Genomic DNA, 71,321 nt, shown 5'->3' on the forward strand with positions numbered 1-71,321 from the left:
GTCCATCAGTTAACTAAAAACGTCATAACGCTTTCATTTTGAGAAACTCATTGATACAGTAGTTTGTGTATTAGTTTTCAGACGTCTAGTGCTTTCCAGTTAATGGTGATTTATTTTATCATGTATCATGTTACATTTGCTTGATACTCTACTGTTGTACAGTTGGTCCACATTAGTTTTGACATTGAAATTTTGGTTAGTGCAAATTGTAGTAACATCAAGTGTGTGTTTATATGAGATTCTCCAGTCTGTAAATTTCTTCGATACCATATTGTGTGAATAAGCTTTTGAGAACTTTTGTTACTGGTATATAGACCATGGACCAGTTTTAAAAATGTTAAAATTCACATACAGTACTATATTTGATAACTGGGTGACATTTTGATTGAATCTTTATTTTATATATATACAGTATGTTATTGTTAGTAGAGGTTAACTGTTTCGGTTTCGTCAGATAAATTATGCAATTTTGTCCATAATAGAGTTACACAGTGGCTCCATGTAGTTATAAGTAATGTTTTTTTTTTTTTAAGTTTAATGATCATGATACAGTACAGTAATTATTTTTCTTGAGGTTACAGACCTCAAATAGGCTGACAAATCAGTCTCCACAAGTCATTTGCAATGTGATAGTTATAGTTTATGTATTTTACCAAAATTGTTAATCTTCACTACATAATTCATGTGTTAGACAAATCTTTTTCCTTGAATATTTTCACTTTAATTTTCTAGTTTCAGTAAGAAGTTTTAATTTTCTTGACAGCTTATCTTGTGATGTGTTTGGTTAATTATTGTCATTGTTGGAGCGTAGAATTTTTCATTTCCCCCTACCTATTCCCTTCAACAAAGGTAAGGGGCCCCTCGATTGGAGACCAGGTTGTTGGATGTAGGACAACAGAAATGATTGTCCAAATATGGTGGTCATAAGCTTGCAGAACCCAATCACAAAGCTAGGTACTTCAGGCCAAAAATTCGACCCTGTGCTAATCTGACATGCTAGCTTGATGTAGGATGCTGAGGCCTGATTTACCAAGACACTGGAACACTGTCCTAACCTCCATTAAGATATTGGTGAAATTCAGGCCTCTTTTACAGCTAATGTACACTGGAATCATAATTAGGGGGCTCACAGTATGACCTGGCTTATTAACCTCTGGAACCAGTACATCTTTTCTGATTTTAACAAGACCTGTGATGTTCCCAGTCTTCTTCTGTCTCTTTGTAATCGGCTCTTCTTACGCATGCTCTGTATCTGAAGTCTCCAACACCATTTCAGTTTTACAGCCCTGAATATTTTAAGTGGCGCCATCTGAAATATTCTGTAAGTGGCGTTTAGCGAGATTGCCGAAGGATCGTGGTTGGTAAATGTAAACCTTACCATTTCGACTTCAGCATCTTAGGTATCGAGTTACTAGCCCTGCCAGGACTAATGGTATAGGAATATCTGTGGTGAGTTGTTCTAATTTTGATGTCATGCTAACTCAGCTGATTGTTCAATCAATCTCTTTTATTGAGTTGTTCTAATTTTGATGCTGTTGTGTCGTTAATCGATTGTTGAATCAATCTCTTTTATTCTTTTTATTCTAAATCCTTGTCTGTCACTTATCTTTCTCTTAGAAGTGCACCTGTTTGGTCTTTACTTGTGTTTTCTTCAGCTGCTGGCCGCGTCCTTTCCTTCTGCCTGTGATAACGTTTCCCTTTCTAGTTCTGTCATTGTTATGGAATCCTTGCTTGGTTCTAAACTACCTATTTGACGGTCCAAGGCTGTACCTTCTGGAATTGGTATTGGATCTGTCGAGACTGTATCTTGTGAGGGGGTGTTGTCAGGTGTTGCTGGCATATCTCTCCCCGTGCCTTTCCCTGTTTTCTATGGTGCCTGGTGGCATTTCATCTTCACGTGCTCACTCGCATTGTGCCGTCTCAGTTGAGTCACAAGAGTTGTCATTTTTCTCAGTTCCCCCTTCAGTAGAGCAGGGCATTAGTTCCGCAAAGTCGCCCTGACTTTCTCTAGTGGATTGAAGCAGAAGAGTCTCCTACTATTTACTGGTACTTACTGGAAAGTTGCACTTCTCTCTCCTCATTAGAGGAAAGCGGTTCAGTAGAGACTAGGTCTGTTTTCTTCAAACATTCTGCTTCCTTAATTCTTCAAAGAAACCCAGTTTTTCTCCTTTGATTAGAGCAGTTGAAAAAGTAAGTTTATTGAGAAGGGTCCCTTCATGTTGCTTCTATTTCATTCTGACTGAAATGAAGAGGTCTTCTCCGCAAAGCTGCTCTTCACTGCACACATACGAGAGCCTTCTTCCTTGAATGGAATCCAACTTATGGTGGTAGTAATGTACTCCAGATCAGCAAGAATGTTACGGGTTTCATGCAAAAAAGCCTTTAGCTTGATTGGCTGAGTGGATTTTGTCTAGCTGCACTACCCACAATCCTCTTTTCAGTTTGGGAATCGGCTCTCTTTAAGAGTTGGTAAGATTTGTCCCGAATAATATAAATTTTCATAACAATATTTATTGTTTAGACACTTCCTTACTGTTAAAGTAGACCCCACCCAACCTCCCCTCAACTTAGTGGGTTGTCCAGAAAATTCTGACAAGAGTTAAAACATTCGGAACACACCTTGTGGAGAACAGGTATTTTTTCTTTGATTCCTATGATACTGTTGTTTTCCTAAGTCATCCTTACTGGCAGCGAGTTAGAAATGGCACTTTAATAATGATTTTTGACAGTACATCAATCAGCTTAAGGCTTAAGGAAGTGCTAGCTGTTTCTCTTCATGAGTAGCAACCAGCTATTGTCTGGTGATGTGCTCAAGACAATCATGGACTATATTTTTCCATTCAGGGGTATAGGTATATATATGTATGGTTGGTAATGGCTTCCAGTTACTGCTTAAGTGTATATTTGGTTCCTGATAAAAATTATATTCTTTAGATGGGGTGTACTATGTCGAGATTCATTGGCATTTGATTTAGATCTGCAAATGCTTTTCTGTGGAGACTGATTAATGTACTGTATTAAAAATGTAGATTCCAGATTAACGTGGTTCTCCCTTGGAAGTTTACAGATAAACATTGTTAAAAAGAACCATTTCAGGAATAGAATGTACCACTTTTAAAACTCGAATGAGTTCCGTAAATAATGAAAGTCTAGAAAGCAATGTTGACTTGATATAGGTATATGGTAATGCTTGTGAAATACAGCTGTAATTCAATTTTTTTACATTCTGAATGTGGAGAATATGTTAATTTTAGTTGGAATAATTTGGAGTTAAAATGTGTACGTACAAGTACCATCCTACTTACAACCAAGCTTGGCTCTGACCAGCCGGTAGTAAGTCAAAATGGATGCAAGTCGAACCTTAGGCAGTGGTCGACATACTGGGTATGGCATAATATCAAACTTTTGCTATATAAAGTACCTACATGGTACTGTAATGTAATGTACAATCATTATATAAATATTTTCCCATAACGTACTTTCTGTTGATGTATTTCAATAATTTATTTACATAATGTATATTACTTAGGGGTAAGCATTGAGTTACAATAGGGTTAGCTTCTTGCATGCACGTCGAAAGTCGATTTTAACGTAAATCAGTTTGCAATTCAGCCTGTGGTACAGTTGATGCTGCTGATAGGGCAGGGTACCTCAAAATGATGCTTCTTGACTGATGAGTGAACTCTCCCGATTTGGCTCGTTGCTGAGTAACTCAGTGGTCACCTGTTATACGGCATGCCAGAAGCACGGTCGTGCGTCGAGCAGGTTGTAAGTCGGACGGTACTTGTATACGTTTAACTGAATGCGTGGGTGTTTTGCCAATAATTCTCCTTTACTCTGTCTGTTTATTCAAGTTATTGCTGGAAAAATAATGTCCTGCATTTCACGATTTCAGGTTGGTTCAGTTTCTATCCTCATCCGGAACATGAGGGTCACACTAGTTTAGTTGGGCTCATAGACCATTGTATGAGTCACTCGGAGTCAGGAGTTTTCTGCTACTCTCGTGCAAGACTTCCCGGGTCGCCGTCCTTTCCTGTGCGGCTCACAAAAGCGGTATCTAGGTTCACTCAGGTAAGAGATGGGGTTGACTTTATGGTCGGGCATAGTTTGGGAATGTTGAAATAAAGAAACTTGATGCGTGCGTTTGACCATGATAATCTGTCGGTGTAAATGTGGTTATTCGGAAGTTCAGTCGTGGAGCGAATGCCTTTTATTTTGTTGTTTTTGTTGAGCTGGCAGGCATGAATCGTTTCATTGTTTGTTTAACTGTATTTTACTTTATCATATATGTATTTTAATTATTTATCTATCATAGTTTATTATTTACTTTTCACAGACTAAATATTACTTACTCTTCACTTCCCTCAGTCTGGTCATAACATTCTATGGCTTTAGATTCAGGTTGAAATTTTTGACTTGTTCTGTTTTTTTTTCAAATAATGTTTCATCACATTGATTGTCTCTGTAGCATTGAAGGACATAACAGAAACTACAAAAAAAAACTAACATAATATGGGAGGCATGAGCAACAAGGTATAGAATCATGTACTTAGAAGGTTAATCGTATACTTGACCAGCTAAAGATAGATTCTGATGAGTATCAGAGAAGGACAAATAGAAATATCCATACATTTGGCCATCTCAGTGCAGATAGATAAGCATCTAGACAAGAATCGAGATGATGAATACTATTGTCATGAAAACTTTAAATAAAAAAGTATCCAGTACTAGTGAGGATTAATTCAGAATGGTTGGTAGCTGTTTGGAATACGGAGGCTACGTACATCTTTTCTTGCCCAGAGGTTCAGCAGGACCATTGATGTTTTCAGATCAATACTAAATGAAGTATCACAGTCGGGTCTGTCTATAATATCTGTCCTTACAGACAATACAGTTGAATACTCCAGTCCTAACATAGAACTGGGATACATATTCACGCTTGTAGGCAAAAAAACTGATTTAGTAACCCTACATGTATTTTTCCATGAGTATGAGTTGTTTGGTCATAAAAACTGGATTGTTTGATAATTTTTTTTTTTTCATTTATTTTTATTTAATTATTTATATTTATTTTTGCTTATTTATATTTACATTCATTTATTTATTTATTTTTTTATTCTTTTGCCATCTACAAACATGCATATAGTTTGAGAGAGGAAAGTTAGTTCATAAGAGGGAGGTGACGTCTTGAATGAATAATTACTCTCGAGATGTGTGCCATCAAAAGATTCATGCCTAATAAAAACGGCACACCAATTTTTTTTTTTACCTAATTGAAATTCAGGTTTGGTTTTATGTTCCCCTCAGAAGAGTGTCATAGTTTTCAAGTGCCATCTTGTTTGATTTGATTTTTCTTTATTTTTGTGCACAGCTAATCCATCAAAATAAAGAAGCAACTCCGATAGAGAATTCTTACCTCCATTTAGCGTAAAAAATCAATAACAAGGTCCCAAACATGTCGCGAATTTCGAGGAACATCACTGTTTTCTTAACTTTCTTAAAGTACTGTAAAAGTTCTGTGAAAACTGCTAAGAAATATCTACGACGTGTTGAATGATTGGAGTTTGTTTTGTTACTACTCTATTTGTTCTCTGAATATCAGAAAGCAGAGTTTTCTATTTTATTATATGGTACTTGGGGATTAATTATATACTTTTCCCACGGAACACCTAATCATTTTCATTTCCTGTCGTCAGGACTAGTCGTGTGTTAATTGGTGACCACCATGATTGTCATTCCTACCTTATCTCTCTCTCTCGCAGGTCCGGTCTCTACAGTACCTGTGTCGCTTTGTGATTAGGCAGTACACTCGAGTAGATCACATCCAAGCCTTACCTCTTCCAACAAGAATCAAAGGGTATCTAGAAGAAGGACACTTCTAAGCTTGCGACGGATGAGTGTGTTCTTTTGTCATCAGTTCATATGTATGAAGCTTGCTTTTGTTACACTTTCAACCGTAAGTGGAGGCGCATGTTCTTTTGCCTTGAAGCAAATGCTTTGTGATTTTTTTTGATATGTGGGTGCAGTGAGGTTATTGACTCTGCCATTTTTTTTTTTTTTTATTTTATCGTTTAGCCTCAGTCTTGGAAAACGACGAACTCCAGTTGCATTATCAGTGTAGAACATTTTATCATTGTTTGGGGAGATGTGACGTGTATTTTTTTTCTTCTCCAAAAGAAACGCATTTCAAGCTCAGCAAAAAAAAAAAAATAAATGCTTTCAGTATTTCCTTTATTTATTTGCTGCACTTATTTCTACAGATAATGATATGCTTTAGGTCTTAAGTCCCTGTCTGTCTTTTTTTTTTTTTTGTATATTTTTATTCAAGACTTTATTGGATATATGTTGTTAACTCTTTCAAAGTTTTTGTGTTGCTTAATATTCTAGATGAAGCCTGTTTTAAGGTCAACAGATGTATTTGATTAGTCAGTTATTGTAATGTGTAAAAAAAAAAATACAGAATTGATACCTATGAATAGTAGATCAGTTATGCAAGTTTAAAGGTTGCAAGAATACCAGTGAAATGTATATCTGTCTATACAATCATGAAAGTGTTATATATTGTATATAAATTTTAAGAAAAGCTTTGACCTGTGGTTTTATTTTCCAAGACTAACTTTACAGTTGATATATAACATTGTATTGTTTTCAGGGAAGAAATGTAGAATCCTTATTATCAGAGATATCTTTTTTCATTATACTGATACCAAGAAATATATCAATGTTTTTGTAATGGTACAGAATTATAAAACCCAAAGGTGCTGAAGTTTGATAGTGTAATGTAGCAAATGTTAAAAGTGTTGTTGGTTTTGGGATACTTTTGTAATTTGCTTGAAGATTTCAAATGTAAATGTTGGGAGATGCAAACATGTATGCTAAGATAACATTTATGGATCATGTATTGTCTGCTGAATATATTTCATGTAATGAGGGAAAGGTAACTGAAATAGACCAGAGTCAAATAGCGAGGTTCAAAGTTCCCTGGCAGAGAAGGCTAGGTTTTGACCAGAGTCATAGTTACTGCATTTAGACGAATATGTCAGTGCTATATGTGTGAACGAGAAGTGGATATTGTAAGAGAAGAGTTGAAGGATTTGGACAGTATAAATTAGGAGACCACAAGAGCAGAAGGTAAGTAGAAGGCAGGAATCATTGCCACTGGAGCCTGAGGAGATACTTCAAAGAACTTAGTACCACTTACTATGCACTTTGCAAGGCACACTGTAATTGGTACCCCACTACTAGAGACTGACTTTACAAAGGAAAAACTTTGAAGTTTGTTCTGTATAACATTTAATGTTTGCACTGTTTTATATGTGGTTGGAGAACTGTGAGGCCACAGAATAATAGTTATGCTTTCAGAAGTTGTTTCCCAAAATTGCCACTTGAAAGTCGTAAAAGATTTAAAATTTGTGATGCATTGTAAACCATTTCAGTTAGAGGGGGTGAGACAAAGTGCAAAGTGTAATTTTTATTTGTCTGATCTTTTAATGGGGGCAGATCATTGTTGCATCTGTAAGTTACTCTGTGTCTTTAGAAGCTGAGGTAAAATTTTGTAAAATATATCAAAATGCCCCTTTTACAAGCAACACCTTTTTATGTGCACATCCTTTGGTATACTGTACTGTACAGGTCTAGACATATATCTCTGTAATTCCTTTTATTTTTCTGCCCATCTCCAATGCAGATACTATAACCATGTATTTCTGTTAGTCATCACCAAAAATACTTTCAACAAGAAACACTGTCTATAAAATATCACTTTATAACATCACAAAGTATTGGCTCGCTTAAATTCTGTCATTTACGTCACACCAGATTTGTCAAAAGCTGTGCATATAAATGGACGCAGTCACAGTTTCTTAATGTTAATTCCATCATCATCTTAACCATCATTGCTGGTGCCTGTTATTATCTTAGACACCTTTGTTTATGTTAAATCTGTAAACTAAGTTTGTGAAACTAAGAGTTGGAATGATTGACAAAAAATACTTATGGATAAAACAAGAGGAATGGTATAAGGTACAACAAAACTCTTCAGTAAAATTATGAATCATATACAGTATAAAGTACGGTATTCCACCATATTAGAAACATAACACCATTAAATAAAAGAATTTCCTATAACACATTAACTTTGTAATGATGTACGATAGCTATGACCATCAACTGCACGTTCGTACGTTACATAATAGCGAAAGGTTTTCAGTCTACTCTGTAACGTAATTAAATATAATTTTAGCCAACCGTTCGTGTATAAATCGCCATTTAAGATAAATATGATTGAAATTTACTTATTTTTAAATACAATTATTTGGGTAATACCCAAATTACATGAGAAATTTATAATCTTATCATTGAGTCGACGCTTTCGCCCAAAGATTCGAACAAAGCTGTTTAATATAAGCTAACTGAACGAAACTTTTATAGACGCCCGAAAACGACCCTCTCAAACTCACCGATTTGTTCGAAACTTATTTATGCAAGGGCATCGCGGAAATAGAATTTTAAGCGTCAGTTGGTGTATAAACCCTCATTTTTGATAAAGACAATGGGAAATTATTAATTTTGGAACGGAATAGTTAAAGGAATACCAAAAATAAACAGGATTTTTATGATATTATCAATGAGTCGACGCCATCGACCAAAGATTCGAACAAAGCCGTTGCGCACCGGGGCGCCTGAACGCAGCCGGCAAAGACATCTGCAGACGACCCAGCTCAGCTGTTGTTGTTGTTGTGGCCCCCCGGAAGGAAAGCCGACTGCCCCCACCACACCAAAATGGCTGCGAAAAGAGTTGCTGCCTCCGCCGTCGACTGGGCCGCCTTCGCCGCCCGAGTCCCCGAGGCCCAGAAGCCCATGTTCAACGCCTTCAAGGGCAAATCGGACGCCTTCCTCAGGAAGTAAGTGGCCCCCCGAAAATTCGTCCTCCAAGATGGTGGTGGGTCGTCCGTGTGAGCCAGCCGGCGACTCTCGCGCCCCAGTTCTCTTACGGTTTTTTGGGCGTGGGCTGTGTGTTGGGTGGGGTATGGGGTGCTTATTTGGTGGGTTAGGGTATGATTAATTAGGGAGGATGTTATTTTTAGGGGTATTTCACCCTGTACGCGGAGAGCGTCCATTAAATTGAGGCGGGTCTTCACGTATTTAGAATGGGGAGTCCTTCGTTAGGTCAGGCTAGTTTAAGTTAGGTCAGGCTAGTTAATTATTTCTTGGGCAAGTCTGACATTAGGTCTGGCAAGTAGAGGCTTAAATTGATCGCGATATATAAATGGAGGACAACTATATTTTTATATCAACTTTTTCGATCTAGCCTACCCTATAGGGTAGTGGTCCCATAGGGGGGTAGGCTAGTTCCTTCAGCGCACCTCTCGCGGTTCACTGAAGCGTTCCTTCGGACTGTAGCTGCTGCAACCCCATTCATTCCTTTTACTGTACCTCCTCCATTCATATTCTCTTTTCCATCATACTTTCCTCAGCCCTCTCATATCGGTACATGGCGCAACTGCTAAAGATTTTCCAATTGTTACACCTTTCAAATTAATAATCTCCATTTCAGCGCCAATTGACCTTATTGTAGGTCCCAGCGCTTGGCCTTTGTCTTAAATTCTATATTCCATTCCTATAGGGTAGTGGATTCTTAGCATTAGCCTCCTTATTTAAAAAAATTATTATTGTTGGGACACCGTAAGCTCTATTTAGAGGAGGTTAGGCTCTTCAGGAAATTATTTGGATGCAGAAATTTTTCTTTAAACCAGTATTACATTCCTATCTTTTAATGTGCGCCTTGAATATCTCGGACATTCGCTTCTGATGTTGTAAAGTGTTACTTTATCAGCATCACTCCCATGAGTGCCGTTGAAGTGAATGGCAAAACATAAACGAAAACCAGTCAATTTTTCAGTAACAGTAAATTTGCGATAGATGTGAGCACAAGGTTTGTACTAATCATGTGAAGGAGACTTAGGATCACAGCATAAAAGCTCCGATATCGTATCATAGTTTATAGGAAAATAATACCATTTTCAGCACCTTGTCTGTAGACTAGATTGCGTTCGCCTTGTTTTGAGAACATGGTTAGCCCAAGTAGGGGTTTCAGAAGACCTGGTTGTTGTAACACATTGTGATCGAGTTGAAAAAGAGTGATTATTTTATATATTTTACAACTTTGCATAAGTTTATTATGAGTTGAAAATAGCAGGTAAATTATTTAAAAACTTGAATAACATTATCATTGTATTTCAGAGTACTCTCCCTACCCGAGGCTTCCCCAAAAATCAACTTCGCCGAGTACAAGGCTCGCATTGCCATTCCGGGTATGGTTGACGAGTTTCAGAAACAGTACGATGCCCTGAAGATCCCATACCCAGCCGACACCGTTTCGTCAGAGATTGATGCTGTTGAAAAAGAGGCTGTAAGTTTTTAGTAATTTATATTTTTCCTTTTTACTATATATATAGCAAGGGTATCCCCCTTGTGGGGGAATAGTGCTGTCAGTGCACCTCATGCAGTGCACTGTAGGCATTACTTGAGATTCTTTGCAGCGACCCTTCGGCCTCTAGCTGCAACCCCTTTCATTTCTTTTGCTGTACCTCCATTTATATTTTAGTTTTATAAAAAATTAATTGGTTTGTAAGTTAGTATTTCATAAATTTTGTTTAGAATTTATAGTTAATAAGTACAGTGAGGAAATTGTTATTAAATTACATACAGTAATTGTTACCATGTCTTTGTATATATAACAACATTGTTTATTCAGGCGCTGTCTTAACGTGGATAATAAAGTTGTTTGTTCAGGCGCTGTCTTAAGGTAGATAATAAAGTAAGACTTCATTCTTTTGCATGTGTATTCAGCGTTCTTTTGTATATGCAATGTTTTAAAAATTGAGGAGAGTTTGTGTACAAAACACTTGACTTGTCCATCCAAAATACCCTCAAGATTTATTAGTATTTTATGAATAGTTCTGCTTAGTTGCTCCAAAAGAGATTTAGCCATGCACGTCAAGAAGGATTTTTGTATGAGAGAATTTGGATGGAGGTTACAGTCGCCCTGGTTTTTGTAGCAGTAAAATCAGTACAGTCATTATTTTGAATAAATAATTCCCTTTTTAGACGTTTAATTCCCATATTTCAATTTCCAGGCTGCTGAAGTTCAGGGCTTCATCAAGGCGAGCAATGATCGCATTGCCACGCTGCAGGCTGACCTCGTAAGGTGGGAGGGTATGATCCCCTACGACCAGATGACGATGGAAGAGTGGGCAGAGGCTTTCCCAGAACAGGTATGACCCATATCAGTTCTATATGCTAATTCTTAGTATCACTTGGCTGTTTTTGATATGCAGTGAGATGCTTAAACTTATTAGTAATGAGAAGTAAGTTTAGGTATTGTATGGACAAATTTAACATTTCATTGACCATAAATTTTCTGAAGCCACAGAAATGGCTGTTGTATGAAAAATTTTCTAAGCAGATAGGACTCAAGTCTATTTTCTTGAAGGAGAAACAAAAGCTAATCTGTAAATGCACATTCTAGCCTGATTGTTGAATACTACGTCCACGCAAGCACTCTTGTGTCATCTTCATTATGGTATCTCTCTTGAATTTCAGGTGTTGATGTTGTTACTTGCATACACACCTGTAGAGTTTTTGTCTGTGCAGTAATGCCCATTTTAAAATGTGTATATGTACCATGCTGGCTCCCCTTATTGTCATCTTTCGCTGCATTGTGAGTCAGAAGTAGTTAAGGGTACACATATTCTTGTTGACTCAAGATTGCAAGTCTTCATGCTTGCTAAACACAGTAAATTTACTGTAACCTTTTTTATATTGGCCACAAAACCTTGAAAGTTTTAACTAAGGTAAATCCGTCATTTGGATTTCAAGGGAACTTCTATACTGACAGTGCAATGTAAAACTTATCTTTATCCATCAGGGGAGTGAGTCTTTCTAAAGTCGTTACCATTTACACTTCATCCACCAGCTGCATTTACCTGAATTCCCCCTTCTTTCATCCCACTTGTTGTTTTACGTGGTGCAACCTTGTACTTCATCTTTGGTTGCTGTATATTTCTTGCTAACCACTCCAAACCCTTCTTTTCGCTGTCTTAACTCTGAGTGGCTTGAGTTTATAGCCAATATGAAAATGAAGAATGTAACATGTAAATTTTATTATTTAGAAGAATTTTGTAAATACTCATGTTACTGGAAGTAATATGTAGAACATGTATATAAGATTACAAGCCATTAAACCTCTTGCAATGCTGCTAGAGGATCTTTTTAAACTACTGCGCAGCATTTTCTCAGTATCCATCTTTTAGAATTAACAGTCCTCAAAAAAGTAATCCTTACTCATTGTCTGGAATTCAGTAAACCTTTCAGGATGCCCTTGAGTGGAATTTGAGCTGTACTTTGGGTATCTTAGTTGGGTATCTTAGTCAGTAATTGGCGTGGACAGCTACACAACTCACTGTCAAAAGGCAAAGATTTTTTCCTTCCATTTCAACCAACAGCAAACATAGACCAAAGCTTTAGGTCTCTCAAAAAATAATTTTAAAAGTTATTTTGTTTATTATTACAGCAGTTCTTTTCAAAGACAAACAATTACTGAATACATACTGTATTCTAACTTGCATTTTGACCATATGGAAGAAAATCTTTTGTTTCCCACCATGTAAGTTAGAATAGGCGATTCATGAACTTAAGTTCTCATATGTCAGTTTGTGGACCTTTCAGTTATCTATTTGTAATGGCTCCATTATATAATTAACTGAATATTCTAACCACTTACTGAACCTTACTGAAGGAAAATCTTGTGTTCCAATCATGTAAGTTAGTTTTTTGTAGGAATTTTATTTTCCTCTTCTAGATTCACATCTTCCACGAAGGCCTCATTTCCAATTCTTGCAGCATTTAAGTCTCTCCCAGAAAACACTGGCTTGGGAGATCTTAAGTAGTGCTGGGGCTTTTGGTTCTTATTCAGTACCAGTTTTTGTTTCTGGGATTGCAATGATCATTGTGGACACTACCTCAGCAAAGTGCTGATAGGTTCCCACTCTTGATATTGCACGAGCTCTTGGAAGTGTACCAGGCAAACCTCACGATAAGAGAGGTGAATTTTGGAGGTTCCAACCTGACGAAGGACTTCAGAATACAGGAGTGGTAGAAATCAAAAAGCTGCTTTGATCAGCCACTGTTTGCATCACTTGGAACTGAACTTTGCAACCAAACGATACAATTCCCCGTGGCTTATTTCTTAAGATGCTATGGGTTGGAGGGTAATTCAGAATCATGTTAACTTTGAAAGTTTATGTTCGTTCCCAGCGATGAATTAAAAGTTTTAACACCATCAAGGGAAAATGGACATAAATACAGTTGTGATGAGGATGATCGGTATGTGAAAATCCAAGTCAAGATGGTGATCATTGTCATGGGCATTCATTTTAGAAATGTACTATCATTTGGGATTCATCTTTGAAACTACTTGTTTTACTTACTGGAGCACATGGCACAACAAATGACTATGATTGAGCCGTAGTTATTGTACAATTATGATTCACAGAGTGCATATCATTGCAGAGGTGAACATAAAGCTTAAATGCCTGGATGTTGCTTGTTCATTTCATATTTTTATGTTTGAGGAAAAGGCTTGTAAGTGTTAAGAAATCTGATAAACCACCTTTTGTTGTAATGTCTGTCTTCCATTTTTTAAATGAAGCACAGACTTCTGTTATTGCTTTACCGTGCCTCATCAAGCATAAGAAATCAGACTATGACATGAGAGCTTGACAAATAGATTTACTGGTACTACACGGCAGAGGTTGGGAGTCTTCTTATTAACAAAGACTTAGCAGAACTATCTTGGTGGACAAGTGTAATGCAGAATATAACCAAGGCATCACGTTTATGATTTTTGTGATTGTAAACTGTCAGTCTGCAGGCTGTAACTTGGCAACACCTTGTTTCCTGAGAGGAATCCTTGTTTCACCAACAGTTGCTCAATTTCTTCCATCTCCCGTTATTATTTTATTGGTTTGCTATAATTAGGAAGGAATAGCTGATAACAGAGGAGTTGCTTGGGTTTAGGAATCCACAGGGAATCATCAGGAATTTGAAATTGTTAGCAACTCTTGGAAATAAGTGGGATATTTGGTAGGTTCCAATGCTTGAACATCGTAATTGAATCATTAAAAGGAATTTTTCACAGATTCAGACCTGCTAGGACTTCATGAGGGCAGAATCAAGTGTTTTTGTAGTTGTATTTTGGAAGCTGGGCTTTTTTGCAGTTAAAGTGTTTTAGGAACAAAACTTGTTTATTGAGTAAAGACTGATAATTTTCTTATCTCATAATATCAATAGAAATACTTACGGCCTTTCATCGTATCAGTCAGATCTCATTTAAGGTGGTAATTTATACTGGAGGATGCAACCAGCTGTGAAATGTGTAGAGAAATCTTTTATTTATCGCTAAGGTGTTTATGATGTGGAAGTAATACTGGCTTCTGCTTACATGTCCAGGCATTGTAGATTTTTTTTTACTGGGGTAATAACCTAGATTTTTCTGCCTTTCTGCTGCACAGCCAGTCAAATGCTGTTAGTCCTCTGTATCCAAGGATGACCATTGACTTACCAATTTGGTTTCAGCTAGAGTGGCTGTTGGATTTGGTGTAAGCATTGTCACCAGTTTCATTCCCACTTAAACTGATGATGGCCCAGATTGGGGCAAGCTTTCTTTGCAAGCCATTTTGTTTGTGTTTTTATAAAATTGTGACATTATAAATCTATTCTTGGTTTAGAAATGTTTTATTGATTATTTTAGCTGATGCTGCTTGAAAGAAACTGTTATAAACAACTGTACTGTTATGAAAGGGAGTGAAGAAACCAATGGTTAGCTTTAGAGCCAAGAGTCTGATTGTTGTTGTTTTGCTTTTTGTATGCTTGACAACATTAGATTTTACTCATGTGGCAGGTTTTTTTTTTTTTACTAAAGTAAGATTGTGCTCCAAATTTCTCAATTTTCAATTCTTGTACCTCTTCCTTCATGTGCTAAAGCCTCAATATATGTGCTAAGTAAAATGCAGATCTGATTTTAGTTGTCGCTAACGAAAACCTTCTTTTTCAGTCTATCAGTGCCACAAACCCAACCATGTGGCCCCATTTACCAGAGGACCAGCCTGGTTACGTTACCAAGGATGCTGCAGAATCCCACCACTAGGAGAGAATATTTGGAAAGTCAACAGACATTTATTAAGAGTTTTCAGGTTGATATTGTACCGAGTAATGCCCAGCAGATGTCCTAAGGTTATTTTTATCATTTTGTTGTAAATCTAATGTAAATGTAAATAAATTTATAAGACCTTTGGTGTGTTCGATTGTCACCTGATGTCAGGGCAGCTGTGAATCATCACTAGAAAACATGACATGTAAGATTTGAAAGACTCCATACTTAATGAATTCAGTGTAATTTAAGCTCTTGGTACACTATTGCGTATTTTATCCCGCTATTAGTACTCAAGTCTAATGATTGTTTCAAAACCCATGAGCTTTTTAGGGATAAGAAATGAGGTGGACAATAATTGGATTCATAAAATGGTGATGTAGGTCTTGTATTTATATTTATTGTATTTAACCCCCAGGGCTTGGGGAACATAACATGCATCTGTTAATTTCTTTAATTGCATGACAATGGCCACTAGGCCTGTACAGTATTATGAATTTGTTCAATTTGGTACGTAAGCCAGAAAGGGTCATGTCGGGACTATTTTTAAATTACAAAATGTATCCCAACTGTTTTCCTTGAGGCATCATAATATTAACAGACCTTTATGGTCTCTGAAGAGTGTCCTTGCAGACTGTTGCTTTATGTTCTTGGTTGCTGGTTGGTTAAGACACCAACCAAACATTCGAGATATGAGCTACCACTAGAGGCAATAAGACTGCACCTTCCTGTTGCTTGCACGTACAGTGTGTTTTCGTTACATTTAGACAAAATATATACTTAATAAATGTTCTTCCATTCTGATCACAATATCCAGCCCTATGCCAGGAAGAAAAGCCGCATGGGTTGAGTTTGTCAGTAGGGTCATATGGAAGTTGTAAAGAGATGTTCCTAAATTAAATGGCTTCTCAGTACTCGGCAGCAATTCAGTAGGTGTGTGTGAGGAATCTATAGGGGAATATAAGTCTTAAATGTGGTGATAAAGCAGGGAAAGGGTGATGTTGACTAACAGAAACTTTGACATTATTTGAGTTCATGAGGTAAAGTATATAACATGGAGGTGGCACAAAATCCAACAGTATTACTCACATACATAAATCTAGGTGGAATGTCTTAAAAAAGAATTGAAGTGTTAAAGGATGCCCTTTTGTGTTAAATGACAATGGTCCCAACCTTTGAAACTAGCCATCAAATATCAATAGTAATTTTTTGAGTTGATTCATAGCCACATCAATCAAAATTCTAGCACTACAAAAATGATTTGCAGATTACATTCAGAAAAAAGGGGAGAGAGGTTTTGCATGAACAAATGTTCTAAATTTTCTTTACTCACTCCATTTAAAGGTTAATTCAATGTGCAATCCACTGATATTTCTACCAGATTTTGACAAGAATTTCTTCTCTGGTTTACAAGGAATCTCTCAAAATGAAACAAAAGATTACCAAAAATGTTTATTATAAGAAAAACAATTCATCGTCACTAAGACGCGATCCAAAAACAACGTGAAAATTTCCATGAAGTAGAATTAATTAAGTCCCTGCTTATCTGGTCCACCCAAAACGTATCACAGAGGCCCGCCATCATCGTCAAGAGCTTATCCGAGGAATGCCTGGTTTGGTGTCTGACAACAGTAGTACTGCTGGTAGGAATAAGGGCTGTAGCTCCTGCACCAGTACCGGCAGCCTCCGAAGCCGTGTCCGGGGAACTGTTGGTGGAAGTTGTAACCGGGTACGTAGCCTGGGAAGTACTGGGAGTTGAATCCTCCGCCGAGGAACTGGCCGGTGGCCACGGCGACGAAGCACACGACCAGGATTCCTACGAGCAAAGTGACGCGACCCATCTTAAAAAATAAGAAAAGGGGAGGTGATGGATTAAATATGGCAACGTGAAACAAATGAGAATGGTGGGATAATTCAGGCAAGATGGCAGAAGGAACATCCTAGAAAAGAAGAAGAGGAAGTGCTGGATTAGATATGGCAGCTTAAAGCAAAGGAGAATCGTAGGAGAATTAAGAAATCTTTTTTAGTAGTACAAGTTTAGGTGGCAAGATGGTAGAAATATTTAGGAAATATTTAGGGAAGTGACGGATTAAATATGGCAGCGTAAAACGAAGGCAAATCGTAAGAGAATTCAGATTTATTTATAGAAGTACTACAGGTTCAAGTAGCAAAGATGGCTGGAGGAACATTGATTGATACATTATGTAGTACTACAATAAGAGTTAAGTTGGTGAGTACTTTTTCTATCGCATTCCTTATGCTTAGATTATATTCTGCAATCTTAAAGCTAAACTACTGGTTAGGAGAGTAGGCTACCGATAATTAGGAGAAATACAGAAATAATGCAAGAAACTAACAAATAAAAAAAAAAGTAATGCAAAGAATAGTCCATAAAGATATTTGCGTAGTATTGTGTAGTAAACTGCACACAAAACGTGAAGGAATTTCTTCTTTAATAGAACATTTTATCGAAGTACAAGGTTAATGATTAAAGACTTTATTCAATTTATTTAAGAGAAAATCGCCTATAATATCCACATCGATTGCTCTATTACTTATTTATGAAGTACATTACAACTAGGCCTACTGGATACTGTTAAGGCCACCCGTGTGTGAAGCTTGCAAAATGTTTTAGACTGAATATCATTTCAGTATCACGTTTTCTCCTCAAATTGATGGCCGTTATTTCTAAATTAAAGTGTTCTTCAAAGGAATATAACTTGTGAACAGAAGAAGAGGCGTGGTAATTCGAGAAAGTGTTAATGATAACGAAGATTGAATGAAGAATGGAACGGCGTGAAAGTACATAAGATTTGGAAAGGATTTCAGTTATTGATCCCGTCAGTTAATGAAACTATGTTTTAATTCTCGTATTGGAAAGTTACAAGTAACTAAACGCGTTTTCATTTGCATTATTTACAATCCAATTTTAGTAGAGAGAGAGAGAGAGAATATTAAACATAAATAGTTTATTTTTTATGTTTCACTTAAAATGAAAACCAGTTGGAAGCATTTCTCCCAGGTGTTTACAGTCCCTGCCTGAAAATGCCAGCTAAATTGTCCTTGGTGGTGACGTCACTGAAACTTGGTTTCAGTGGAAACAAACTACCAAACTTCCATTTCAGTGCTTTGGTGTTACTGTGTGTTGTGCTTCGAAGACGGAACTTCCTAATCTACTGACGTCTGCGTTGAAGAGACTTTTGTTGTATTCAGCTGTTATTTTAAGTGTGGCGGAATGGAACTGTGAGGAGGATAAATTAGGGGTTCTTCAGGAATGTTTTCGTGGTTCGTTGGACCTTCTCTCCGGCTGACCAGACGCTAAGTTTTATTATCGTTCTTTTGTCTTGAGAGTTTATTAGTTCAACTTGAAAAGTATCTTTATTTTTTTTTATAATTTCGAATTGGCTGTTCCTCTTAATAGTTTGCCTGTAAAGTTTAACTTAAATTTTCTTATAAATTGCAAATTAGAGAATAGCGCTATTAGTAGTTTAGTCTTCACGCCATGGAGTCAACACTGGTATGTCTCAACATAAATCTTGAGCCTTTTTTTTATTACGACTTATTTTGAGTTTAGTTTAACGTGTAAGCGATGCGTCTAGTTTCCAATATGTATGTAATACTTAAAGCCTTCGTTTTTTCCCCCTTGGTGTTTTGCTGGTTTACTTGATATTTTATGAATCAGTTCAACTAATTGTTCCCACTTTCCATAAGCCTTTTAACGTAACCAATAACTTATGGACACCCCTGCTCACTGGTCTGTACTGTAGCCTACCCTTGGTATTTTCTAATTTTAACGATTTTTGTAGTTCTGAAACTTGGTCGATTAGCGAAAGGCACTAAGCTTTTATTTTTATAGTAACTACAGCATCATAGGCCTAGGTCCTTGGGTCAATCAGTTCTACACTAAAAAATTTAAACTCTTTCAGGGTATCGAGACTGCAATCAAGAATTTTTCTATAAGAGTTTTCGAGGATTTAATTACAAGAGTACCATCGGGTATTTCAGTTCAAAGAAGGTTAGTATTTAATCTGTTGGTTTTTTTTAGTGAATGTTAAGCCTAGACTTTGCTAAACTCCAAATGTGCCCTAAATCTCATATAAATGTGGATGGTTATTTTTTTTATATTAACCAATGTAGGCTAATCCTAAATAGCGTAATAATTATTCAAAATACTTCCAGCTGGCTGTGAACTGGGTATAATCTGAAGCAAGGAAACTTTAATGTGGAAGAAAGTAATACACAACTCAACCGATTTGGCTTGATAAGTCCAGCATGATGACCTGAGGTGAGGTTCAACTTCAACCCCCTTTTTTTTTTTACCTCCACCCCTACGGGGGCGTTCCCCTGTAGGGGTGGAGGGCCTCCCCATGCCCTGTCTGTAGGTCTTATGACCTACAGGCAGGGTTGTGGGAGGTTTACTAATTCGTTTTTTTTTCAGGTGCTGAATTCATTAGCGACTCGAGTAGGTCTACGTAAAAAGGCTTTTAAAAAGTAACTTTTAAAATTGAGACTAAAGTTCTTTCAGCTTCAGGTTGCATTTTGTATTTTATAAATTTTAACGTAACTTTTTGTACATATTTAAAACTTGCTACATAACGTAAGCTTTGAAATTTGCCTCATTTTAAATATTCAGCTTTATAATTCAGTTTTAGACATTTTTCAGTATTTAACAATAGTCGCGGATCATCAGTAGCTTAATTTTAATATTGTACTTTCATCCATGCCGTTGAAGCCAGCCATTTAAATAGTTTGATGAACTTAAGCATTTTTCTCTTACTATATATACTGATTTTTGTAATTTTTAATTACCAAATTAACGTAAAACTGCTTGCATTAACGTAAACTTTTTAGCCAGTTCTTTGAAATTCATGGAAATCATACGACGAATAGACCTATATTTCATGGTACTAGCACAATTAACAGCCCTCTGTGTTAAAACAAACTGACCCACACTTAAGGTGTACAGTTGCTAGTTTTCTGCTAGTAATGTCTTCCTAGGCCTAGCGACTAGTTTTAATGGCTTTGTTTGGCAGCGGGGTTCCTGAGTTAACTGGCTTAGCACTTTTTGAGGTGTGGGGACCCACGGCTCATCCTCTAATCTGTACCCTTAAGATATTTTAATTTAGAATTTGCTCTGTATTTTGGGCACTTATCTTTTGGTTTACGTTACTCTGGGCACTAGTCGACATATATGCTTTTACTAGTTTCCCGCTAGGTTAATTTGCATTTGTAAATTGGTTAGCTTTTTCAGTAAACTTTACCGGACTTCGTTAGCATTAGTTTAGTGCCCCTGGTACTTGACTGGGTAGCATTTGTTTGATAATCTTGGCCCCTTTGTCATGTAAGGCCCTGGACCTGGTTAGCATTCAGCTCAGTGCTCTTAGCCACTTCACAAGTTAGCCTTTGTTGAGTATCTCTGGCCACTTGACTGGTTAGCATTTGTTCGGTACTCCTAGCCACTGGATTAGTACTGCATCAGGGGTAATTGAGTCAAGAGCTGCCAAGTTTTGATATGCTCGCCATACACCCACTGCAATGATGTACAGTAAGTGTTTTCTGAACTATTATGACCCAGTCTTTTAAAACTTTTATATTTATAGTGGGTATAGCTATTATATTTGATAATTTAAGACCAATAACATTTGACGTATTGGGAGGGAAGTCGCTGTTGGTACTGCATCTCATTCTCTTTAGGACCTAGACTGTCGGCTTTGAATTTTGCTGTACTGAGTCTGGACTCGCCACAAGAACAAGGAACTGCAACAGCAAGTCGGGCTGCTAAATGTGAATTCAAACAAGCTCAGGAACTGTTGTGCAAGAACAGCAAGTCACACAACTCAAAGAACTATAGTGCAAGAATACCAGGGTGATGCCAATTAAAGCAAAAATTTGGATACGTAAAAATTTCCACGCCACCAGGAGCAGCCTAAGAAGAGAGGGATAGTTTAGTTTTTTAGACAATGGCGGGGCTGAACAAGTTATTTCTGGACTTCTGAACTGTATAAGCAGACTTGAGACACATTTCTACGCCACCAGTAATCAATTGAGAAGTTTTCTTCAGACAACGGCAGAGCATAACTGATATTACTTCTGGACTGCTTCAGTAGATAAAGCAGATTGAGGCGTGTTATGTTAGACACGTTTATGAATATTTAAGTATATATCTGACTACTTTTTTTGTGAATAAAGAATTAGGTACTTATGAAGCTCTTAGCATTTTTTTCATCAGCAAGATACTGCTTGTTAATAACCAAATATTTTAATGATCTGGTAACTGAAGTGTTTTCCTGGCAGCTATAAACGGTAATAAAAATTATTAAAGTATATAAAAATGAATATTAAAGTATAAGCGAACTACTGCCTATTCAAAAATTAGTTATCACTTAAATAAGATCTAAATTGAAAGATGGTTCATTGATAATTTATGTAAAGGGCAACGTGTTAACGTTGATGTGAAGTTAAGTATCGCCCAAATAAAGTAAAATGCTGTTTTTTCTTGTGACTTTGAGTAAATAGTGTAATAGAACTTGACAATGGGCAGTAAGACTCCAAATCCATAAGATTACTTTGTAAAGGGCTATTAAATTCTAAACTAGATTTAACATATATGATGGTGACAATGGCTCCGTGGAATTTAATAAGCTACAGATACTTCCTTGTTGTTTTTCTCATCTTTGACAAAGTTTGGTTGAATGGGGGCCCAGGAATTCATTGTCAATTGGGTATTTTAAGATTAAAATGTTCAAAGTGTTGGTTGCAGTGTTCTAGTCAAAGGTGGTTTTGGGTACCTTCACCCGCCCCCTCCCCGTCTCCCTCACTCCCTCTCCCCCCTCCGTTCTCCCTCCGTCCCTCCCTCAGAGGGATCACTGAGCTCAGGACACCGCCCTCAGTCCAGGGACGTTGAAATTGGACTCTTATGTAACGTTCAACCACCGTCGTGTTAAAAATACTTAAGGCATTTCTCGAAACCTTTCATTTGTAACTGCAATTCAGAAAATACACATGTGAGCAGATGTATTCATAATTCAGCCTAGGACAACTGCAGCTCAGTAGTAGTTTGTGAGCAAATGTATGGATGTATAATAATTCAGCCCAGGGGATGACAGACCATGTACATTCTGAAGCTTAAGTATGGCTATGTACGTTCCCAGAATTCGAGAAATGGCAGTGAGGGTAATCATGTTTAAAATCGACTGACAACAGTTCAGTGGGAAATTTAAGCTTCACGCTGATTGAAAAGTTCATGGAACTTGAGTAACTCGGAAAAATGTTTAGGATATGATTTTCTTGTTGCAAGCAGTACTCACAGTTATGAAAGTTATTGCTGATACTTTTCACGAAGGCCCCTTTAAGGGAATTATTGCAAATGCTGATTGTAGAGTTTTCTAGAAAACTTCTTACTAACTTACCACTAAATTGTCAGGTTTTTGTTAAGGGAATTATTGCAAATATATAGTTCTATTTGAGAGTGTTGCAAGTAATGTTCAAGAAAATAATTTCGAATCCACCGATTTATGGTATTCGGACCAAAAACATTGCGAATACCGCACAAAAAAATTGAATAAATTTCTATAATTGTAAAACCTTGAATTGTTTACAATGCACTGACAATTATACGGTACTTAGCCTCAAAAATAGTAGATTAATGCTCACGAAACTGCCATAATGAGTAAAAAGACGCATTCAAGCTTATTACACAATCTAAACACGAAATTCTCTCGAAATCTTACCTTTAACGTTACTTCTCAGCAAGAAGACTACAGAGATTCAACCGTAGAATCCCTTTATATAGGCTCCGCATCCCATCAACCGTGCTGTTGCCAAGTAGGGTATTTTTTGCACCTTTTTAACGATCTCTTCCATCGCCTTCCATGTAACAGCCATGGAACACTCCCTGGGTGTTACATAAACCTTTATATTCCAGTCTTCCAGTCCTGGAAGCGTCCAGTTTCGAGGTCTTTTCGCAGACGTAAGATTTTAAATAAGAAAAAACGATAGGGAGTGTGTCCTTTCTTATCGTAGACTCAAGATGGCGGAAAAGTACATAGGTTGTACGGTACGAAGGCAGTGACTATAATGTTATGGTGATTATAATGAAGACTATAATGATGATTATGGTGATGGTGGTATGGGGGATAATGATGGTGATGAGGATGACGATTATGATGATTATAATGAGACGGAGGAATAGTGATGAATATTCTATCAGCAGTCATCCATAAAAGGGTATAATATATATATATATATATATATATATATATATTTCCTTCTTCGTTTTTTATGGATACAAGATATATCTATTCCATACCTTTTCACCCAATACTCCATAAGAGTTGATTCACTCAGCCATGCAAACCAGCGAGATTCTTGCGACGTTTGTTCCCAACCTGCGATCAAATCCTGGTACCACCCGACAGTTTTCGTAAATCTCCGTAGAATTAGTCACCACTATACATTATAACGTCATTTCCAACCTGGACATATTAAGGCGGGTTGACTTAGCAATAACTTAGCATTACCGAAACTTGCAGCAAACGTGAGCGGTCTACTGCAAGCGGCAGTGAGTGATAACGAGGCCTGAAAAAGCCAGCAATGTCACTTAATTTTTAACAGAGTATTTACAATGTCTTCTTTTATAGGCCCCCCGTACTTCCTAAGACCCTCAGCTGCAACCCCTTTCGTTCCTTTTACTCTACCTCCGTTCATATTCTCTATCTTCCACCTTACTTTCCTCAACCCTCTACTAACGACCGTTTCATAGTGCAACTGAAAAAGGGTTTCGTCTTGTTACACCTGTCAAACCTTTCTGCTGTCGATTTCCCCCTTCAGCGCAGAATGACCTCGTAGGTCCCAACACTTGGCTTCTGGTCTGAATTCTATATTCCATTCCATTTACCGGGTTTAAATGGCTTTGAGGTTTTATTTTTTATGGTGAAATTTACGTGTTACTTCCTGCCAAGGATTTAAGTCGGCTTGAAAAATAGACGGTTTTGTTGTTGCTTAATAAACAGTTCTTCTGGAGCAGAGACCTACTCATTATTGGCTGTTAGAGAGAGAGAGAGAGAGAGAGAGAGAGAGAGAGAGGCCTATTCTTGGTGCAACTTATCATTCTTATCCTCAACTTTATTTTCTTTGAGAGAGAGAGAGAGAGAGAGGTGGTTCTGCAGAGCTTTAGGCCTGCCTTTTAAAAGAGGGAAGGTTATATAAGATCCAGAGACTTCAACAATTTCCTCCTCTCTTCCGGGGTTCAATCCCACAGAGGGGGGAACTGATCTGGGTCCGTTTTAGGGAAATATCAATCCTGATCCTACGGACTTCCGTATTCCATTAAGTACCTGGTGGTTGGTTGGCTGCGACGGGCTGCCAGCGGGGTTGGAAAACGGTATATGCCCTGTCTTTATTCGGCCAACTTAACCTTATTGCCATCAGTTTAATTTGGCTTCCTAAATCTTTGACTTTGAATACAAGTATTTTTTCGATGATTCTCTCATTATATATCTCATTATATATATATATATATATATATATATATATATATACATATATATATATATATATATATATATATATATATATATATATATATATATATATATATATATATATATATATATATATATATATATATATATATATATATATATATATATATATATATATATATATATATATATATATATATTATTTTCTCTGTATCCACCAAACTAGCTAACAATCATTCATTACATAAACTTTCTCTCCCAGGACTCAGCGTAATAATACAATGGCTACCTAAAATATTTATTGTAACTATTACAATGCAAATCAAGGAACAATCTCCCATTGATGTTTATAATAAGATGAATATTTGATTGACAGAATTCCTCAATTTCACGTCAGACAAAAAGAAAAAAATATTCATTCGCCATTTTTCTTTGGAAGAATAAAATAACTCACAGAGACATTATTGATCTTCATTTGTAGAAGACAGGAATTTCTAGCAAAAGGAAAATTAAACATCAGATCTAGTATTTTTTTCTCAGAGATCTTACAAAAGTAAAAAAAGAAATCTGATCTAGAATTATCTCTAGAGACCCCAAAAATTTTTTTTAACAGAAACCAGACCTAGTATCATCTACAGAGACCCCAAAAAATGAAAAAGAAAGCAGATCTAGTATCATCTATCATCTCCAGAGATCCCCCCCCAAAAAAATTAAAAAGAAACCAGATCTAGTTATCTATCATCTCCAGAGATCTGCCTCTACTGATACCCAGTCAAAAACACACCAAACACCCTTTGCTATCACAGAGGGGGCCCCCCACTCTCGCCTAAAACCTTATCCGAAGAAGGCCTGGTTTGGCGTCTGACAACAGTAGTACTGCTGGTAGGAATATGGACTGTAGCTCCTGCACCAGTACCGGCAGCCTCCGAAGCCGTGGCCAGGGAACTGTTGTTGGAAGTCGAATCCGGAGACGAGGCCTGGGAAGTATTGGGAGTTGAAGCCTCCCCCTCCGAAGTACTGGCCGCTGGCTACGGCTACGAGGCACAAGGCCAGGATTCCGACGAAGAAGGTGACGCGACCCATTCTGGAAAGAGGGAGGAAGATGGGTGATAAAAGAAGGTACAAAAGGAAGAATGCGATGAAATGGATGTCTCATGAAATTGGAATAGCTGTGTTCGTGCATCATCATCATCATCATCATCATCATCATCCTCGTGGGACTGATTCTGAGGTTTCTCGCCCGTCCTTGCCTTTCGGTTGAAAGACCTGGGTTCGATCCTGAAGCGAGCCAGAGATTTACATAATTATATATATATATATTAAAGCCAAATTTTTAAATCATAAGCTGGTGTTAAAATTCCGTAGAATTTATGCATGTGTGTAACATACGCGCTCGCGCGCGTCTCTCTCTCTCTCTCTCTCTATATACAGTATATATATTCATTTAAATATATTCATGTATATATGACTTACTATCGAGAAACCTCAGAATCAATCCCGCGGGGCAGGTAGTGTATGAAAATATAGGCCGATTTCATGGAATATCCATTGACCAACTATTGCCCAAATAACGGAATTATGTATCTGGTAGCTACTCAGCTGTGGTGGGTTGCAGCAAAGGCCGAAGAATATATTATATATATAAGATGGCAGTACCATAATCAGAAATGATAGTAGCACAATTGGGAAGTCTTGTTTTAGCAAAACTGACAGAATTTCTAATGTAAATGGCATTATTACTCAGTATTCAAGATAATACTATCATCTACGGTAGTACTACCATCATTCAAGACAGTACTACTAAAAGTACAATCATCATTAGGGAATAACCTCCATTAAGATATCAGGACTCAGTGATGTTACCCAGTCTTCAAGATGGTAATGATAGTACTATCATCACTCAAGATGACAGTACTACCATCATTTAGGACAGTATTATTAAATTACTATCATCATTAGGGAATGACATTCATTAAGATATCAGTACCAGGTGATATTTTACTGAGTATTCAAGATGATATTATTATTCATGATAGTACTATCATCATTCAAGATGACAGTACTACCATAATTCAAGACAGTGCTATTAAATTACTGTCATCATTCAGGAATAACCTCCACTGAGATATCAGTGCCAAGTGATATTACATAGTCTTGAAGATGATACTATCACTCATGATAGTATTATCATCATCCAAGATGACAGTACTACCATCATTCACGACAGTACTACTAAATTACAATCATCATTAGGGAATAACCTCCGTTAAGATATCAGTACTAAGTGATATTTATCAGTACTAAGTGATATTACCCAATCATGAAGACGATACTATCATTCATGATAATACTATCATCATTCAAGATGACAGTACTACTACCATTCAACACAGTACCATTAAATTACTATCATCATTAGGGAATATTATCCACTGAGATATCAGTTCTTCCAAAGACGTTGATGATAACATAACAATGTCAGTATCACTGATCAAAATGACAGTACGTGCAATCTAAAATGATGGTAGTGAAAGAGTAAATGTAACGCCAGAGTATATGAATGCGTTCGCGAAGTCTCGTCGAAACGCGTTGATCTGTACTTGAGTTATTTTTGCTGACTCGCCAATATGCTTTTGAAAACGGTACATCCTCCCAAACGGTACATTCTCCCAAACGGTACATTCTCCCATTAACCCTTTCACACTAATGACGAGACGAAGGGGGTACAATTTTTGGCCCACCCGTCCCAAAATGTTGACGGAATAGTGGATTATTACGTCACAGACAGAGGGAATTTTATATTCAGTGGATAGGGCATTTGAGTAAATGTAAGTAAAGAGAAATTTTCAAGAATATTTTTGAAATGTAACAAAATTTGACAGGAAATGGGATGAAGATTTTCGGACACTTTGTATTAGGACCCATACACACACACACACACACACACACACATATATATATATATATATATATATATATATATATATATATATATATATATATAATATATAGTTGCACCACCAGTATTTTCAAACAAACGATGAACTAAGTTTAAAAGCAAAACACCAACTGAAAATCAGCATCTCTTTCAAAGCACATCGCAGAATTTCAAACTACAGTAATATAGCTAATCCTAAGTACTGCTATAGCAGGCAGGGGAGAGGAGGAACAAGTAACGTACCTTGCTGTTGTAAATAAAGAGCACTTCTGCATAAAGGAACGCCTTTGTAGCTGCTATATATACGTGTGTCCGGTCTGGGGTTAGCGTCTTGTGCATGGGACAAGAGTTGCCAACGAGCGGAACTGTGATGTTTCTCTTCGTAAAATATTACCCATTTTCACAATCTACAACATATATAATGTTTATTTTAACTCACAAAACTCAAATAAACATTCAGATTCATAAATCTGTAGAAGGAAAGCGTTTATTGACTCTATTTTTCACTCTGCAGATTATCTAGCAAATGGCACTCTTTGGCAGTGAAAAACAAAAACGTGGAAATTTCTGATCGTATCCAGTTTTGGGAAGTGATTTTTGCTCGTTGCTCCTCCGCTCTCGAGACCAGGTGCAAAAAAAGATGTGTCCGGTGTTCCTATTCTTTTTTAATTTCTTCCCAATTTCCTTTTTATCTAAGTATTTTCAACTATTCTTGAACGGCGCAATTCCTTCGCTCACTAGGAAGAAGAAGATCGGGAGAGTTTTTAGGAAAGCTATCGAGTGATTTCGAGTCAATAATATTGGAACGATGTACGCACGGATTTTGGCGTGCTATCTCGCAGCCCACCTTCATTATTCTTTATACATCGTTATAACCGGTTGTCATTATTCTTAACCACGTTCTATTCTCGCGGAATTTCAGCTCCAAAGTTTTGTCACCCCGGGCCTGATACACGCCTAACCTTCTGCAAGGTTAAACTCCAAAAAAGTTGGGGAATCGGTGCTTCATACATGACGTTGAATCAGATACTCCAGCGATCTGCAACATTAATTTTTTTTCCTTTTAAAAACTCGATTCGGGGATTCATCTGAATTCAGGTTTGTTTGGTTGTTTTAATGGGGGAAGTATATATGTATATATACAGTATATATATATATATATATATATATATATATATATATATATATATATATATATATATTTATATATATATATATATATATATATATATATATGTATGTAAATATATATATATATATATATATATATATATATAATATATATATATATATATATATATATATATATATATATATATATATATATATATATAATATATATATATATATATATATATATATATATATATATATATATATATATATCTATATATATATATATATATATATAAATGTATATATATATAAATATATATATAATATATAAATCTATATATATATATATATATATATATATATATATATATATATATATACATACATATATTGTGTCTGCATGTACAAGTAATGTAGAGGCCGACAGCACTGGCAACCTGACGCCCTTATTTGATTCAACCTCAGGCATACAATAAAAAAAAGAAGGTAAAATGAGAAGCTTGAGAACTGACCTCAGAAGGAGAATACTATAGATTCATGGAACAAGTGAGGAGGAAGAAAATTCCGAAGCTTTGCAGCAGAATGAGCTTGGAAAATGAGGGAAGAAGTGGTTTGATGGGTGTTACCTGTTCTGCTGAGAGCAGGCGGTAATCTCTGTTTAAACTCGATGGAATAGTGTCTGAAAATGTATCTGTAGAAAAACCAATTAGCCACATTTAGAGGGACATAAGGAAAGGTTAGATATCAGAAGGATTTCATTTAGTTTAATACTTTCGTGAAGAGAAAGTAAGGCTGAATCCCTTGAAACATGAGATCATTCAGGAAAAACAAAGCCCAGTAGAGAATTCCGGAGCTGTGGAGGAGGGAAAATTAAAGGCAACCCGAATGCAACTTCCATTATCTTTCTTCTGTGCTTGGGAACAACTGTGCCTCGGTCCAGTCCAGAAGTTTGCTTGGTCAGAACAGGTTTGTCAGGCAATTTTTTTGCTTGGTGGGGAGCGACCTGGTGGTTATTTACAGTTAGTCTCTCTCTCTCTCTCTCTCTCTCTCTCTCTCTCTCTCTCTCTCTCTCTCTCTCTCTCTATTCACCTATGGTCAAGATATTAGCTGAAATATTTTTCCTTTTGTGAGCGAATTCGTATTTCGTCAAGAAGAAATATTTTGCAATTTTGATGTAAAACTTTACTTGTGGCACAAATATATAACCAAAATATAATTATACTTAATATATAAGGCAATTTTAAATGCCTTGTTATACTCATAATTATGTATTGCAAGTTTGATGCCTAAGTGTTTTTCAGTACTGGTAATTTATTAAATGAAAGATTTCATTATACCACAGAATTGAAGCTGTTCAATAATACTTCCTGAGCAGTAAGAAAATAATTAGCATTTCTGAGGTCCAAAGATCTGGAACTTTCTCAGTTCTAAAGATCCGGAACTTTCCCAGTTCCAGAGATCTGGAACTATCCGGTTCCAAAGATTTGGAACTTTCAAATTTCCAAAGATCTGGAACTTTCCAAGTTCTAAGGATTTGGAACTTTTCCAGTCCTAACGATTTGGAACTTCTGAGTTCCAAAGATCTGGAACTTCTGAGTTCCAAAGATCTGGAGCTTCTGAGTTCCAAAAATCTGGACTTTCCAAGTTCCAAAGATCTGGAACTTCCCAAGTTCCAGAGATCTGGAACTTTCAAAGCTCCTACTTTTCTGTTGCGCATGCTCAGACGAGTCGCATTTTTTTCTAGCTTAATGGGTTAATTTTTGTTTGTCCACCCTCCAATCATCACACATACCAAATTGCAGCCCTCTAGCCTCAGTAGTCTTTATTTTATTTGAGGTTAAAGTTAGCCATAATCGTTCTTCTGTCAACGCTATAGGATAGGCCACCACCGGCCCGTGATCTATTTTCGGTGGCCTTGGTTATACGCAGTAGTGGCTGTACAGAAAACGTGATTGCGCCGAAGAAACTTCGGCGCATATTTCACTTGTTTTATTTGAAATATATAAAGGATGGATAAAATTGAAACGTCATTATATAATTCTAGTGTTTATTGCTTAATATGATACGTTACACAAGCCGTATGAATTACATTAAATAAAATTTGGATTTTCTAAGAATGCTGACTACATAAAGTCCTTTTTCAAGGATAAAGTCCTGACTTTACCTATTAGGCATTTTGAACTTTTTTTTTTTTTTGATCCAAAAGTTTCTCCCCTTGAAATAATCAATATGCGTGCATAATGTTAAATTCTGTGTAATAGAAAATATAGATATTTGTCTATATTTTTAAAATCAGTTGGAAAGAATTGTCTATAGCCTATTTTTAAAAGCAAAAATGAAAAAAATATATTAACTCAAATTCTTCTTACTACAAGCCAGCATGATTCATCACTCCCACAATTCACAGCTTGTGGGTTTTCCAAATAAATATGACACACATATATATAGTTATATATATGTGTGTGCGCTCGCAGTACACGCTTGTTTGTGTACGTATCGACACTCTCATCAACCAAACGAAAAATTCAGGAAACCGGCCGCCCCGCTGTTGAAGAATTCGGAAGGCGAGCCGGAAAACGCGATGGAAGCGGCCGAGGGGCTTCGACCTCCGTTACTGAAAGCGGCGCTGAAGGCGTTCCCTCCCGGGCCACCGCCAAAACCTTCACCTTCACCTTCGTCGTAGTTGCCGCTCTTATTGTTATTGTTATCGGCTGCCTGAGCCAGGGCCAAGCTCGCCGCCGCTGAAGAAGAAGAAGAAGAAGGAGCAGCAGGAGACGGCCCCAATCCCGAATTGGCGCTGGGTGGAACTACTCCTCCTCCTCCTCCTCCTCCTCCTCCTAGACCGCTGGTTCCTGAAGCCAAGGCCAAGCTAGCTGCCGAAGAAGAAGAAGAGGACTGCCCCGGTCCCGAATTGGTGCTGGGGGGAACTCCTCCTCCCCCTCCTAGATCGTAGTTGGCTCCCGAGGTCATCCCTGGACTCGATCCATACGATCCGGAACCTTCCGGCAAAGCCCTCGGAGCCACTACTGACGGTGGGACTTCTCCCGGATGAGGTCCTTTGGCTCCCTCCCGGCTCGGGCCGCCGCCCACGATGGGCGCCGGCTTGCAGGACGCCAGTTGGACGAAGGACGTCGCCATCAGCAGCAGCAGCTGTAGCAGCGTCAAAGGGCGGCTCAAGACTGACATCCTGCGGAAGGAGAGAGGATTAAAATGGCTCTGTTGTCCGTCGTAGCATTTAATGAAGGAGTCCTGTAGGATATTTGTGTTATCGTTTTTTTAATATATTTAGGTATTTATTTATTGTCCATGAAATAGATACTGACTAATAATAATAATAATAATAATAATAATAATAATAATAATAATAATAATAATAATAGCATTATTGCCAGTACCGCCTCTACAACTCCAAGTGTTTGTTAGTGTTATAACTGTTGTGGTTGTGATGATGTTAAGCTTAACAGGTTGTTATGGTTACTGAAATTGCATGTGTCTGCGCATGCGTGCTTTTGGCTAGCTGGGAGAGAGAGAGAGAGAGAGAGAGAGAGAGAGAGATCGCCCTCCATTCAAAAATGCAACTTTGTCAACAGTCTTAATGTCATTTCCTTTTGACAAATGAATTACTAAACCATTCCACTACCAGCTCTGGAATTCCCTCCCTTCTTCCGTTCTCCCTGATTCTTTCGGATTCATTCTCCCTTAGTTCTCGTTTCTATCTCGGGTCTGGGCTAGTTACGGGCGGGCCTGTGGGCGTCATATTGGGCATTAGGCATTTCGATTTACAGGAAGTGTTCAGCCTGTCTGTCAAGCAGGGTGATAGGGTATGAGATTAGAAAACAGAGGGAGGAAGGAAGTTCCGGAGCTGTTTTGGAACACTCTGTTTAGAGCTATATCTGAACTGGATGTTTCCTTAAACGTCATGACTTGTAAAGGTCTTCAACCTTCTCTCTCTCTCTCTCTCTCTCTCTCTCTCTCTGTGTGTGTGTGTGTGTGTGTGTAAGTGTCTCTTGATATTCAGTATTTTAACATAGTACTGAATTGATTAAATGATTTCAATAATTACCAAAACGTCCTCAGAGGTAGCAAACACCTATCTCTCTCTCTCTCTCTCACGTTTGCAATATTTTTAACACTGAAACTTTCGTACCGAATTATTTCAACAGTTACGAAATTGCCCTAAGAGGTAACAAACAACCGCTCTCTCTCTCTCTCTCTCTCTCTCTCTCTCTCTCTCTCTCTCTCTCTCTCGTGGAAAGGAATTTCAAACAATGAAACTCGTTTCGACTTAAAGTTTTACAGTCATTAACACTATTTTGTTCACTGAAATTTTCGTAGGGTGGGGGGAGTTACTGTTTACACTTCGCTTATCCCGGCGAACTGTGTGCACACCGCTTTCTGCCTATTAATGTTCTATCCGTTACATTCGGTTTAAATTTTATTTGATGTCCAACTTCTTTAACGGGCCTCGCGAGACTCCCGAAATGGCAATAAAGGACACTGACTGACCCAAGACTGTGTCATCGATTTGGACTTCAGTTCGTGTTGCTCATTCGAGTTTTACTAAGAAAATCTGTTTCTGGTTTCAGTATTTTCATTAATAACTCTGCAATGAACAGCCATTTTGAAGGATGGATCCAACCCTGACGCAGCAGTGAAGCCTAGATTTATCTAAGACAGATAATTAGAGTAATATGTAACTTTGAAAATGTAGCAGCTTCTCTTTGATGTATTGTCACGCAAAGAAGCATTCGAGAATGTACTTCAATTGTGCTCAAGGAAGCATTAGTGAGTGTACTCCGATTGTGCTCAAAGAACCGTTCGTGAGTGTACTTCGATTGTGCTAAAGAACCGATTGTACTTCGGGTAGGTAAAGAAGCGTTCGGGATTGTGTCAAAGAACCGTTCGTGATTGCGCCCAAAGAAGCGTTCGGGAGCGTTCGATTGTGTCAAAGAACTTCGATTGATTATGCTTAAAGAAGCGTTCGTGAGTGTACTTCGATTGCACGCAAAGAAGCATAGCGAGTGTACTTCGATTGTGCTCAAAGAAGCGTTCGTGAGCACTTCGATTATACGCAAAGCAGCATTAGCGACCGTACATCGAAGCTAGTATGAGCAATGACAACAAACCTATGGCAAAAGCAATCTTTCCCGAGGTAACCTTACCCTTGTTTCTCTCCCCGCGCACTTCCTCCACTCGACCAGGCCACAGGAGGCGTCCAGACTGCGTCTCTCTCAGGCAAACACCTGGAGATAAACTCCTCCTTAAGCATCGACAGAGAGAGAGAGAGAAGGAGAGAGAGATCACAAGTTGACCTCAAAGACGAAACACCTCCCAGATCGTGATTTCGGGGGGGTGGGCGGCCTTTTCAGTGTGTCCCGGATACGAAAAACGCCCACTGGAAGAGGACCTCAGGTCATAAGTCACTGACTGACGTCAGCGAGAAAGTCCGCCTTTTAACTTTTGGTCTGTTTCGAAGTGGGATACGTGAATCCTTTTTCAAACCAGTTTCTGGGGTTTCGTAAGAGCGCGAACCGTTGAATATTTATAGTCTATTTACTGCCGTGATGTCATCCAAAAGGTTATTCTTGGAGAAATAATGTGAATTAAATTGTTTGACCGTGTTTTATTAGCCATGATTTGGGTGTTTAGATTTTGGGCAATTATTTCCAGTCACACGATAAGTTTGTTCTCTTTGCTTAGTTGCAAGAAATAAAATGATACAGTTTTAAGTCTATGTGTCAGAAGGAATTCGAACAGGTTCTTGAAAGATCTCATTTTGTATATTATTATTATTATTATTATTATTATTATTATTATTATTATTATTATTATTATTATTCCAAACACCTTCTTTTCCCAAAAGCATAACGAACCCGTAAGTGGCCACAGAAAAAAACATCAGTCACTTTTCCTAAAGTAGCTGACATTATCAAAGTGGTGATTACAGTTACAACTTCATGAAATAAAGGGGTAGAATCGTACATCCGGCAGCTCTCAGCGTTCTTCTTCTTCTTCTTCCATGAGTTGCGAAAGTTTGGAAAACTGGGGAATTCAAAAGAGGTAATGGCTCTGTTTTCTACGAATGACATCCTGGCAAGAAATGATTATTCTTTTTTTTTGCAATGGGAGCATATGCACGCTTGAGCGCGCGCGTACAAACACACATACACACACACATATATATATACACGTATATATACACACATATATATTTATGTGTGCATATATAGATGTCTAAATTGAAAATATATTTTTGACCTATGAAACAGAGTAAGTGCATTTTTACTCCACTAATCTATGTTAGGATAATTTAAAACCTAAGTAAAAAAATTTACTTATACTTATATTTACTTATCAAATGAAGACGTACTTGAATCTGTCTCAAAGAAGAAATGGACAACTTGATTCAAAGGCTTTGCAACACTTCGTCATACTGACTAGCAGCACTTGTTAAGGGCACTTGTTAGAAGCACTTGTTTGATAGTAATCCTGCACTTTAACTCTTGGTGGATACCTGCTATTATTTTAAACAGTTACTATAAAGTCAGGCTACAGCAAAATAGATGTACAAGTTAATGATTGATATTTTTTTTCAATTTTCTGAAGGAGGATAAGATAATTAAATTGTACCATAAGAGCAGGTTTATTTTTCTTGATCATTTATAATTATTATCAGTCATTTTTATCTGTCAAAATAGTAATTAGGTAAGTGATTAACTAAGTAATTGCTTCATTTACCTGTTTTCTACGCATGGAGAAATAATAAGAAATATTATTGACCATCGGGTTCAATTGGTTTTATTAAGTTTAATAAAGATTACTACATTTGAGATTTTTTAGGTATGCAAATTAGAGCAGGAAAGGCTTCATCAGTCAGTCAATCAATTGATCAAGAGAGAGAGAGAGAGAGAGAGAGAGAGAGAGAGAGAGAGAGAGAGAAGGGAAATGAGAGTACAAATGAGATGAGAGTAGGAACAAGTACATGAAACTAAAGAAAGAGTAAGTGGACAGACCCATTTATTCCATATTTGGCACTTGAGGACCTCTTCCAGCTTCCTTCCTTCTGGAATCTATTGTAGACAACATCAGAGCTTATCCAGCATAAGCAGACCTTCTGCAGCAGTAGTACTTGCCCTGGAAAGTGCTATGGCACCAGTACGGGCATCCAGCGAAGCCGCTTCCAGGATTGTAAGTCAAGAAGGGGAATCCTGGAATGATGTTTGGGTAGAAAGCTGGATTGTAGGAGACGCCTCCTACTCCTGCGAGTCCATTTCCAGCGAGACCAGTTCCAGCAAGTCCACTGGAAAGGCCTCCAAGGTTTCCAGTTCCAGCGTTGACGCCTCCCAGAAGGCTAGTGCCTAGGTGGCCAGCTCCAAGATAGCTAGTACCTAGGTGGCCAGCTCCCAGATGGCTCGTGCTTAATTGGCCAGCTCCCAGATGGCTGGTACTTAGGTGGCCAGTTCCCAGATGGCTAGTGCTTAGTTGGCCAGCTCCCAGATGGCTAGTACCTAAGTGTCCAGCTCCCAGATGGCTAGTACCCAAGTGGCCAGCTCCCAGATGGCTAGTACCTAAGTGTCCAGCTCCCAGATGGCTAGTACCCAAGTGGCCAGCTCCAAGATGGCTGGTACCAAGGTGGCCAGCTCCAAGATGGCTAGTACCCAGGTGTCCAGCTCCTAAATGGCTAGTGCTTAGTTGACCAGCTCCAAGATGGCTGGTACCCAGGTGACCAGCTCCAAGATGGCTAGTACCTAGGTGACCAGCTCCAAGATAGCTAGAGCCTAGATTACCAGCACCTACATGGCCAGCTCCCAGATGGCTAGTTCCAAGGTGGCCAGCTCCAACGCCTCCAAAGTGGCTAAGGCTTCCAGGTCCTCCTGGGATTCCTGGAAGCCCTCCAGTGCCCCCAAGCAGACCTCCAGCAAGGGCATGAGCCAAAGAGCAAAGGACTACTGAGGCGAGAAGAGGTGATGGTCCAGCCATTCTGGAAGTGAAATAAAAAAAAAGTAGAGTTGTTAACAATATTTGAGTTTTGTAATTCTGGGAAAAGAATTCAGGTAACATATTTCATTATCTTTTAATGGAAATTGCTGGACTTCAATCGTATCATCCTGGGAAAAAATACAGAAATTTTGATCAATTTCTTTTTCATTTTTGGAAAATAAACTTGTTATTATTAATCTGGCTTTGGTTAACCCAATCTAGAAAACGGGAAAGTTTCAGAAAATTGTAGAAGTTTCTTTACTCTTATAAAGGAATACACTTATTAGCATTTTCAATGATGATTTCATTCGCAATTCAGTCTCTTATATCTAAATCTTTATGTTTTCCAGTATTTTATCTACTTTTTTTTCCGCAGTTAGCATTCCTATAGTTTCACTAAAGTAAAGTGAAACTGAGTTTTAAACTAAAAGTAATATCAGTTAGTGTCATTAGTTCCTTTTAGTTTTCTGAAAAGAAAACTATTGTGCCGGCTAAGTCTGTCCGTCCGCACCTTTTTCTGCCAGCACTTTTTCTGTCCGTCCTCAGATCTTAAAAACTACTGAGGCTAGATGGCTACAAATTGTTATGTTGATCATCCACCCTCCAATCATCAAACATACCAAATTGCATCCTTCTATTCTCATTAATTTTTATTTGATTTACGGTTAAAGTTAGCCATAATCGTGCTTCTGGCAACGATAATGGCCAGGCCACCAGAGGGACATGGTTAAAGTTTCATGGGCCACGGCTCATACAGCATTATACCGAGACCACCGAAAGATAGATCAATTCTCGGTGGCCTACGCTGCAGCGGCAGTACAGAAAATGTCAATAAACAAGTTGCTGTCAACAGTCTATTTTAACTTTACCTGTCAAGATCGCTAATGAACTCTCAACTGAGGAATCACTGGACATTTTAATCTTATATACAAAAGTCTGAGAGTGTCACAATCTAATTTCGCCCTCGTCGAATTAAGCAAAGAAAGAACGCCTCGGAACAGTTCATTAACTCGTAAAAAAAAAAAAATATCAACCACTTTTAAAATGATAGACAGTTTCTTAATTGCGTTATGCAAGGCAATTTATTTGTAAATGAACGAGATATTCAGAATCTTTTTTTTTTTGCTCTCTGCTAAATAGAAGCGTCATGTTTCGAATTTATGTCGGCGTCAGTGGCCTTGGTAGTTGTGACGCCAGATGATTTACAACCAATCAATAAGCCTTCATTATCGCAAATGGTATTCTCATATCGCTGGCGAGGCGTTTCATTCATTATTCTCGCTTCTCGAGTGTTTACTGTATAATGTATCTATTGTATAATGTGATTGTTGTATAATGTACTACGCATGTCATGTATATTCACTGATGAATGCTTATGTTAACAAATATACGCGCATGCGCTCTCGACTACTCTCGAAATCACAAGCCAGCTTTCTGTGAATCATGTAAGGATAAACAATTCAGTTATTCCAAAGCTTTATGAAGGGTTTTTTCCCTTTTTGTTCATGTTGAAAAATTAATCTGCAATTAGATTTAAAAGTCTCCTGACACTTATTTCAATTTGTTTTATCTTAATATGGACCTAGAAAATTATGGAGGGCCTCAACTTGCCAGCAGACCCAAGTTAAAAACCGTCTATTAGATAGTATTTAGTTTTCTGAAAAGAAAACTATTCAGATCTCTAAAACTACCGAGGCTAGAGGGCTGCAAATTGGTATGTTGATCATCCACCCTCTAATCATCAAACATACCAAATTGCAGCCCTCTAGCCTTAGTAGTTTTTATTTTATCTAAGGTTAAAGTTAGCTATAATCGTACTACTGGCAACGCTACAACAGGCCACCACGGTCGGCTGAGAAATTCATGGGCCGCGGCTCATACAGCATTATACCGAGTCACCCAAAGATAGATCTGTTTTCGGTGGCCTTGATTATGCGCTGTACAGAAAACTCTATTGCGCCGAAGAAACTTGGGCGCATTGAATACTTGTTTACAATTGTGAACTGCATAGATACCAAAAACAATTTGCTTTCAGTTTAATTGTTTCAAGGAATATTTTCGTAGAACTCGCTTCATTAGTTATCACAAGATCTTGTTAACAGACATTTAAAATAGGAGAGATCATTTTCTTAGGAGTTTTAATGAACATCTGTCATAAGGTTCTATATAATTGACATCTATAAAACCCTAAAGTCTAAACGATCACGGGGGAAGGGTTTAAATCCCCCAACATCGCCAAAATCTCCAAGTTACATAATGTAATGACATTAACTGATTTTCACTTGCAAAACCTTTCAGTCAGACGAAGCGATGACTTGCTCGTTTCATTTTAAATAGTTCAGTAATCAAAAGTTAAGATGAAATTAGCATTAATGAGAGTCCTGATGACGACCTTGATTGACACAGTGACTTTAGAGTTTTTGATGAATCGGATGAGTTGAATTTGGATATGACGCCTCCTTGTCTTATTGGGGGACTGCTGGTAGTGTTTGTGTATATAATGAGGAATCTTCGAATCTCTCGTTAGTTAGGAGTTCGTCTGCGAGATGTACAGGTAATATAAAAGTTCTTTCAGCAACGTTCGGATATATATATATATATATATATATATATATATATATATATATATATATATATATATATATATATATATATATATATATACATCATGTAGTTAATTAGATATCATTTTAATGTCAATTCTTTTTTTATTCAACTGTGCTGTATCACAAGACATCAAACCCAAAGCAAGAAAAAGTTTCCCTGATTTGTAATAAATGTGCTGGCATTGTTTCTTTGCCATTAATACGAGGGAAATAGAAAACAAAAAATGTAAATTATGATATCCAGCTAGATAATAATATTCCTTTGTAACAAAATTTCAAGTTACAGAATTCTGTAATCTGTTGGGATATCTAAACAATTCCTCAATAAGTAAATATTCTGATATTTTTCATTAATTTTTTCCAAATCACATGAGTATAAATTAGATAAATGAATAATGATTCATTCTCACAAAACTGCAGGTCATAAGGTTCTTAATGGAATCAGATGGGATATTTAAATGATTCCATAAAATATAAATTATTCACTGATAAAATGAATGGATGATTTTCTTCCTCTGTTGTTTTCTAGAATGGCAAGACATTCACCTCTTCCCCTGGCAGTAGCAGTCTGCTCTGTGGCCTCTGCTCTTGCAGGAGGTCTTCTTGGTGGGGTTTCAGGAGTGTCAGGTGGGCTTGGAAGCCTTGGACATCTTGGAGGCGTTGGTGTTGGAGGTGGGAACCTTGGAAATGCTGTTGGAAGGGGCTATCTAGGAGCTGGACAACTTGGAGGCATTGGTGCTGGAGGTGGACATCTAGGAAATGCCCTAGGGGTTGGACATCTTGGAGCTGGACATCTTGGAGGCGTTGGTGTTGGAGGTGGTAGCCTTGGAAATGTTGTTGGAGGTGGTTATCTAGGAGCTGGACAACTTGGAGCTGGAGCTGGTAACCTAGGGAATGTTGCTGGAGCTGGTCATCTTGGAGGCCTTGGTGTTGGAGCTGGTAACCTAGGGAATGTTGCTGGAGCTGGTCATCTTGGAGGCGTTGGTGTTGGAGCTGGTAGCCTTGGAAATGTTGTTGGAGGTGATTATCTAGGAGCTGGACATCTTGGAGGCATTGGTGCTGGAGCTGGTAACCTTGGAAATGTTGGAGGTGGTTATCTAGGAACTGGACAACTTGGAGGCATTGGTGCTGGAGCTGGCCATCTAGGGAGTGCGCTTGGAGCTGGCAAGCTTGGAGGCATCACTGCTGGAAGTGGACTCCATGGAGGCACCTCAGGTGGGCTTGCAGGAAATAGCCTTCAGGGTGGTGTCTCCTACAATCCAGCTTTCTACCCAAATATCATTCCAGGATTCCCATTCTTGACTTACAATCCTGGAAGCGGATTTGCCGGATGTCCTTACTGGTGCCGAAGCACAATCCAGGGGAACTATTATTGCTGCAGGAAGACTCCCTACGCTGGATAGTACCATAAATATTACAGAGACAGTTATTTCTCAATAAAAGCAGTTTCAGCAGAACCACATGATCATGTGATACTTTCATTATCCAAGATTTTAATCTTCTGGACAGAGATTATTATTATTATTATTATTATTATTATTATTATTATTATTATTATTATTATTATTATTATTATTCAGAAGATGAACCCTATTTATATGGAACAAGCCCACCACAGGGGCCATTGACCTGAAACTCAAGCTTCCAAAGAATATGGTGTTCATTCGAATGGATTCTGGCCTTGACTCTGTTGAAGCAAGGTCATGGGATTGCTGGATCTTATCCCACAGGTCAGTTCTAGGAGACTTGCAACGAACTTGGGGGGTCTAGGTTGAGATGGACTGGGCTCAAATGAAGCCCCAAGATTAAGTATACCCCAAGAAACCTTGAATGTGAATGAGGTTTCATTTTAATTTTAATAAACATTTAAATCTAATGATCCTGAAGTCTAGCAAATGGATGTTGAAATTGTCACGATTTAACATCCATTAGTCAGTAATTAATTTGCATAATTCGATTTGGTTGTTTTTTCATTCCCAAGTTGATCGAAACCTTCCAGCTTCTTTAGAGGAATACCTTGAGGAGTTTTGAGAAGATTTCTAGTAAAAGGAATACATAAAAACTTTAAAAACTTTATTGTGAGACTAAATCCTCATCAAACAACAACAGATATTCAAAAGAAAGTATTAGAAATGGCGTTCAAGTTAGAGGAACATTGCTTAGTATTGTTTAATGCTGTTGGTCAAGACTAAGAAGAAGTTTGGTTCTAGGAATCCTTTTGCCTTATCCAGCATAGGTGGACCTTGTGCAGCAGTAGTAGTTCTTCTGGTAAGAGCTGCGGCACCAGTATTTGCAGCCACCGAATCCTTGGCCTGGATGGGATTGGTGGAATGGGAATCCTGGAACGAGGTCTGGGAAGTGGGCTGGGTTGAAGGAGCCTCCTCCAACGCCCAAAGCTCCACCTCCGAGGCCACCACCAACTCCTCCAAGACCAAGACCTCCAACACCTCCAACACCTCCCAAGCCAGCTCCTACACCAGCGCCTCCATGAAGCTTTCCTGGAAGAGCCGTTGCAAAGGCACAAACGACAAGTGCCACGAGAAGGGTTGATTGTCCAATCATTCTGGAATGGAGAGATTTAGTTGAAATTAGCCTAATTTGTATCCATGATTATGTTAGTAATATATGACATATATATATATATATATATATATATATATATATATATATATATATATATATATATATATGTGTGTGTGTGTGTGTGTGTGTGTGTGTATATGTGTGTGTAGACAAAAAATATTGGCATTTACCTGTAAAATAGAACTGCTCAGGTTTTGTCAAATTAAATTGGGAAATATTTTTTAACCTTCATCTCATGAAACGTTGCAACATTTATTTGAATCAAGTTACTTCACTCCTTTACGGTTTGAAGTCATTGACGAATATCTCTCGGGTTATACCAGACGTATTAAAATAATTGTTACTAATTGCCATGAAATTTAATTTTGGGAAATTTATGCTCTCAAGCCTAAGGCAGTGAAAACAGAGGATTAGAGTGGTTGGACAGCAAGATAAAGAGATCCATAAAATAGAGATGAAGTACAAGAATCTAAAGGTGGAACTGAAAGACAACCTCACTGTTTCACTAAGAAGTAATTCTTAGAGAGGTTGGACAGTAAGATGGAAGAAAGAAGTAGAAATACAAGCAAAGTAAAAGGCTAAAGAGTGGTTGCATCTAGGGGCAGAAGGGACCCTGCCAATACCCTTTGGCAATGACAACAGTGCACCACGTGAGGTGCACTGGCAACACCACCCTTCTAAGGGGACTTTGATTGTTAAGCCTCATCAGACTTGTTGGTATTACCTGATCGTTTGCTCGTCAACTGCTGACTGACGACATCCCACGATCTCTTTCCCCTTTTATACAAACGTTGGTCTCTGAATAGCAAGAACCAACGTTTCCACTTGTTTGAACTTTTCTTTTGAATAAATACCATCGTTTGAATGTACGTTCGTGAAATTCATCAGTCGATGAAGACTTGGCATTGCTTTATTCGATACATCATAGCAATTTTATATAGAAATGCGTTACTGTTCGTGAAACTTTCAAAGATATGTGGTATATTCCGTACAAAAAAATATTAACCGGCAACTGTCGCTGTCTGCTTCTTCTTCTTCTTAACGTCGTTACGAAAGCTGGAACTTTTCCTATAGCCAGAAATCTAACTTATAAAAACCGGTTTCAACTCTTTCGGAATTCATAACGGAATGAAAGATTGCTTTGCTGGCAACAAGAGGAATGGGATTTCATGTGATTTTTATTTCCATCCTTATGTTAATGAGTTCGTGGAAGCAGGTTTAACATTATGGAGTAATAAAAAACAATGGAGTTTTCATGGAGAAGAATTGTTATATTATAGTGCTCGATAAATGCTCATTTATATATATATATATATATATATATATATATATATATATATATATATATATATATATATATATATATATAATGAGAAAGTAGGAGTTGCTGAGGATGAGTAAAATGGATGAATTCATGAGTTGTGAAGAGTTGCGGCGAAGTGGAAATATGTTAGCTTAGGGGAAAAAAAAAGACCCAGAACGAATGGGAGATAACGTCCTCCACCAATCTCTCCACATGACACCACCACAAAACACTGATTTATCTTTTCACACACGCAAACTTAAAAATAATATTGTTACCACTTCTTCATCTTATCCTTATATTTATCACTTTCAGCTTAACAGTCTCAATATTTCGTAAAAACACTCATCCAACATCCATACTTCCATTCCATAAAGGAGAGTTGGCTCAACGATCCCATCATGCATTCTAGGTTTTGTGTCGATTCCTCCGTCAATCGTGCTAGCATTCATTGTTTCATCTACTCTCATGACCTTCTTTGTTAATATTCTCTTTCAACTTGATTCCTTTAGAACTTAGGTTGTGATATTTACCAGTTTCTGTAGCTTCTCCTCAATATCCCAAAGTAACCCTTTTATCACCTGCAAACGTCAGTCACTCCACTCTCCACCCAGAATCCTTTTATTATCCCTCATTCTCCCATACACATTCTTCTTCCATAGCCTTACTCCCCTTAATCACTCCAGTTAAACGAATATTAAGAAGCCATGAAGACTGATTGCTCCCAATACACCCCCGTCTGCAGCCTCTTTTCACATCAAACCAGTCACTCTAAATATTCTCACACAGGCATTGCTTTAAGCATAGAAATTTCTGATTTCTCCTTGCAAATTAGGTTCCTCATCACATATGCTCAAACTCTTTACATCGCATTGCTGTTAGTTCTAACTTTTGCTGTCCCTAGGCCATGTATGCCACATGCAGATATTTTAATCTATTTTCATACTTATTGCATAGCTTGTTGCCTATAAAAATAATGCCTTGAGAACCAGTTTACAAAAGATAACATTATAATTTGACTAGGATGCTGATAAGACTATAGATATTCTTTTTGTGAAAAATTCTCGTAGTCTAGTTTTAGCTAGCCTCTAACTTATGTAAGTGACAGGGAAAAGACCAATATTTAACTCCCATTCGCCAGCTATGAACACTTTACAGGTCCAGTGAGTAATTTTACATGAATCTGTAAATAATTATTCACTGCGCTTGCAGACCTCAAGCTGTAGAACCTACATTACAGTGGGCTTTGAAAGTGCGTTCTAACGGCAGAATTAATAGTGGGCCACGAACAATCTGTTGAATTCATCTGGTATATTGTTAGTTCTATATATCTGAAATGAAATGGAATTAAGTGAAGCTCTTGAAGTTGCTGATAGGTAGAACAAGGTATCTGGGAGTAATAACTCTTTCTCCAGAACTGGAAATAAATATACTAACAGGGTAAATAATCAGTTTCCAAGTTATTGCTTGAAATAATCTCCTGATGGGTTTGGTTTACTTGTAAAATAGGGAAACTGTGTCTTGAAATATTGAGGTTTTGGTTCCTTGTATTGCCCAGTAAATCAAACAAAGCCTAGTTTCGTAATTTATTGTTCTTGGATTAGATTATAGACTTTAGGCCAATGGCCAAGCACTGGGACCTATGAGGTCATTCAGCCCTGAAAGGAAAATTGACAGTAAGAAGGTTTGAAAGGTGTGACTGGAGGAAAACCTCAATGCAGTTGCACTGTGAAACTATTGTTAGAGAAGATGGTAAATCAGGTGGAAGAAAAGGAATATGAACGGAGGTGCAGAAAAAGGAATGAAAGAGGCTACAGCAGCTAGGGGCCGAAAGGACGCTGCAAAGATCCTTAAGTAATGCCTATGGTGCACCACGCAAGGTGCACTGACGGCACTAACCCCCTATAGGGAATTTATTGTTCTTAAATAGCATTGTGTCTTCTCTCACGTTGCATTGTAAGCTTAGCTGGATTTAATGATAAAATAAGTCAATATGCCTCAAGTGTCAGATATAGGAGGTTTCTGCCAGAGGTTTTTAGGTCTTATATATCATCAAAAAATGTTCAATAGTTAATATGGGTTATAGGATGTGATGCCTATTTCATACCAGTCTTTTTGTACACCTTCATTTGTTACTTTTTCCTATTCAGTTTTCTGTAAAAGAAAACTATTGTGCCGGCTTTGCCTGTCCGTCTGCACTTTTTTCTGTCCGCCCTCAGATCTTAAAAACTACTGAGGCTAGAGGGCGGCAAAATGGTATGTTGATCATCCACCCTCCAGTCATCAAACATACCAAACTGCAGCCCTCTAGCCTCAGTAGATTCTGTTTTATTTACGGTTAAAGTTAGCCATAATCATGCTTCTGTCAACGATATAGGATAGACCACTACCGTGCCGTGGTTCAAGTTTCATGGACTGCGGCTCATACAGCATTATACCGAGACCACCGAAAGATAGATCTATTTTCTGTGGCCTTGATTATACACTGCAGCGGCTGTACAGGAAACTTGTTTACTTTATCAAGGATCTCTCGATATTTTGTTTGTCAGTTATTTTCATGACAAATTATTTTGCTCTCTAGAAATAATTCTCTCCAGGGATCTTTGGAAGACGTAAATTGAAAGGCAAAATAAAATTTTAAAGCATTTTATTGTAAAATCAAATGTAAAAAACAACAAAAAAAGCCAGAATAAAAGATGAGAAATAGTTGCTGAGTAAAAGGAATGTTACTGAAAACATTCAATACATGAGGATTTGTTCCAATAATCATTCGTCTTAACCAGCATAGGTGGACCTTGTGCAGCAGTAGTAGTTCTTCTGGTAAGAGCTACGGCACCAGTATTTGCAGCCACCGAACCCTTGGCCTGGGTGGGACTGGTGGAATGGGAATCCTGGAACGAGGTCTGGGAAGTGGGCTGGGTTGAAGGAGCCTCCTCCAACACCCAAAACTCCACCTCCGAGGCCACCACCAACTCCTCCAAGACCAACACCAACTCCTCCAAGACCAAGACCTCCAAGACCTCCAAGACCTCCCAAGCCAGCTCCTACTCCAGCGCCTCCATGAAGCTTTCCTGGAAGAGCCGTTGCAAAGGCACAAACGACAAGTGCCACGAGAAGGGTTGATTGTCCAATCATTCTGGAATGGAGATTTAGCTGAAATTAGCCTGATTTGTATTCATGATTATGTTGACACTAGTTATATATATATATATATATATATATATATATATATATATATATATATATATATATATATATATATATATAAAGACAAAGAATATTTGCATTTACCTGTAAAATAGAACTGCTCAGGTTTTTTCAAATTAAATAGGAAATATTGTATTAACCTTCATCTCATGAAACAACATTTATTTAAATCAAGTTACTTCACTCCTTTACGGTTTGAAGTCACTGACGAATATGTCTCAGGTTATTTCAGACGTATGAAAATAATCATTACTAATTGCCAATTGCCATGAAATTTAATTTTGGGAAATTTATACTCTCAAGCCTAAGGCAGTAAAAACAGAGAGTTGGAGTGGTTGGACAGCAAGATAAAGAGACCCATAAAATAGAGATGAAGTACAAGAATCTAAAGGTGGAACTGAAAGACAACCTCACAGTTTGACTAAGAAGTAATTCTTAGAGAGGTTGGACAGTAAGATGGAAGAAAGAAGTAGAAATACAAGCAAAGTAAAAGGCTAAAGAGTGGTTGCATCTAGGGGCAGCAGGGACCCTGCAAATACCCTTTGGCAATGACAACAGTGCACCACGTAAGGTGCACTGGCAACACCACCCTTCTAAGGGGACTTTGATTGTTAAGCCTCATCAGACTTGTTGGTATTACCTGATCGTTTGCTCGTCAACTGCTGACTGACGACATCCCACGATCTCTTTCCCCTTTTATACAAACGTTGGTCTCTGACTAGCAAGAACCAACGTTTCCACTTCTTTGAACTTTTCTTTTGAGTAAATACCACCGTTTGAATGTACGTTCGTGAAATTCATCAGTCGATGAAGACTTGGCATTACTTTATTCGATATATCATAGCAATTTTATAAAGAAATGCGTTACTGTTCGTGAATCTTATGTGGTATATTCTGTACAAAAAATATTAACCGGCAACTGTCGCTGCCTGCTCCTTCTTCTTCTTTACGTCGTTACGAAAGCTGGAACTTTTCCTATAGCCAGAAATCTAACTTATAAAAACCAGTTTCAACTCTTTCGGGATTCATAACGAAATGAAAGATTGCTTTGCTGGCAACAAAGAGGACTGCAATTTCATGTGCTTTTTATATCTATTCTTATGTTAATTAGTTCGTGGAAGCAGGTTTAACATTATGGAATAATAAAAAGGAATGAGTTAACATGGAGAAGAATTGTTATATTATAGTCCTCGATAAATGCTCATTTTATATATATATATATATATATATATATATATATATACTGTATATATATATATATATATATATATATATATATATATATATATATATATATATATATATATATATATATATATATATATTACTGTATATATATATATATATATATATATATATATATATATATATATATATATATATATATATATGTATATTATATATATATATATATATATATATATATATATATATATATATATATATATATATATATATATATATATATATAATGAGAAGTAGGAGTTGCTGAACATGAGTAAAAATGGATGAATTAATGAGTTGTGAAAGGTTACAACGAAGTGGAAATATGTTAGCTCAGGGAAAAAAAAAAGACCCAGAAAGAATGGGAGATAACGTCCTCCACCAATCTCTCCACATGACACCACCACAAAACACTGATTTATCTTTTCACACACGCAAACTTAAAAAAAATATTGTTACCACTTCTTCATCTTACCCTTATATTTATCACTCTTTCAGCTTAACAGTCTCAATATATCGTAAAAACACTCATCCCACATCCATACTTCGTTTCCATAAAGGAGAGTTGGCTCAACGATCCCATCATGCATTCAAGGTTTTGTGTCCAGTCCTCTGTCAATCGTGCTAGCATTTATTGTTTCATCTATTCTCATGACCTTCTTTTGTTAATATTCTCTTTCAACTTGATCCCTTTAGAAAATAGGTTGTGATATTTACCAGTATCTGTAGCTTCTCCTCAATATCCCCAAGTAACCCTTTTATCATCTGCAAACGTCAGTCACTCCACTCTCCATCCAGAGTCCTTTTATTATCCCCCATTCTCCCATAAACATTCTTCTTCCATAGCCTTACTCCCCTTAATCACTCCAGTTAAACGAATATTAAGAAGCCATGAAGACTAACTGCTCCCAATACACACCCTCGTCTGCAGCCTCCTTTCACATCAAACCAGTCACTCTAAATATTCTCACACAGACTTTGCTTTAAGCATAGAAATTTCTAATTTGTCCTTGCAAATTAGGTTCCTCATTACATATGCTCAAACTCTCTACATCGCATTGCTGTCAGTTCTAACTTTTGCTGTCCCTAGGCCATGTAAACCACATGCAGATGTTTTCATACATTATCAAACTTTTTATACAGCTAGTTGCCTATAAACATGATGCCCTGAGAACCAGTTTACAAAAGATGACATTATAATTTGATTAGGATGCTGAGCAGACTATAGATATTCTTTTTGTGAAAAATTCTAGTAGTCTAGTTTTAGCTAGCCTCTAACTTATGTAAGTGACAGGGAAAAGACCAATATTTAACTCCCATTCGCCAGCTATGAACACTTTACAGGTCCAGTGAGTAATTTTACATGAATCTGTAAATAATTAGTTCACTGAGCTTGCAGACCTCAAGCTGTAGAACCTAAATTACAGTGAACTTTCAAAGTACGTTCTAATGACAGAATTAATAGTGGGCCAAGAACAATCTGTTGAATTCATCTGGTCTGTTATTAACTCTGTATATCTGAAATGCAATGGAATTAAGTGAAGCTCTTGGAGTTGATGATACGCAGAACAGGGCATCTGAGAGTAATAACTCTTTCCCAGAACTGGAAATAAACAAAGAAATAGGGTAAATAATCAGTTTCCAAGTTATTGCTTGAAATAATCTCTTGACGGGTTTGGTTTACTTGTAAAATAGGGAAGCTGTATCTCGAAATATTTAGGTTTTGGTTCCCTGTATTGCCCAGTAAACCAAAGCCTTGTTTCATAATTTATTGTTCTTGGGTTAGATTATAGACTTTAGGCCAATGGCCAAGCACTGGGACCTATGAGGTCATTCAGCGCTGAAAGGAAAATTGACAGTAAGAAGGTTTGAAAGGTGTGACTGGAGGAAAACCTTTTGCAGTTGCACTGTGAAACTATTGTTAGAGACGATGGTAAGTCAGGTGGAAGAAAGGGAATATGAACGGAGGTGCAGAAAAAGGAATGAAAGAGGCTGCTGCAGCTAGGGGCCGAAGGGACGCTGCAAAGATCCTTAAGTAATGCCTACGGTGTACCACGTGGGGTGCACTGACGGCGCTAACCCCCTATAGGGAATTTATTGTTCTTAAATAGCATTGTATCTTCTCTCACGTTGCATTGTGGGCGTAGCTGGATTTAATGATAAAATAAGTCAATATGCCTCAAGTGTCAGATATAGGAGGTTTCTGCCAGAGGTTTTTAGGTCTTATATATCATCAAAAAATGTTCAAGAGTTAATATGGATTATAGGACGTGATGCCTATTTCATACCAGTCTTTTTGTACACCTTCATTTGTTACTTGTACCTTTTTAGTTTTCTGTAAAAGAAAACTATTGTGCCGGCTTTGTCTGTTCGTCTACACTTTTTTCTGTCCGCCCTCAGGTCTTAAAAACTACTGAGGCTAGAGGGCTGCAAAATGGTATGTTGATCATCCACCCTCCAATCATCAAACATACCAAATTGCAGCCCTCTAGCCTCAGTAGTTTCTATTTTTTTATTTAAGGTTAAAGTTAGCCATAATCGTGCTTCTGTCAAGGATATAGGATAGGCCACTACCGTGCCGTGGTTAAAGTTTCATGGGCCGCTGCTCATACAGCATTATACCGAGACCAGCGAAAGATAGATCTATTTTCGGTGACCTTGATTATACACTGTAGCGGCTGTACAGGAAACTTGTTTACTTTATCAAGGATCTCTCGATATTTTGTTACTCTGTCAGTTATTTTCATGGCAAATTATTTTGCTCTCTTAAAAAAATTCTCTCCAGGAATCTTTGGAAGACGTAAATTGAAAGGCAAAGATAAAGTTTTAAAGTATTTTTATTGTAACATCAAATGTAAAACAACAACAAAAGCCAGAATAAAAGATGAGAAATAGTTGTTGAGTAAAAGGAATGTTACTGAAAACATTCCATACATGAGAGAGGATTTGTTCCAGTAATCTTTCCACTTAACCAGCATAGGTGGACCTTTTGTGCAGCAGTAGTAGTTCTTCTGGTAAGAGCTACGGCACCAGTATTTGCAGCCACCGAACCCTGGCCTGATGGGACTGGTGGAATGGGAATCCTGAATGAGGTCTGGGAAGGGCTGGGCTGAAGGAGCCTCCTCCAACACCCAAAGCTCCACCTGAGGCCACCACCAACTCCTCCAAGACCAACACCAACCTCCAACACCAAGACCTCCAAGACCCCAAGACCTCCCAAGCCAGCTCCTACCCAGCGCCTCCATGAAGCTTTCCTGAAGTGCTGCTGCAAAGGCACAAACGACAAGTGCCACTAGAAGGGTTGATTGTCCAATCATTCTGGAATGGAGAGATTTAGTTGAAATTAGCCTGATTTGTATCCATGATAGTGTTGACATTGATTAAGTTTTATATATATATATATATATATATATATATATATATATATATATATATATATATATATATATATATATATATATATAAAGACAAAGAATATTTGGCATTTACCTGTAAAATAGAACTGCTCAGTTTTTTTCAAATTAAATAGGGAAATATTGTATTAACCTTCATCTCATGAAACAACATTTATTTAAACTGTTACTTCACCTTTACGGTTTGAAGTCACTGACGAATATGTCTCAGGTTATTTCAGACGTATGAAAATAATCATTATTAATTGCCAATTGCCATGAAATTTAATTTTGGGAAATTTATACTTTCAAGCCTAAGGCAGTGAAAACAGAGAGTTGGAGTGGTTGGACAGCAAGATAAAGAGATCCATAAAATAGAGATGAAGTACAAGAATCTAAAGGTGGAACTGAAAGACAATCTCGCAGTTTCACTAAGAAGTAATTCTTAGAGAGGTTGGACAGTAAGATGGAAGAAAGAAGTAGAAATACAAGCAAAGTAAAAGGCTAAAGAGTGGTTGCATCTAGGGGCAGAAGGGACCCTGCAAATACCCTTTGGCAGTGACAACATGGCACCACGTGAGGTGCACTGGCAACACCACCCTACTAAGAGGGCTTTGACTGTTAAGCCTCATGAGACTTGTTGGTATTACCTGATCGTTTTGCTCGTCAACTGCTGACTGACGACATCCCACGATCTCTTTCCCTTTTATACAAAACGTTGGTCTCTGAATAGCAAGAACCAACGTTTCCACTTGTTTGAACTTTCTTTTGAATAAATACCATCGTTTGAATGTGTGTTCGTGAAAGTCATCATTCGATGAAGACTTGGCATTACTTTATTCGATATATCATAGCAATTTTATAAAGAAATGCGTTGCTGTTCGTGAATCTTATGTGGTATATTCCGTACAAAAAAATATTAACCGGCAACTGTCGCTGTCTGCTTCTTCTTCTTCTTAACGTCGTTACGAAAGCTGGAGCTTTTCCTATAGCCAGAAATCTAACTTAGAAAAACCGGTTTCAACTCTTTCGGAATTCATAACGGAATGAAAGTTTGCTTTGCTGGCAACAAAGAGGACTGGGATTTCATGTGCTTTTTATATCTATTCTTATGTTAATTAGTTCGTGGAAGCAGGTTTAACATTATGGAGTAATAAAAAGGAATGGAGTTAACATGGAGAAGAATTGTTATATTATAGTCATCGATAAATGCTCATTTATATATATATATATATATATATATATATATATATATATATATATATATATATATATATATATATATATATATATATATATATATATATATATACATATATATATATATAATGATGAGAAGTAGGAGTTGGTGAAGATGAGTAAAAATGGATGAATTCATGAGTTGTGAAGAGTTGCGGCGAAGTGGAAATATGTTAGCTCAGGGAAAAAAAGACCCAGAACAAATGGGAGATAACGTCCTCCACCAATCTCTCCACATGACACCACCACAAAACACTGATTTATTTTTTCACACGCGCTAACTTAAAAAAAATTTGTTGCCACTTCTTCATCTTATCCTTATATTTATCACTCTTTCAGCTTAAAAGTCTCAATATTTCGTAAAAACACTCATCTCACATCCATACTTCGTCTCCATAAAGTAGAGTTGGCTCAATGATCCCATCATGTGCATTCTAGGTTTGTGTCCATTCTCTGTTAATCGTGCTAGCATTCATTGTTTCATCTACTCTCATGACCTTCTTTAGTTAATATTCTCTTTCAACTTGATTCCTTAAGAACATAGGTTGTGATATTTACCAGTCTCTGTAGCTTCTCCTTAATATCCCCAAGTAACCCTTTTATCATCTGCAAAACGCCAGTCACTCCACTCTCCACCCAGAATCCTTTTATTATCCCTCATTCTCCCATACACATTCTTCTTCCATAGCCTTACTCCCTTAATCACTCCAGTTAAGCAAATATTTAAAGTTATAAAGACTAACTGCTCCCAATACACCCTCGTCTGCAGCTCCTTTTCACATCAGACCAGTCACTCTAAACATTCTCACAAAGGCTTTGCTTTGAAGCATAGAATTTTCTAATTTCTCCTTGCAAATTAGGTTCTTCATTACATATGCTCAAACTCTCTACATCGCATCTTTGTCAGTACTTACACCAGCTGTCTCTAAGTCATGTATGCCACATGCACATATTTTCATACATTATCAAACTTATTCCACAGCTAGTTGCCTATAAACATGATGCCCCGAGAACCAGTTTACAAAAGATGACATTATAATTTGACTAGGATGCTGAGCAGACTATAGATATTCTTTTTGTGAAAAATTCTCATAGTCTAGTTTTAGCTAGCCTCTAACTTATGTAAGTGACAGGGAAAAGACCAATATTTAACTCTCATTCGCTAGCTACGAACACTTTATAGGTCCAGTGAGTAATTTTACATTAATTTGTAAATAATTAGTTCACTGCGCTTGCAAACCTTAAGCTGTAGAACCTAAATTACAGTGGACTTTCAAAGTGCGTTCTAATGGCAGTATTAATAGGGGGCCAAGAACAACCTGTTGAATTCATCTGGTATGTTGTTAGTTCTGTATATCTGAAATGCAATGGAATTAAGTGAAGCTCTTGGTTTGATGATACGTAGAACAGGGCGTCTGGAGAGTAATAACTCTTTCTCCAGAACTGGAAATAAATAAACTAACAGGGTTAATAATCGGTTTCAAGCTACTGCTTGAAATAATCTCGTGATGGGTTTGGTTTACTTGTAAAATAGGGAAACTGGGTCTCGAAATATATAGGTTTTGGTTCCTTGTATTGACCAGTAACTCAAACAAAGCCTTGTTTCGTAATTCATTGTTCTTGGATTAGATTACAGACTTTAGGCCAATGGCCAAGCACTGGGACCTATGAGTTCATTCAGCCCTGAAAGGAAAATTGACAGTAAGAAGGTTTGAAAGGTGTGACTGGAGGAAAACCTCAATGCAGTTGCACTGTGAAACTATTGTTAGAGAGGGTGGTAAGTCAGGTGGAAGAAAAGGAATATGAACAGAAGTGCAGAAGAAGGAATGAAAGAGGCTACAAAAGCTAGGGGCCGAAGGGACGCTGCAAAGATCCTTAAGTAATGCCAACGGTGCACCACGCGAGGTGCACTGACGGCACTAACCCCCTATAGAGAATTTATTGTTCTTAAATAGCATTGTATCTTCTCTCACGTTGCATTGTAAGCTTAGCTGGATTTAATGATAAAATAAGTCAATATGCCTCAAGTGTCAGATATAGGAGGTTTCTGCCAGAAGTTTTTAGGTCTTATATATCATCAAAAAATGTTCAAGAGTTGATATGGATTATAGGATGTGATGTCTATTTCATATCAGTCTTTTGGTACACCTTCATTTGTTACTTTTTCCTATTTAGTTTTCTGTAAAAGAAAACTATTGTGCCGGCTTTGCCAGTCCGTCTGCACTTTTTTCTGTCCGCTCTAAGATCTTAAAAACTACTGAGGCTAGAGGGCTGCAAATTGGTATGTTGATCATCCACCCTCCAATCATTAAACATACCAAATTGCAGCCCTCTAGCCTCAGTAGTTTCTATTTTATTTACGGTTAAAGTTAGCCATAATCGTGCTTCTGGCAATGATATAGATAAACACTACCGTGCCGTTGTTAAAGTTTTATGGGCTGCGGCTCATACAGCATTATACCGAGACCACCAAAAGATAGATCTATTTTCGGTGGCCTTGATTATACGCTGTAGCGGCTGTACAGGAAACTTGTTTACTTTATCAAGGATCTCTCGATATTTTGTTACTCTGTTATTTTCATGAAAACTATTTTGCTCTCTAGAAATAATTCTCTCCGGGGATCTTTGGAAGACGTAAATTGAAAGGCAAAGATAAAGTTTTAAAACATTTTTATTGTAAAATCAAATGTAAAACAACAACAAAAGCCAGAAAAAATGAGAAATAGTTGTTGAGTAAAAGGAATGTTACTTGAAACATTCAAAACATGAGGATTTGTTCCAGTAATCCTTCCACTTAACCAGCATAGGTGGACCTTGTGCAGCAGTAGTAGTTCTTCTGGTAAGAGCTGCGGCACCAGTATTTGCAGCCACCGAACCCTTGGCCTGGATGGGACTGGTGGAATGGGAATCCTGGAACGAGGTCTGGGAAGTGAGCTGGGTTGAAGGAGCCTCCTCCAACACCCAAAGCTCCACCTCCGAGGCCACCACCAACTCCTCCAAGACCACACCAGCTCCTCCAAGACCAACACCTCCAAGACCTCCAAGACCCCCAAGCCAGTTCCTACACCAGCGCCTCCATGAAGCTTTCCTGGAAGAGCCGTTGCAAAGGCACAAACGACAAGTGCCACGAGAAGGGTTGATTGTCCAATCATTCTGGAATGGAGAGATTTAGTTGAAATTAGCCTGATTTGTATCCATGATTATGCTGACACCCCAGTTTTATATATATATATATATATATATATATATATATATATATATATATATATATATATATATATATATACATATAAAGACAAAAGAATATTTGGCATTTACCTGTAAAATAGAACTGCTCAGGTTTTTTCAAATTAAATAGGGAAATATTGTATTAACCTTCATCTCATGAAACAACATTTATTTAAATCAAGTTACTTCACTCCTTTACGGTTTGAAGTCACTGACGAATATGTCTCAGGTTATTTCAGACGTATAAAAATAATCATTACTAATTGCCAATTGCCATGAAATTTAATTTTGGGAAATTTAAGCTCTCAAGCCTAAGGCAGTGAAAACAGAGAGTTGGAGTGGTTGGACAGCAAGATAAAGAGATCCATAAAATAGAGATGAAGCACAAGAGTCTAAAGGTGGAACTGGAAGACAACCTCGCAGTATCACTCAAGAAGTAATTCTTAGAGAGGTTGGACAGTAAGATGGAAGAAAGAAGTAGAAATAAGCAAAGTAAAAGGCTAAAGTGGTTGCATCTAGGGGCAGAAGGGACCCTGCAAATACCCTTTGGCAATGACAACAGTGCACCACGTGAGGTGCACTAGCAACACCCCTTCTAAGGGACCTTTGACTGTTAAGCCTCATCAGACTTATTGGTATTACCTGATCGTTTGCTCGTCAACTGCTGACTGACGACATCCCACGATCTCTTTCCCCTTTTATACAAACGTTGGTCTCTGAATAGCAAGAACCAACGTTTCCACTTGTTTGAACTTTTCTTTTGAATAAATACCATCGTTTGAATGTACGTTCGTGAAATTCATCATTCGATGAAGACTTGGCATTACCTTATTCGATATATCATAGCAATTTTATAAAGAAATGCGTTACTGTCCGTGAATCTTATGTGGTATATTCCGTACAAAAAATATTAACCGGCAACTGTCGCTGTCTGCTCCTTCTTCTTCTTAACGTCGTTACGAAAGCTGGAACTTTTCCTATAGCCAGAAATCTAACTTATAAATACCAGTTTCAATTCTTTTCAGAATTCATAACGAATGAAAGTTTGCTTTGCTGGCAACAAAGAGGACTGGATTTCATGTGCTTTTATATCTATTCTTATGTTAATTAGTTCGTGGAAGCAGGTTTTAACATTATGGAGTAATAAAAGGAATGGAGTTAACATGGAGAAGATTTGTTATATTATAGTCCTCGATAAATGCTCATTTATATATATATATATATATATATATATATATATATATATATATATATATATATATATATATATATATATATATATATATATAATGAGAAGTAGGAGTTGGTGAAGATGAGTAAAAATGGATGAATTCATGAGTTGTGAAGAGTTGCGGCGAAGTGGAAATATGTTAGCTCAGGGAAAAAAAGACCCAGAACGAATGGGAGATAACGTCCTCCACCAATCTCTCCACATGACACCACCACAAAACACTGATTTATTTTTTCACACGCTAACTTAAAAAATTTGTTGCCACTTCTTCATCTTATCCTTATATTTATCACTTTCAGCTTAAAAGTCTCAATATTTCGTAAAAACACTCATCTCACATCCATACTTCGTCTCCATAAAGTAGAGTTGGCTCAACGATCCCATCATGCATTCTAGGTTTTGTGTCCATTCCTCCGTTAATCGTGCTAGCATTCATTGTTTCATCTACTCTCATGACCTTCTTTTGTTAATATTCTCTTTCAACTTGATCCCTTTAGAAAATAGGTTGTGATATTTACCAGTCTCTGTAGCTTCTCCTCAATATCCCCAAGTAACCCTTTTATCATCTGCAAACGTCAGTCACTCCACTCTCCACCCAGAATCCTTTTATTATTCCTCATTCTCCCATACACATTCTTCTTCCATAGCCTTACTCCCCTTAATCACTCCAGTTAAGCAAATATTAAGAAGCCATAAAGACTAACTGCTCCCAATACACCCTCGTCTGCAGCCTCTTTTCACATCAGACCAGTCACTCTAAACATTCTCACAAAGGCTTTGCTTTGAAGCATAGAATTTTCTAATTCTCCTTGCAAATTAGGTTCTTCATTACATATGCTCAAACTCTCTACATCGCATTTTTGTCAGTACTAACACCAGCTGTCTCTAAGTCATGTATGCCACATGCACATATTTTCATACATTATCAAACTTATTCCACTAGCTAGTTGCCTATAAACATGATGCCCTGAGAACCAGTTTACAAAAGATGACATTATAATTTGACTAGGATGCTGAGCAGACTATAGATATTCTTTTTGTGAAAAATTCTCATAGTCTAGTTTTAGCTAGCCTCTAACTTATGTAAGTGACAGGGAAAAGACCAATATTTAACTCTCATTCGCCAGCTACGAACACTTTATAGGTCCAGTGAGTAATTTTACATTAATTTGTAAATAATTAGTTCACTGCGCTTGCAAACCTTGAGCTGTAGAACCTAAATTACAGTGGACTTTCAAAGTGCGTTCTAATGGCAGTATTAATAGGGGCCAAGAACAACCTGTTGAATTCATCTGGTATGTTGTTAGTTCTATATATCTGAAATGCAATGGAATTAAGTGAAGCTCTGGAGTTGATGATACGCAGAACAGGGCGTCTGAGAGTAATAACTCTTTCTCCAGAACTGAAATAAATAAACTAACAGGGTAAATAATCGGTTTCAAGTTACTGCTTGAAATAATCTCGTGATGGGTTTGGTTTACTTGTAAAATAGGGAAACTGGGTCTCGAAATATATAGGTTTTGGTTCCTTGTATTGACCAGTAACTCAAACAAAGCCTTGTTTCGTAATTCATTGTTCTTGGATTAGATTACAGACTTTAGGCCAATGGCCAAGCACTGGGACCCTATGAGTTCATTCAGCCCTGAAAGGAAAATTGACAGTAAGAAGGTTTGAAAGTGTGACTGGAGGAAAACCTCAATGCAGTTGCACTGTGAAACTATTGTTAGAGAGGGTGGTAAGTCAGGTGGAAGAAAAGGAATATGAACAGAAGTGCAGAAGAAGGGAATGAAAGAGGCTACAAAAGCTAGGGGCCGAAGGGACGCTGCAAAGATCCTAAAAGTAATGCCAACGGTGCACCACGCAAGGTGCACTGACGGCACTAACCCCTATAGAGAATTTATTGTTCTTAAATAGCATTGTATCTTCTCTCACGTTGCATTGTGTTTTAGCTGGATTTAATGATAAAATAAGTCAATATGCCTCAAGTGTCAGATATAGGAGGTTTCTGCCAGAGGTTTTTAGGTCTTATATATCATCAAAAAATGTTCAAGAGTTGATATGGATTATAGGATGTGATGCCTATTTCATACCAGTCTTTTTGTACACCTTCATTTCCTACTTTTTCCTTTTTAGTTTTCTGTAAAAGAAAACTATTGTGCCGACTTTGTCTGTCCGTCTGCACTTTTTTCTGTCCGCCCTCAGATCTTAAAAACTACTGAGGATAGAGGGCTGCAAATTGGTACGTTGATCATCCACCCTCCAATCATCAAACATACCAAATTGCAGCCCTCTAGCCTCAGTGGTTTCTATTTTATTTAAGGTTAAAGTTAGCCATAATCATGCTTCTGGCAATGATATAGGATAGGCCACTACCGTGCCGTTGTTAAAGTTTCATGGGCTGCGGCTCATACAGCATTATACCGAGACCACCAAAAGATAGATCTATTTTCGGTGACCTTGATTATACGCTGTAGCGGCTGTACAGGAAACTTGTTTACTTTATCAAGGATCTCTCGATATTTTGTTACTCTGTTATTTTCATGAAAACTATTTTGCTCTCTAGAAATAATTCTCTCCGGGGATCTTTGGAAGACGTAAATTGAAAGGCAAAAATAAAGTTTTAAAGCATTTTTATTGTAAAATCAAATGTAAAACAACAACAAAAGCCAGAAAAAAATGAGAAATAGTTGTTGAGTAAAAGGAATGTTACTGAAAACATTCAAAACATGAGAGAGGATTTGTTCCAGTAATCCTTCCACTTAACCAGCATAGGTGGACCTTGTGCAGCAGTAGTAGTTCTTCTGGTAAGAGCTGCGGCACCAGTATTTGCAGCCACCGAACCCTTGGCCTGGATGGGACTGGTGGAATGGGAATCCTGGAACGAGGTCTGGGAAGTGAGCTGGGTTGAAGGAGCCTCCTCCAACACCCAAAGCTCCACCTCCGAGGCCACCACCAACTCCTCCAAGACCAACACCAGCTCCTCCAAGACCAACACCTCCAAGACCTCCAAGACCTCCCAAGCCAGCTCCTACACCAGCGCCTCCATGAAGCTTTCCTGGAAGAGCCGTTGCAAAGGCACAAACGACAAGTGCCACGAGAAGGGTTGATTGTCCAATCATTCTGGAATGGAGAGATTTAGCTGAAATTAGCCTGATTTGTATCCATGATTATGTTGGCACCCAGTTATATATATATATATATATATATATATATATATATATATATATATATATATATATATATATATATATATATATATATATATATATATATATATATATATATATATATATATATATATATATAAAGACAAAGAATATTTGGCATTTACCTGTAAAATAGAACTGCTCAGGTTTTTTCAAATTAAATTGGGAAATATTGTTTTAACCTTCATCTCATGAAACAACATTTATCTAAATCAAGTTACTTCACTCCTTTACGGTTTGAAGTCACTGACGAATATGTCTCAGGTTATTTCAGACGTATGAAAATAATCATTACTACTTGCCAATTGCCATGAAATTTAATTTTAGGAAATTTAAGCTCTCAAGCCTAAGGCAGTGAAAACAGAGAGTTGGAGTGGTTGGACAGCAAGATAAAGAGATCCATAAAATAGAGATGAAGCACAAGAGTCTAAAGGTGGAACTGGAAGACAACCTCGCAGTTTCACTAAGAAGTAATTCTTAGAGAGGTTGGACAGTAAGATGGAAGAAAGAAGTAGAAATACAAGCAAAGTAAAAGGCTAAAGAGTGGTTGCATCTAGGGGCAGAAGGGACCCTGCAAATACCCTTTGGCAATGACAACAGTGCACCACGTGAGGTGCACTAGCAACACCACCCTTCTAAGGGACCTTTGACTGTTAAGCCTCATCAGACTTGTTGGTATTACCTGATCGTTTGCTCGTCAACTGCTGACTGACGACATCCCACGATCTCTTTCCCCTTTTATACAAACGTTGGTCTCTGAATAGCAAGAACCAACGTTTCCACTTGTTTGAACTTTTCTTTTGAATAAATACCACCGTTTGAATGTACGTTCGTGAAATTCATCATTCGATGAAGACTTGGCATTACTTTATTCGATATATCATAGCAATTTTATAAAGAAATGCGTTACTGTCCGTGAATCTTATGTGGTATATTCCGTACAAAAAAATATTAACCGGCAACTGTCGCTGTCTGCTCCTTCTTCTTCTTAACGTCGTTACGAAAGCTGGAACTTTTCCTATAGCCAGAAATCTAACTTATAAAAACCAGTTTCAACTCTTTCGGAATTCATAACGAAATGAAAGTTTCCTTTGCTGGCAACAAAGAGGACTGCGATTTCATGTGCTTTTTATATCTATTCTTATGTTAATTAGTTCGTGGAAGCAGGTTTAACATTATGGAGTAATAAAAAGGAATGGAGTTAACATGGAGAAGAATTGTTATATTATAGTCCTCGATAAATGCTCATTTATATATATATATATATATATATATATATATATATATATATATATATATATATATATATATATATATATATATATACTATATATATATATATATATATATATATATATATATATAATATATATATATATATATAGTTGGTGAATATGATATATAAAATGGATGAATTCATGAGTTGATGAAGAGTTGCGGCGAAGTGGAAATATGTTAGCTTAGGGGAAAAAAAGAGCTCCAGAAAGAATGGGAGATAACGTCCTCCACCAATCTCTCCACATGACACCACCACAAAACACTGATTTATCTTTTCACACGCGCTAACTTAAAAAAATTTTGTTACCACTTCTTCATTTTATCCTTATATTTATCACTCTTTCAGCTTAACAGCCTCAATATTTCGTAAAAACACTCATCCCACATCCATACTTCCATTCCATAAAGGAGAGTTGGCTCAACGATCCCATCATGCATTCTAGGTTTTGTGTCGATTCCTCTGTCAGTCGTGCTAGCATTCATTGTTTCATCTACTCTCATGAACTTTTGTTAATATTCTCTTTCAACTTGATCCCTTCAGAACATAGGTTGTGATATTTACCAGTCTCTGTAGCTTCTCCTCAATATCCCCAAATAACCCTTTATCATCTGCAAACGTCAGTCACTCCCTCTCCACCCAGAATCCTTTTATTATCCTCATTCTCCCATAACATTCTTCTTCCATAGCCTTACTCCCTTTATCATTCCAGTTAAACGAATATTAAGAAGCCATGAAGACTAATTTCTCCCAATAAACCCTCGTCTGCAGCCTCCTTTCACATCAAACCAGTCACTCTAAATATTCTCACACAGGCTTTGCTTTAAGCATAGAAATTTCTAATTTCTACTTGCAAATTAGGTTCCTCATTACATTTGCTCAAGCTCAAAATCGCATCTTTGTCAATTTTAACGCTGGCTGCCTCTAGGTCATGTATGCCACATGCACATATTTTCATGCATTATCAAACTTATTCCACAGCTAGTTGCCTATAAACATGATGCCCTGAGAACCAGTTTACAAAGATAACATTTAATTTGGCTAGGATGCTGGGCAGACTATAGATATTCTTTTTGTTTGTAAAAAAATTCTCAGTCTAGTTTTAGCTAGCCTCTAACTTATGTAAGTGACAGGGAAAAGACCAGTATTTAACTCTCATTCGCCAGTTACGCACACTTTACAGGTCCAATGAGTAATTTTACATTAATTTGTAAATAATTATTCACTGAGCTTGCAGAACTGAAGCTGTAGAACCTAAATTACAGTGGGCTTTCAAAGTGCGTTCTAATGGCAGAATTAATAGTGGGCCAAGAACAATCTGTTGAATCCATCTGGTATGTTGTTAGTTCTGTATATCTGAAATGCATTGGAATTGAGTGAAGCTCTTGGAGTTGATGATACGTAGAACAGGGCGTCTGAGAGTAATAACTCTTTCTCCAGAACTGGAAATAAATAAACTAACAGGGTAAATAATCGGTTTCTAAGCTACTGCTTGAAATAATCTCGTGACGGGTTTGGTTTACTTGTAAAATAGGGAAACTGTGTCTCGAAATATATAGGTTTTGGTTCCTTGTATTGACCAGTAACTCAAACAAAGCCTTGTTTCGTAATTCATTGTTCTTGGATTAGATTACAGACTTTAGGCCAATGGCCAAGCACTGGGACCTATGAGTTCATTCAGCCCTGAGAAAGGAAAATTGACAGCAAGAAGGTTTGAAAGGTGTGACTGGAGAAAAACCTCAATGCAGTTGCACTGTGAAACTATTGTTAGAGAGGGTGGTAAGTCAGGTGGAAGAAAGGGAATATGAACAGAAGTGCAGAAGAAGGAATGAAAGAGGCTGCAAAAGCTAGGGGCGAAGGGACGCTGCAAAGATCCTTAAGTAATGCCAACGGTGCACCATAGGAGGTGCACTGACGCACTAACCCTATAGAGAATTTATTGTTCTTAAATAGCATTGTATCTTCTCTCACGTTGCATTGTGGGTTTAGCTGGATTTAATGATAAAATAAGTCAATATGCCTCAAGTGTCAGATATAGGAGGTTTCTGCCAGAAGTTTTTAGGTCTTATATATCATCAAAAAATGTTCAAGAGTTGATATGGATTATAGGATGTGATGTCTATTTCATATCAGTCTTTTTGTACACCTTCATTTGTTATTTTTTCCTTTTTAGTTTTCTGTAAAAGAAAACTATTGTGCTGGTTTTGCCAGTCCGTCTGCACTTTTTTGTGTCCGCCCTCAGGTCTTAAAGACTACTGAGGATAGAGGGCTGCAAATTGGTATGTCGATCATCCACCCTCCAATCATCAAACATACCAAATTGCAGCTCTCTAGACTCAGTAGTTTCTATTTTATTTAAGGTTAAAGTTATCCATAATCGTTCTTCTGTCAACGATATAGGATAGGCCACTACCTTGCCGTGGTTAAAGTTTCATGGGCCACTGCGGCTCATACAGCATTATACCGAGACCACCGAAAGATAGATCTATTTTCGGTGGCCTTGATTATACACTGTAGCGGCTGTACAGGAAACTTGTTTACTTTATCAAGGATCTCTCGATATTTTGTTACTCTGTCAGTTATTTTCATGAAAACTATTTTGCTCTCTAGAAATAATTCTCTCCGGGGATCTTTGGAAGACGTAAATTGAAAGGCAAAAATAAAGTTTTAAAGCATTTTTATTGTAAAATCAAATGTAAAACAACAACAAAAGCCAGAATAAAAGATGAGAAATAGTTGCTGAGTAAAAGGAATGTTACTGAAAACATTCAACACATGAGAGAGGATTTGTTCCAATAATCCCTTCGTCTTAACCAGCATAGGTGGACCTAGTGCAGCAGTAGTAGTTCTTCTGGTAAGAGCTACGGCACCAGTATTTGCAGCCACCGAACCCTTGGCCTGGGTGGGACTGGTGGAATGGGAATCCTGGAACGAGGTCTGGGAAGTGGGCTGGGTTGAAGGAGCCTCCTCCAACACCCAAAGCTCCACCTCCGAGGCCACCACCAACTCCGAGACCAACACCAGCTCCTCCAAGACCAACACCTCCAAGACCTCCAAGACCTCCCAAGCCAGCTCCTACTCCAGCGCCTCCATGAAGCTTTCCTGGAAGAGCCGTTGCAAAGGCACAAACGACAAGTGCCACGAGAAGAGTCGACTGTCCAATCATTCTGGAAAATAAAGTTTGAACTATGAGCTCCTGTTACCCTATAAATACATTCCAAAATTCCTGAATTCCCACTTTGCTGGAATATAAGTGTAGAATCGTTTTGAAGTGAAGAAAGCAATTTATAGGCCTAAGATAATAGTTCCTGAAGTTGTCTTATTAGAATTGCGTGAGAAAGTTTTTGAATCTTCCAGTTCCTGGAACGAACGTGGGGATGTTTTTATTGTCTGGAATTTGTTTGAATTTTAAAGACATTCGTTTTCAGCAATGGCTTCCAGAATGTGGAGCTTAGATTCTAGAGAAAAATTAAATATTGGTGGATAGGTGTTCGTCTACACATTTCCAGTAGCCAAATTTCATACTATGAAAGATGGCAGTAATAAAACATATGCTAATTACTGTCTCGTTGGAATTACCTTTGTAAAACTATATTATGATAAAATATCAAGTCCTAGGAGTCGTCTTTTAAAGGAAAATACTTTAATTAATTTTCATTTGGCGATTTAGAAGAGTCTTGTTCAACCTACCTGCTGGATACGCTAACCACCGGATGAGCTGGTGAGAAGTATGGATCTGAGTGACGAGAAGAAGTGAGCACCGCCCCTTTATATACAAACGTTGTTCTCACCAAAAACGTCTTCGTCTGCGACCGGTTTCTCGCTGTTGCTGTGCTTCCAGGAAGCCCAGATTGGCCAAGACTTCGACGGGTAACAAAGGCTGCAAGTCATTCACGATTATTCAACTTTTTACATACCTGCGTAGGCGCTAAACGAGGTGTTGCAATTAGACCTATAACTCATTTCCAGGCGTTGATAAAGGGCTGACCAGCAACTCGAACTTTCTCCAGCTTCTTCTTCTTCTTCTTCTTTCTTCTTCTTCTTCTTCTTCTTCTTCTTCTTCTTACGTTTGTTTTCATCCCTGTGTAGGGGCAAAACGAGGCGCTGAAATTAGACCTATAACTTAACACCAGGCGACCATAAAAGGCTAACCAGCAACTCGAACTTTCTCCAGCCTCTTCTTCTTCTTCTTCTTCTTCTTCTTCTTCTTCTTCTTCTTCTTCTTCTTCTTCTTCTTCTTCTCGTAGTCCTTTTTACGTTCGTTTTTCATCCCTACGTAGGCTCTAAACTAGGCGTTGCAATTAGACCTATAACTCATTACCAGGCGATGATAAAGGACTAACCAGCAACTCGAACTTTCTCCCTGGTCCTTCTTCTTCTTCTTCTCCTCGTACTCACTCGGAGTTGCGAAAGGAGGGACGTCCACTTCCATTATTGACTTCTTTCCTAAAGTAACCAGATTGCTTGAGTGTTTTTGCGTTGCTCTCGTGGTTAGGCAATACGGCAAAGTTATGATGGCGTTGTGAGAACCTCGGGAAATTGAACGGTCATGATACCTTTGCTGATTACGGTTGTCTCTAGGAAGAGAATTCAGTCGTCCAACGGAGCTCTCTCTCTCTCTCTCTCTCTCTCTCTCTCTCTCTCTCTCTCTCTCTCTCTCTCTCTCTCTCTCTCTCTATATATATATATATATATATATATATATATATATATATATATATAAAAGAATACCTCTAGGAAATTTGGGTAGGTTTACATTGAAAGTCCAACATAAATATGAAATTATTTTATTGTAACTTTTAAAGCCCCATGATACAACAAATATTATAATGCATGATTGAGGAATGATGTTACATTTGATGGCTATCAATCAATGTTTTTGCTTAAAACATGAAAGATATTTGGTTCTAAATATTCTTGGCCTTATCCAGCATAGGTGGATCTTGTACAGCAGTAATAGTTCTTCTGGTAAGAGCTACGGCACCAGTTTTTGCAGCCACCGAATCCTTTGCCTGGATAGGATTGCTGGAATGGGAATCCTGGAACAAGGTCTGGGAAGTGGGCCAGGTTGAAGGAGGCTCCTCCGGTACCCAAAGCTCCACCTCCCAGGCCACCACCAACTCCTCCAAGGTGTCCAGCTCCAACACCAGTGCCTCTGAAGTGTCCAGCTCCAATACCAATGCCTCCAAGGTGTCCAGCTCCAACACCAGCTCCTCCAAGATTCCCAGCTTCAGGGCCTCAAGTGTCCAGCTTCTCACTCAATACCTCCCCAAGGTGTCCACCTCCAACACCAACACCAACACCTACAAAGTGTCCAGCTCCAACACCAGCTCCTCCAAGATTCCCAGCTCCAACTCCAGGGCCTCCAAAGTGTCCAGCTCCTACACCAACACTTCCAAGGTGTCCACCTCCAACACCAACACCAACACCTCCAAAGTGTCCAGCACCTACGCCAGCTCCTCCAAAGTGTCCAGCTCCTACTCCAACACTTCCAAGGTGTCCACCTCCAACACCAGCTCCTCCAAGGTGTCCAGCTCCCACCACCAGCTCCTCCAAGATGCCCAGCTCCAACTCCAGGACCTCCAAGGTGTCCAGCTCCAACACCAGCACCTCCAAGACGTCCAGCTCCAACACCAAGACCTCCCAAGTGTCCAGCTCCAACTCCAACACCTCCAAGACGTCCAGCTCCAACCCCACCACCTCCCAGATGTACAATTCTCCCCCCAGCACTTAGGTCATGGTGTCCTGGAAGAGCCGTTGCAAAGGCACAAAGGGCGGCTGCCACGAGAACAGTTGACTGTCCAATCATTCTGGAAGAAGGAATGTTTCCGTCATAAATAAAACAGTACTTAGAAATACTTTTAAAAATTTACATTTCATTATGAATTAAGTTCATAAAACAAATATACTTTTGGGGAGATTAAGGTATGTTTTATGACATTCAGTGGCTAAGAGCAAATTTTATTTCTTTTGTCTAACATAGATTATACTGGAGGTTATTCTCGAGTGAAACATTTTGCCACTTGTTGAGTCTTAAGAAGAAAGATTTTTATTTCTGAAAAACTTAACTCAGAAATAAGTAGAAACCAACCACTTATCAGTCAGAATGAGTGAGATTCATAAGAGAGGCGTGTTTTGAATATTCTGTCAGAAACTTAACCTTGTCCCTCCAGTGTTGAAATGTAGGAACACGCTACAAATATGACTGGAATTTCGAGACAGTATTTCCCATTATTAATTTAGTTTCATGTCGCATCTTGAGTAGACTCAGGCGTCAGAACGAGACAAAATTAATAATGTACAGTGATTCTGTGTTAACAAACCCGACCAGACTCCTACCTCTTACCTGTATGGTTTCTAAACAACTGAACAGCGGGAAAGGTCACATTCCCATCCTCTTTTATACACAAACGTTGCCCCTCAACAAGACTTCTGTGATTGCCGGAAAAGGCTTTCCTTTTCAGTGTTTATCTAAGCGGCTGTTATATCCTACCTGATGAATAAATGATGATTTACAATCATTTTCACTCTCTTAAAGATCCGGTTGAGTTTTAGAAATAATATACAATGTTTCCTTTGGATTTCCATTGTAAGAATGAATACCCTTCCGTCCTCTAGACAAGGGTAACTGGCATCTCTTACCATCTTCTTCTTCTTCTTCCCGGTATTTCCGTTGCTTAACTGGGATCTTTCCCGACTGCTTAAGAAAGAAGAGGAACTTGATTAATTATTATGAAGGAAATTTAATATAATGGAGCTTTCTTAAAGCTTTTGTTGTCAAAACACTTAGTTCCTAAGTGTTACTTCATACACTCGGAATGTTGCATCAAATGTAGGTGTGTCAGATATATCCACATACACACATGAACTATAAAAGTGAATTCAGAAAATACAGATAGGCTTGCCTAATCCTGATACGTCCATATTTCCATAACAGACACAGGTTTGCCTAATTCAGAAATGTCTACATTTACTCAAGAATGGTAACAATAGAAAGCAAGGCAGGAAATCTGAATTCTCTTTCAGCACCCGGCTTAAATATTTTGATTGACAGATGTAGAAATAAGAAAAGAATATGAATCATTAGAGCTTTTAAACTTTTAATAAGGCGTTTTTGTGCAGTTGTGAAGACCATAGACTCTATTATGACTTCATATATCTTTTGGTTTCTATAGAAGCATCTCTTATCTTCTATATCTTCTGCAGGGCTTCTCCTGCCTTCCCTGCTTCACCTATTTTTGATCAGATTATCGTCGTCCATTACATCCACTCCTCAATATCTATACAAATAAATCACCCCTTTGTGTCTAACCAACGCTTAATGATATTCATTTCTTCGTCAAAATACCAGTGCAACTTATACTTTCTCTCGCGAACAGCAGGAAGCTCCCGTTTTCCTTAGCATTGACCATAATAATCTGCAAAACGACAAGAGTAATTTTGGGACAAATTTTAGACTCTAGTCCACGTCCACTTCTGATCATTTATCTCCTGGAGGATAGAAAATATTTTTAAATAAAATTTCCTGAAAGTCTATTAATTAGTTTTCGGGTGATCCTGCTTATAGTCTGACAGACAGACACTCAAACCAATTAAAAAAGAAAAGAAAATTAATGTAGTTGGCGTAATTGTTGAGAATAATGATGTTTGTTCCTTCTAAAATACAGCCCGGTATATCAGATCTGTAAGTCAGATTGTGTGAGAACTGGCTTATCCAGTAAACTTATTTTCCAACTCCAGTTTGTCAACTTAGTATTAACTCCAATCCCGTCTAGCCTTGTATCGTCTTTCATTAACAGCACTCTAGGAAAAGTATGATTGACACTAGAATTTAAGTATAGTAACAAGAAACAACTTAGTGGTTTGTTCTGGGAAGCCCAAGACTTATGCATCTCATTTCTGTTTGAGATGGTATTGAGGAGGTTGTATCTATAGATCTGCAATATTTTGTAGACACTAGGCTACTCCCGAAAGCCTTAAAATGTGTTTAATATAATGCTAGTCATGTGACCAAGATCCGATCCTGTCAACTATTGAGAACCCATCCTACAAAAGACCCTGAATTTTTTGGAAGATGTGTAATTTGGAAGTACCAGTTTTCGTAATATGGAATTTTGGGGTTGCTTACAATTTCATATTATATGTGTCTGTTTACGACCGGTTTAACTTTACCCAAGATAATTGAAAGGTTCTCTACTGAAGCCACTTATCATTTATATATGTCTTGATGTTTTAATAAGTGTTTCTTTGTAAGTAAATAACATCAGTAAACCTATAGTTGCTTGTCTACAGACTACCTAGAGGATGATACTTTTTAAATAACATTGCATAATTCTCATCTTGTCAGTTTGCAAATACTTTCTTGAGAGTTAAAATGGGACCTTGTTCTCTCCTCAGTATTCAGAAAGAGTTTTGTAAATTTCTGGGTCGTTAAAATTTCATTATCTCAGCACATTAGCTACTGTAAATTTCTGAAAGTTTCAGGTAAATTTTAAAACAAAACATCAAAACTATAATAAATTACATATATTATTTCAAATACCTGTCTTTTTGATTTTAAGTATAACTTCCATTTTGTATCCCAGAAGCCTTTGCTTTTACTTATTAATGATATTTCAGCAATTTACCATTACCTATAAATCTAAAGTAAAATGTAATATTCTTTTCATGAAAACTACTTATAAGAATTTGAGAACGATGTTTATTGAAAGACCAACATCAAGAACTAAAACACTTTTATTATGACATCACCCCCACATTAAAATTATAAATGCCCAAAAAAGAATGGTTTAGAAATGGTATGACATGAGAAAAAATTGATTGGTTGATGTTGATGCTTAAGCCATGAAAGAAAGTTGGTTCCAGGAATCCCTTTGACTTATCCAGCGTATGTGGACCTTGTGCAGCAGTAATAGTTCTTCTGGTAAGAGCTACGGCACCAGTATTTGCAGCCACCGAATCCTTGGCCTGGATGGGACTGGTGGAATGGGAATCCTGGAACGAGGTCTGGGAAGTGAGCTGGGTTGAAAGGACCAGCTCCTACCCCAACCACTCCAGTACCAAGGGCGCCATCGATTCCTCCAAGACCAACACCAGCTCCTCCAAGGTGACCACCTCCTACTCCAACACCTCCAAGGCCTCCAACTCCAACACCTCCAAGTCCTCCAACACCTCCCAAGCCAGCTCCTACTCCAGCGCCTCCATAAGGCCTTCCTGGAAGAGCCGTTGCAAAGGCACAAAAGGCGATTGCCACGAGAAGGGTTGATTGTCCAATCATTCTGGAAAACAGGAAGTTGCTGGAAATTATTATTAAGTTTTCATTTGTCAATTCTTAAGCTTTGTAATTCATTCAGGCTTTTATGTTTATTGATAATGATCAGAGGGAAATTTAGTCTGACAGTGTTCTTACATTTATGAGAATAAATGGTTGCAGTTATTTTTTATAAAAATTAAAATTTGATTCATATTCAATACTGCTTTGACCTAAAGTAGACAAAGCTGAGACTTTTATGTACTATGATTTATTTTAAAGATAACTTTTTTAAAATAAACTTTTCTGTTCTTGTAGTATAGTTAACTTAACTATAAACTTAACTAAATAGAAGGAATCAGTGCAATAACTGTAGAGTATATTTTAGACTTAAGAAGGTGACATTTTGAGTCATCTCTACAATGACTTTGTCTAATGAACTATCAAAGATACTGTAAGAATATAATGCTGTGTCAGTAACAATAATCCCTAATTGTATCTCAAGTAAAATCTCGTGAAAAATAAATGTGTTTCTTGCTGTTACCTGGTAAGTTCTCCTGCCGAGAGCTGAGTGACTAGCAATGCCAGACCAGACATCTTTATACGCAAACGTTGGCTCGCATCAAAACACCTCGAGTTGCCGGATAGCGTATTTCCAGTTCGGGTTTATCCTCTTCATTAATATTTCCTTTATATGTCCTCGTGATTTCTTCACTCTTTCAAGGATTCTGATCCGGTATTATAATGCAGTGTAATGTTTTATATTCGTATTAAGGTCGCAAAGATTACAAATCAGATTTTTTTGGGGTCCTGAAATCGGTAACTGGCATCTCGACCTTTCTTCTTCTT

The 71,321-nt window shown here is 37.7% G+C and overlaps 6 protein-coding genes and 6 long non-coding RNA genes across 12 annotated transcripts in view; 4 read left to right on the forward strand and 8 right to left on the reverse strand.

Moving 5' to 3' along the window:
* Positions 1–6,590, forward strand: part of LOC136854901 (suppressor of cytokine signaling 6-like) — a 10,704-nt gene extending 4,114 nt beyond the window's left edge. Inside the window, exons 2-3 of the mRNA XM_067131435.1 lie at positions 3,896–4,071; positions 5,763–6,590. Of these exons, the coding sequence (XP_066987536.1) occupies positions 3,896–4,071; positions 5,763–5,882 (296 nt within the window). The 3' untranslated portion in view covers positions 5,883–6,590. The remainder of the gene's footprint in view (positions 1–3,895; positions 4,072–5,762) is intronic.
* A 2,121-nt stretch (positions 6,591–8,711) lies between these two features.
* Positions 8,712–15,353, forward strand: ATPsynD (ATP synthase, subunit D). The gene is made up of 4 exons (XM_067131436.1): positions 8,712–8,903; positions 10,243–10,411; positions 11,139–11,276; positions 15,116–15,353. Exons 1-4 carry the CDS (start codon positions 8,782–8,784, stop codon positions 15,206–15,208), a joined length of 522 nt encoding a protein of 173 aa, XP_066987537.1. The 5' UTR covers positions 8,712–8,781; the 3' UTR covers positions 15,209–15,353.
* Positions 15,354–16,650: 1,297 nt separating this feature from the next.
* LOC136854904 (uncharacterized) lies at positions 16,651–23,195 on the reverse strand. Its single transcript, XR_010857826.1, has 2 exons — positions 22,942–23,195; positions 16,651–17,052 (listed from the first exon to the last, which is right to left on the reverse strand). It is a non-coding gene; the product is annotated as an uncharacterized lncRNA (long non-coding RNA).
* Positions 17,890–22,563, forward strand: LOC136854905 (uncharacterized). The gene is made up of 3 exons (XR_010857827.1): positions 17,890–19,226; positions 19,391–19,496; positions 20,906–22,563. It is a non-coding gene; the product is annotated as an uncharacterized lncRNA (long non-coding RNA).
* Positions 23,196–24,979: 1,784 nt separating the features above from the next.
* Positions 24,980–28,013, reverse strand: LOC136854906 (uncharacterized). Its single transcript, XR_010857828.1, has 2 exons — positions 27,875–28,013; positions 24,980–25,777 (listed from the first exon to the last, which is right to left on the reverse strand). It is a non-coding gene; the product is annotated as an uncharacterized lncRNA (long non-coding RNA).
* Positions 28,014–30,783: 2,770 nt separating this feature from the next.
* Positions 30,784–34,066, reverse strand: LOC136854756 (loricrin-like). The gene is made up of 2 exons (XM_067131341.1): positions 33,910–34,066; positions 30,784–31,934 (listed from the first exon to the last, which is right to left on the reverse strand). Exons 1-2 carry the CDS (start codon positions 34,014–34,016, stop codon positions 31,256–31,258), a joined length of 786 nt encoding a protein of 261 aa, XP_066987442.1. The 5' UTR covers positions 34,017–34,066; the 3' UTR covers positions 30,784–31,255.
* Positions 34,067–35,839: 1,773 nt separating this feature from the next.
* On the reverse strand, positions 35,840–36,727 carry LOC136854713 (uncharacterized PPE family protein PPE21-like). Its single transcript, XM_067131299.1, has one exon. The coding sequence runs from the start codon at positions 36,725–36,727 to the stop codon at positions 35,840–35,842; it is 888 nt and encodes a 295-aa protein (XP_066987400.1).
* A 3,136-nt stretch (positions 36,728–39,863) lies between these two features.
* LOC136854714 (uncharacterized) lies at positions 39,864–40,736 on the forward strand. The gene has a single exon (XM_067131300.1). It carries the CDS (start codon positions 39,864–39,866, stop codon positions 40,734–40,736), a length of 873 nt encoding a protein of 290 aa, XP_066987401.1.
* Positions 40,737–41,391: 655 nt separating this feature from the next.
* On the reverse strand, positions 41,392–42,707 carry LOC136854907 (uncharacterized). The gene is made up of 2 exons (XR_010857829.1): positions 42,641–42,707; positions 41,392–41,896 (listed from the first exon to the last, which is right to left on the reverse strand). It is a non-coding gene; the product is annotated as an uncharacterized lncRNA (long non-coding RNA).
* A 16,646-nt stretch (positions 42,708–59,353) lies between these two features.
* Positions 59,354–60,695, reverse strand: LOC136854915 (uncharacterized). The gene is made up of 2 exons (XR_010857830.1): positions 60,629–60,695; positions 59,354–59,860 (listed from the first exon to the last, which is right to left on the reverse strand). It is a non-coding gene; the product is annotated as an uncharacterized lncRNA (long non-coding RNA).
* Positions 60,696–63,882: 3,187 nt separating this feature from the next.
* On the reverse strand, positions 63,883–65,618 carry LOC136854757 (uncharacterized). The gene is made up of 2 exons (XR_010857780.1): positions 64,913–65,618; positions 63,883–64,389 (listed from the first exon to the last, which is right to left on the reverse strand). It is a non-coding gene; the product is annotated as an uncharacterized lncRNA (long non-coding RNA).
* Positions 65,619–69,940: 4,322 nt separating this feature from the next.
* Positions 69,941–71,123, reverse strand: LOC136854911 (lamprin 0.9-like). The gene is made up of 2 exons (XM_067131441.1): positions 71,017–71,123; positions 69,941–70,500 (listed from the first exon to the last, which is right to left on the reverse strand). Exons 1-2 carry the CDS (start codon positions 71,067–71,069, stop codon positions 70,101–70,103), a joined length of 453 nt encoding a protein of 150 aa, XP_066987542.1. The 5' UTR covers positions 71,070–71,123; the 3' UTR covers positions 69,941–70,100.
* Positions 71,124–71,321: the final 198 nt, after the last annotated feature.

The sequence above is a fragment of the Macrobrachium rosenbergii genome, chromosome 30, assembly GCF_040412425.1.
Source record: "Macrobrachium rosenbergii isolate ZJJX-2024 chromosome 30, ASM4041242v1, whole genome shotgun sequence".
In the NCBI taxonomy this organism is placed as follows: Eukaryota; Metazoa; Arthropoda; class Malacostraca; order Decapoda; family Palaemonidae; genus Macrobrachium; species Macrobrachium rosenbergii.

Coding starts and splice junctions, on each gene's coding strand:
- ATPsynD (XM_067131436.1), top strand. CDS start 8,782: ATGGCTGCGAAAAGAGTTGCTGCCTCCGCCGTCGACTGGGCCGCCTTC. Junction 8,904..10,242: donor TCGGACGCCTTCCTCAGGAA/GTAAGTGGCCCC, acceptor ATTGTATTTCAG/AGTACTCTCCCTACCCGAGG. Junction 11,277..15,115: donor CAGAGGCTTTCCCAGAACAG/GTATGACCCATA, acceptor CTTCTTTTTCAG/TCTATCAGTGCCACAAACCC.
- LOC136854756 (XM_067131341.1), bottom strand. CDS start 34,016: ATGCTTAAGGAGGAGTTTATCTCCAGGTGTTTGCCTGAGAGAGACGCA. Junction 31,935..33,909: donor GCGCGGGGAGAGAAACAAGG/GTAAGGTTACCT, acceptor CTCCTTCCGCAG/GATGTCAGTCTTGAGCCGCC.
- LOC136854713 (XM_067131299.1), bottom strand. CDS start 36,727: ATGGCTGGACCATCACCTCTTCTCGCCTCAGTAGTCCTTTGCTCTTTG.
- LOC136854714 (XM_067131300.1), top strand. CDS start 39,864: ATGGCAAGACATTCACCTCTTCCCCTGGCAGTAGCAGTCTGCTCTGTG.
- LOC136854911 (XM_067131441.1), bottom strand. CDS start 71,069: ATGTCTGGTCTGGCATTGCTAGTCACTCAGCTCTCGGCAGGAGAACTT. Junction 70,501..71,016: donor TCGGCAGGAGAACTTACCAG/GTAACAGCAAGA, acceptor CCTGTTTTCCAG/AATGATTGGACAATCAACCC.